The sequence below is a fragment of the Zingiber officinale genome, chromosome 1B, assembly GCF_018446385.1.
Source record: "Zingiber officinale cultivar Zhangliang chromosome 1B, Zo_v1.1, whole genome shotgun sequence".
Classification (NCBI taxonomy): domain Eukaryota; kingdom Viridiplantae; phylum Streptophyta; class Magnoliopsida; order Zingiberales; family Zingiberaceae; genus Zingiber; species Zingiber officinale.
The window spans coordinates 108847082-108918858 of NC_055986.1; the positions used below are offsets into that span (position 1 = coordinate 108847082).

At 37.2% G+C, this 71777-nt stretch overlaps 6 protein-coding genes across 10 annotated transcripts in view; 4 read left to right on the plus strand and 2 right to left on the minus strand.

The window, feature by feature from the left end:
* LOC121971398 (dihydroorotate dehydrogenase (quinone), mitochondrial-like) overlaps positions 1 to 7490 on the plus strand; it is an 11631-nt gene extending 4141 nt beyond the window's left edge. The window contains exons 3-11 of the mRNA XM_042522655.1: positions 317 to 640; positions 796 to 1051; positions 2915 to 2995; positions 3070 to 3177; positions 3257 to 3286; positions 5806 to 5943; positions 6084 to 6121; positions 6211 to 6310; positions 6988 to 7490. Coding sequence (XP_042378589.1) covers positions 317 to 640; positions 796 to 1051; positions 2915 to 2995; positions 3070 to 3177; positions 3257 to 3286; positions 5806 to 5943; positions 6084 to 6121; positions 6211 to 6310; positions 6988 to 7062 — 1150 coding nt within the window. The 3' untranslated portion in view covers positions 7063 to 7490. The remainder of the gene's footprint in view (positions 1 to 316; positions 641 to 795; positions 1052 to 2914; positions 2996 to 3069; positions 3178 to 3256; positions 3287 to 5805; positions 5944 to 6083; positions 6122 to 6210; positions 6311 to 6987) is intronic.
* Positions 7491 to 8116: 626 nt separating this feature from the next.
* Positions 8117 to 14592, plus strand: LOC121971405 (E3 ubiquitin-protein ligase HAKAI homolog). The gene is made up of 3 exons (XM_042522667.1): positions 8117 to 8460; positions 12471 to 12529; positions 13335 to 14592. Exons 1-3 carry the CDS (start codon positions 8194 to 8196, stop codon positions 14320 to 14322), a joined length of 1314 nt encoding a protein of 437 aa, XP_042378601.1. The 5' UTR covers positions 8117 to 8193; the 3' UTR covers positions 14323 to 14592.
* A 29279-nt stretch (positions 14593 to 43871) lies between these two features.
* Positions 43872 to 51319, plus strand: LOC121971416 (WD repeat-containing protein PCN-like). The gene is made up of 11 exons (XM_042522679.1): positions 43872 to 44218; positions 44293 to 44436; positions 47054 to 47366; positions 47450 to 47513; positions 47694 to 47807; positions 47875 to 48031; positions 48248 to 48374; positions 48485 to 49047; positions 49243 to 49424; positions 49822 to 50082; positions 50685 to 51319. Exons 1-11 carry the CDS (start codon positions 44051 to 44053, stop codon positions 50983 to 50985), a joined length of 2394 nt encoding a protein of 797 aa, XP_042378613.1. The 5' UTR covers positions 43872 to 44050; the 3' UTR covers positions 50986 to 51319.
* Positions 51320 to 55470: 4151 nt separating this feature from the next.
* LOC121971426 lies at positions 55471 to 60158 on the plus strand. Of its 5 annotated transcripts, none has more exons than XM_042522689.1 (4): positions 55471 to 58300; positions 59147 to 59283; positions 59498 to 59634; positions 59710 to 60158. In XM_042522689.1, exon 1 carries the CDS (start codon positions 55603 to 55605, stop codon positions 58276 to 58278), a length of 2676 nt encoding a protein of 891 aa, XP_042378623.1. In that variant the 5' UTR covers positions 55471 to 55602; the 3' UTR covers positions 58279 to 58300; positions 59147 to 59283; positions 59498 to 59634; positions 59710 to 60158. The 5 variants fall into 5 exon arrangements, with proteins under 5 accessions (XP_042378623.1, XP_042378639.1, XP_042378649.1 ...); XM_042522705.1 differs by having other exon boundaries at positions 59714 to 60158; XM_042522715.1 differs by having other exon boundaries at positions 59176 to 59283.
* Positions 60159 to 64257: 4099 nt separating this feature from the next.
* Positions 64258 to 65721, minus strand: LOC121986257 (glycosyltransferase BC10-like). Its single transcript, XM_042540159.1, has 2 exons — positions 65170 to 65721; positions 64258 to 65103 (listed from the first exon to the last, which is right to left on the minus strand). The coding sequence occupies exons 1-2, from the start codon at positions 65677 to 65679 to the stop codon at positions 64447 to 64449; spliced, it is 1167 nt and encodes a 388-aa protein (XP_042396093.1). The 5' UTR covers positions 65680 to 65721; the 3' UTR covers positions 64258 to 64446.
* Positions 65722 to 66964: 1243 nt separating this feature from the next.
* On the minus strand, positions 66965 to 71703 carry LOC121971453 (kinetochore protein NDC80 homolog). Its single transcript, XM_042522734.1, has 4 exons — positions 70520 to 71703; positions 68290 to 68536; positions 67430 to 67576; positions 66965 to 67308 (listed from the first exon to the last, which is right to left on the minus strand). The coding sequence occupies exons 1-4, from the start codon at positions 71593 to 71595 to the stop codon at positions 67066 to 67068; spliced, it is 1713 nt and encodes a 570-aa protein (XP_042378668.1). The 5' UTR covers positions 71596 to 71703; the 3' UTR covers positions 66965 to 67065.
* Between the last annotated feature and the right edge of the window lie 74 nt (positions 71704 to 71777).

The following is a 71777-nucleotide window of genomic DNA, read 5'->3' on the forward strand; positions in this document are numbered from 1 at the left end:
GTTACCTATACATTGTTGTCTCAAAGATTTTTTATTTATGGATGATGGATTTTTCTTGGTGATAATCGGTAAGTATTCCTACATGCCTATTTTATTTTTTATTTTTAACTATTTTGCTTCAATAATACAGATTTAAATCGATGGTTTTACAGAAATTTCCCGGCTTAAGTATAACAGTTTGCTTAAAATGTTCCTAATTGTGAACACTTTAGTGTTAAATGTACTGATTATCTTATTGTGCAGACAAGTGAATATCTTATCACATTTTAGCACTAAGGTTTTGTAAATCTTGGTATCTCTGAATTTGAATTTACAGTGGGTGGTTATTCAAAGCTACTAGGATTGTCAACCCTTTCTTTGCACTGCTAGATGCAGAACTTGCTCATCGTCTTGCAGTGTCTGCTGCCGCTCATGGTTTTGTTCCTCGTGAAAAACGCCCTGATCCTGCAATATTAGGAGTTGATGTATGGGGTCGAAGGTTTACAAATCCCATTGGTTTAGCTGCTGGTTTTGATAAAAATGCAGAAGCAGTTGAAAGTTTATTAGGATTAGGGTTTGGATTTGTTGAAGTTGGCTCAGTCACCCCAATGCCACAAGATGGTAATCCCAAGCCACGTATTTTCAGATTGCCAAAGGAGGGGTAAGCATTTGTGTTGCATTTAATTTGAATTAAGTTCACATCTGTTATTTGAATTTTTTGCATATACTATTTTTGGTAATTAGTTTGTATTTAAGCATTGGCATCTGGGACATGTATTTGATCGTAATACAGTTTTGTACTTGTTGCTGTTGCAGTGCCATTATAAATCGCTGTGGGTTTAATAGTGAGGGGATTGTGGTGGTTGCTAAGCGTCTTGGTGCGCAGCATGGTAAGAGGAAAATGGAAGAAACTTCAAGCACTTCACCCTCATTAGGTGAAGAAGGCAAGCATGGAGGAAAAGCTGGGCCTGGCATTTTGGGTGTCAATCTTGGCAAGAACAAGACAAGTGAAGATGCAGCTTCTGATTATGTTCAAGGTGTTCATACGTTATCACAGTATGCTGACTACTTGGTATTTTCCTTATTCACTCAATTTGTTTTAAGATCAGATAATTTGTTTACTTGTTTTTGAATACCATGAGTTTCAAGTGATTCCTCATTTCTATTTTCATCAATTTAGTTGATATAACTTTGTGTTGTTTGGCCACTTCATTCATACATTTACTTATCAGTCTCACATATTTAGCTTTTATTTATAGTAATAATATCTGAACAAAAGAGAAATTATTTTTAGGGATTTGCTAATGTTTGACCATACAAAACCTCAATCATATATTAGTGTGATGCCCTTAATCAGAAAAAGCTTAATTATGATAATTTGGAGAATTTCCCCCCTTGATTTGAGTCAAAACCTACAAATCCGAGGGAAATATGCTGATCTGAGGAACAGTTAAGATGACTGTACATCAAAATTCTAAAGATAAGAATTTTAATATTCTTGAACTTCTTATTCCACTAGAAGGAGATGCTAATTACAAGATGTCAATGAAGGTATCATTTACGAGTGGATAGTTGAAATTAAGAGGAACTTTAGAATCTTGTGTGATTGTCACATGGCCTTTAAGCTAAAAGAGGGTTTTATATTTATGAACAAACTGTTGCTTTGTTAGGAAATAACACATAAAAATTATTTAATTGAGATATTACTGCTGAGACAAAACCTAACTTGATGATGGAGACGGACCAATGATGATATAATAATTATTTAATTGATTGGATATTATTATCTAGAATGTAACCTTGCACAAAGCTTTATGGCGAAATAAGTTCCGAATACCCAATCCTAAATTGTTGGAACAAAACCCAACTTGGTGATGGTGATATGTCATGAACTGTCTTCCTAGTAATATCAGATTTAATTAGGTAGATTTAACTTTTAGAAACATATAAAACAAGAGTTCTTGATGGTGTGAATAATGATGTCTGTTGTATATGCTTTTTTGGTCATAGAGGTTCTGTCCAATGCTATTGAGCAACATGAGGGATAATTACTGGAGGGCTCGCTGCAGAGAAACTCTCTGGGACAGAGTTTGAAATCTTCAAAGAGTTCGTAGAGAAATTCTTTGAATGATATGAGACTGTAAGTTAGATTCATTCTTAGGAGAGTTTGATCCACTAAATGCTCATGGTTAGACAGTATAGAGTATGAATTTGGAATGTTGAGCTATGAAGGGGATGAATGGGCACTTTTCGCTACTATTATTTCTATGGAATCACTCAAACTTGGTGTATGTCCAATCCAACTATTCTACAAAGTACCAAATAGATCGACACATATCTCACGGGAGACATTCTTAATACATAGACATTGTAGTGTCCAAAATCATCGAGTTCACACATTTAATAAGGTATTCACATTGTGGCAGTGTATGCATCAAAATTCAAGATGTTGAAAATGTTCTTTCCCTAGCTGGTAGCTCTAAATGGGGATAAGCGAGGACTCTGTATAAACTTGGACCATGCCACTTAGGGTTGGATGCCAATTACAAAGTATTCACTTATCATCGTGCATTAGCCGTGATTATGTTGATCAAGGCCTCTAACACTGGATTTCTTAAGATCTCAATCAACTCATTCAAAACCATTGCCTAATACCTCTTAATTGAATTTCATTACCTACTCTAAGGCCCAAGTTAATTCCATTTAACTCTATTATAATTTTATTGATTATCAATATATTAAATCCTATTTATAGTTTTAGGCTTAACCTACTAATTAACTATTTATCTCATTGATTGGGCATATGTATAGCAGTTTTGATTATGTTATATACTTTTAAAGTTATATGCAAGAGAGCTATTTAATTTCTGTCATTGCTATCTTTCTTTATAAAGGTTCTTAGAAAAATAGCTGCTAATCATATTTATAACATCAGGTTATAAACATTTCTTCACCCAATACTCCTGGTCTTCGCAAACTTCAGGGAAGAAAACAGCTAAAGGATCTTGTTAGAAAGGTTACAAATTTGTGACCTCTTATGTATTCATTTAGATTTGGGATTTCTCTTTGTTCATTGCTATTGGCATGTAGGTGCAAGCTGCTCGCGATGAGATGCAGTGGGCAGAGGATGGCCCACCGCCCTTGGTAGTAAAAATTGCTCCAGACTTGTCTAAAGAAGATCTCGAGGATATTGCTGCTGTAAGATCTTTAATGAGAATTTTGCACCTTCATTTGCTATTACAGGTTTTCTTATGTTTTCATATTTATCTATTCTTAGGTTGCCCTTGCTCTGCACATTGATGGACTGGTACTGTCTCCTGAAGCATTGCTTTTAGTTTCATTTTAGACTCTAGTAAATTGCATTGGTGCCGTGCCTTTATCACCTATCTGTTACAGAATGTAGGTGGAACTGGGTGGGTCTAGACTTTTATGTTTATTCAATTCTTTTGCACAGTATTTTACTTATTTTTTTCCAAGTATTTGATTATGTTGTTGAAAGAATGCATGGTGATTGAGTTATTATTAATTGTGCTCCTGATTCTCTCAGGTCTGTTTGATTCTTTTAGGGCTATATTACAAATACTTATTCCTGGTTGCCTCAATGTTAACGGGCTATGTGTTGGTCCGGCATAACCTGGGCCTGTTTTAGCCTAGATTAAAGCAACCCGGCTCTGCAAGAATGACAAGTTGGGCCATGCCAACATAAGTTAGGGAAGCTCTGCCCTAGCCCCAACATGGGCTCTAGCATGGCTGCCTTATGTCGTTCTCTACCCAGCTCAGTGGGGCCCATAAGACTCTAAAGGAATTAAAATGAAAAATTATTAACATTGGGAAAGTTGGGAAGTATTTCAGGTCCAGACTAGACTTTTGCCCTATTATCAGTTGTCGATGTAGCTTTTTTGGGAAGAACCAAGACCCATATATTTCTTTTTTTTTGACATACTTACCTTGTTAAGGTTGGGGTACTCATTAACCAAATGGTTCAGCAATTTTAATGCTGCCACTGCATGTCCTAAAAGTCAGATGTTGAATGTCATCTCTTGTTTTGGAAGCTATCTTTTGCATCTAAATAATTTTTGAGATCAATGCACAGTTCTATTCTTTGCATGTTGAATCTACTCCTTTCCTTGTCTAACACCTTGACTACCTGAACTGAAATAAAGCTCTAATGCTACTATGGATATATGGCATAACTTCTTCATTTAGGCACTTCTTATGTTAGAAGGTACATAAAATGCAACTGATTTATGACAATTTAAATCATCATCTACAAAAAATTTATTAGGTTGACTCACCTTTAGGAGTTATTTATGAATTACATATGTCACAATGAGATATGGTGCAATAGGTCCTAAACTTAATTGAGCATTACCATATTTATTGCTGTATAAAGAGTACATATCATGCAAAAAACAAATTAATTTCTGTTTCTTAGTTGTACAATATATATTTTTTTGTCGTATTAACATAATATTAAGAAATAATACAAGGCAATTCTTGATATTTTAATCTAGAATGCTATACAAAATGATCTAAGGTTACAGATATACAGAATGGATCTCACAAATTGTTACTCCAGTTTGTCTTTATCATCTTCTATGGTTGTAATTATGCCAACTAAATCTCTATCATTTTATATTCACTAAATAAAGCATAAATGAGAAATAGTTGAATAAGTCACAACAACTTATTACCCGTCATCATGAAACTATGTTTATCCTTGCTATTTGGGGTTCTACCACATGAATGTTATCCCACTACGGTGAGATTTACACAAGGTAATCAATTAATTAGTATCAATATCAAATAATTATAAAAGATGACAATTGTTTTTACAATACCAATCAGGTCGGTCAATAATATTTTGTGGAAATTTATCACTCGTATAAAAGTTAAAGCAGATTTTTTATTTTAAATAAAATTTGACAAAGTAAAATTCATTTTCTATTCATGTCAGTATGTCACAAGAAGGGGAGTCTTGACGCAACGGTAAAGTTGTTGCTTTGTGATAAAAAAGTCATGGGTTCGAATTCTGGAAACAATCTCTTATAAAAAGTAGGGTAAGGCTGCGTACAATGGATCCTTCCCTGGGACCCCGCATAGCGGAAGCTTCGTGCACCGGGTTGCCCTTATGTCAATATGTCACAACAATATATTTTAAATCTTAATGCCTAGAATTAGAAGTATGAATATATAAAATGATAATGCTAATGACTATGAAAACACCTAACATTTAAAATAGGACTAATTAAATTTTATGAATATAACAACATCATTATTTGAAGCATTGTCAAATGTAATAGAAATTTTTTTCTCTCAGTTATATCATAAGATAATGCTACACTATAAATATTAGTGAAGTGAATACTACTTGTAGATTGTTGTGGAATGCTGCGTTGCTGTGTTTGATGAAGGTCACCTTCATCACTTTTATGTAGACTTTCATTTCTTTTGTGATCCATAGTACATTATATTTTAAAAAGCCAAAATAAGTAAATTCATTCTTGTCGTGGTAAAAAAGAAAAGGGCTTCTTGCTTATTCATCTGAATTTTATCTGGAAGACATCATCAGGAGCTGTCTTATTCAATATTTGCTGGAACTGTGATTCCATGCCTTGAGTTCCTGAAGTATGATAGTGAAACAAATTATACTGCCCTTGTTGTGCTGCAATCTTATTTTAAGGCATGTTCATTATTCTGCAATTTGCAGAACATACTGGTCTCTCTTCAATTATTATTATTATTATTTTTTTTGTGTGTTTAAGTTTGGGTGGCAGTAATCATAACTATTTTCACACTTACTATTTACACACGATGCACCTCCAGATCATATCAAATACGACAGTCTCCAGGCCAGAGCCAGTAAATAGTCACCCGTTAGCAGGAGAACCTGGTGGATTAAGTGGAAAGCCACTCTTTGAGATGTCCACCAACATTCTCAAGGAAATGTATATTCTTACCCAGGTACATCCACAAATTTTTGCTTTATGGATCTTGGCATCAAAAAATTGGCCCTTGATTTTCTTTTGGAACAAATTTCATACGTTCGATGTCCAATAATCTGTTCTGATATTCCATTTTTTGTATTTTCCTTTTTTTTACAGGGAAAGATTCCGCTCATTGGCGTTGGGGGCATAAGTAGGTAATATGACAATCTATTTCTAAGTTAAGATGCCATTTGCTTGGTTGGAAAAATTGCTTTCTAATCTTGAGCTCTGTATTTGAATTCAGCGGTGAAGATGCGTACAAGAAGATTCGTTCTGGAGCGACACTAGTCCAGTTGTATTCAGCTTTTGCTTACGGTGGACCAGCATTAATTCCAGAAATAAAGGTTTTCACTTAACCAAAGGACTTTGTGGTGCTCAAATAAAACATAAACATTAAAGTTATTTTTCTTACCTTATGAATGCTATAACTAGATAAATGTTCTTTAGGTTTTCATTCTGCAATTTCCGAATCTTATCTGCTTGTACATAGGTGCATATTCTTATCCATTTCTTAACCTAGGTTGTAGATTTTCTTGAGTGCCTTATTTCGTGAGAACACGATTACATATTAGTGTCTATCCATTTCCCTTATGGATGCCACCCTTGATTCGTGGCGGGGAGATCAAAATGAGCTCCACTGTGGCACATTATTGTTCTTATTTGTCTGGCACTGATATAGGAGTCGTCGAAGTAGATTCTGACCAAAAAGACAATTATTCTCCAGTCTCAACAATCTATCCACCGCCAATAGGACCTGACTAATAGGTGATGGGCATAATGTGTTGCACTCCTATTTCATAATTTCTATCAATTCAAAGTCTGATTCTAGTTATGAAATTGCCTGTTGCATTTAACTGGATGTTGCTGTAACAAACTTAGATTTGTCAGAAAGCAAATTTCTTGAAAAGCTTGATGCTATTAAGCAACTTTACAATTTTTTCTTATTATTTGGTATATAAATCTAGCCAATGCTGCATTTTCTGTTTGTGGAAATGGTATTCTGATGCAATCTTATTACCAGGCTGAACTGGCCGAGTGCTTTAAACGAGATGGTTTCAAATCTACACAAGAAGCAGTTGGTGCAGATTGTAAATGACTACCAGAATTCCTCAACTACATGATTTTCATCTTGAATGTGATTTGCAGATCTCAAACACATCCAATTCATTTTTGATCTTTTAAACCAGCAATCTTAACCTTATCTCAACCAGATTGAAGTTATTATATTGCCTCTAAAGGAATAACATCCCCTTGCTATTTGCTGTTGCTAGCACAATGTTTATATTTATGTCAGCCTGCCATGAAATTTAGCCGCCACCCGCCCGCCGCTGCCGAGCTTTTCATAAGCAGAGGATTCAAATTTTGTAATGCTTCTTTTCACAATCATTTAGTAGGTAATAAAGAACTTATTTCTCCTTGCACTAGATCTTGACTGTCATCATTTTTATCATAATCCTATTTGTTACTTGGATTGAGTTGCCAATTGTAAGTGACGCTAGAGTTTATATATTATCATTCAGAGTCTCTTGATAGATTGATAATTTATATACTTAGTTTTGAATAGTTTAGAGTAGTGGCTTGTTCATGATAAACATGTATATTTTTTTCTCTGAAGAAGTTATTGACAGTTTTAAAGGATTTTATTTTATTTTTTCAAAAATATATGGATAGATTCACGGAACATTGAAAGTGTAAAAATGTAAATTTGGAAGAAATTTGAAGTAAAAAAAAGTTAATGATGGCTCTTAAAACCATTAATTACTTTTAATAAAAATACATTATGTCTTTAAATGGATTTTAAATTGAAACCAAAGCATATAGATGAATTTCGAGGACGATTAAGAGTGCAAGTTGTGAATTTAAAGTAAATTTGAGCTTAAAGAGTATGCCTGACTTTGTTTTATAATAATTTAAAATTATAGTTTGTTAGAAGACCTTTTTTTTTAAAAAAAAAAAGAAATGGCTCATTCAAACCTTTTATTCCACAAAAAATTTAAAAATATATAATGAAAGCATAATTAACCTCTAATGAGATTTAGAAATAATTAGTAAAAAATAATTGAGTACTAAAATATGAATAATTATGGGTAAATACTCTTCGAGGTACAAATAATTATAGTAGAGATTAACGATATTAAATACTCATTTAGCGTCGCATTATAATTTAGGGCATAAAAAAACTAAACTTACGCGACTGCACGAGGAAAGCCGGAGACGAGAGAACGCCATGCTTCAGATTCGGCTGAGCAAAGGATCATCGGCGGACGGCGGGAGAGGGGCGACGGAGAAGCCTCCCCCGACCTTGGATACGGTGACGGTGGCCTGCCCCGACCACCTCGAGATCGCCGACCTCCCCGTGGCGAAGAGCGTCGGCGCCGTCACCTCCTCTGCCGCCACCGTGAGGACGGTCGGACGTCGCTCCCGACGAAGCCCCGGTGATCGGGTCCACTTCTGCATCCGCTGCGACTTCCCCGTCGCCATTTATGGACGCCTGGTACGGATTCCCCTTCTCATATGCTCCGTTTATTGACTATCGTAATCGCGGTCGAAACAAGGCCGTGATAAGTCTCCTAACACAGATGATTGTTGGCCCTTTTTTGAATTTTGAGGAGGAGCATATACAGTCATGGGAGAACTCATGTGAATAACTATTTCTCTTTGAAGATTTTCAGTACATTGCTAAGATAGATTGTGAAGGCGAGAAGTTTCTTCCTTTTCATAAGTTAGGGCGTCAGCTGATTCTTCTCGATATTGCATCTCTGGTGTTGGTTTAATGCGACGAATATGTATTATCACAATGATATGCTCAAGGAAAAAAACTCAAGGAAAAGCTCAAGGATAGACACATAAAGTCATGGCCCACCATTTCACTTTTTGTGGACCCCATCACTTTATGTATCTATCCTTGAGATTTTACTTGAGTTTTTTTCCTTGAACATATCATTTTTCAATGACAACACTATGATATGTAGAGCATGACCTAGTCCTTGGGAATTAAGAACATGGTAGATTTAGATGGCAAGATAAATTAGTATGCTAATAATCATAGTTCTTATTTACTTTTTTTATGTTCCTTTAGTCAACATAAACCTTAAATCATAATAATTTTTAATATTAGTCTCAATAAAATTGTGGTTTGGAAACCTAGTTTTACATTGGTTTTTAGTTACAACAACAACCAAACCTTATCTCACTAGGCTCACATTGGTTTTTAGTTAACTTATTTAATTTTTTAATTAACAATTTTAAACCAAACCAAATAAAAAATTACAAGGGTGACCATGATAGCCTTTATTGAGTAGGTTGAAGGAGGGATGACTGTATCTCATATTAGTTATATACTATTAATGGCTTCTAGAGGATACCATAAGGTGTCAATTTTTGTAGACATTAATGACAATTTTTTAAAATTAGATCATGGCTTACTAGAAGATTTAAGTTGTTTTAAAATTTGGGAATAACATCTGCAACTTTTCCCCTATCTTTTGGTTTCACTGTATTTACATTTAGTTAACTGTGGCTTAAGTTGTTCTCATTGATTATGCATTCATGTAATGCTGTAAGTATTTCATCATGAAGAATGCAGAAGTGTCATCTAGTGGATACGTTGTGCTTGTGTGTGGTCTTGAGTTCCCTCTAACAAATTTAGTCCTTCTTTCTCTATCTTTCATCACTCTCAGATTCCACTATAGGCTACAGGAGAAAGATATCTGTATCTAGGGTTCTTTCATTTGGTTTTAAATAGGTTTGATATTGGTACCAGTTTTGCTTGTGGCATGATCTTTTACTTGAGCACTTACACAGTATCAAAGCACATGAGTAAGATGGTACTACCCAACTTGAAGTTTGAGGGGTTTTATGACCCAACACATCAAGGATCACAAATTGACCCAGGTGCAACAACATGATCTCATTGACCACTTGGAGGCATTGTCATGCTACATGAGTTGAAGGCTTTGCATGTGGCCTCAACCACGTCAAATAAGCGACATCTACTCTCCATCGATGTCTAACAACAGCAATGATGTATCCAATGTCCCAAGGAAAACAACTTGACAAATAATGGTCACAGATAAGATTACAGCAATGTCATATTGAATTTACCTTGCTATATTGATTCTGTATAAACTTTGGGATGACTCAAACAATGTGATCATCTCATCCATAATCATCAAACTATGGGCTAAGAAAATTGAGCCAATCTCTTTTTATCTGATATTCTAGAGTGCATAGGGCCTTGTCAATTTGTCATCTATCATCCCCATCTTACTTTAGAATGATTGGAAACCTCATCTACTTTTTGGCAACGAGGACATGACAAGTGCTTGGGCAAGTTATCTAAACTGTACTTGTTCAACATCATACTTGACTGTCAACAGTATTCAAATACGATACCCATGATTTAGGTCACTCTTTTGCTGACACCACCCAAATCTTCCAACTCTTTATAAGTGGCTTTAAGTTCGAGTAGACACAATTGGACCATCAACTCTTGTCAATGCCATAAATTTAATGGCTATATGAGCAACAGATATAGTTACATGTCAAGAACTATTCTACTCCTACTTTGGCTGCAATGCCCATGCCCTTGCGTCATTGGCCATATTTCCACCTCTTATTGGTTGTGCTTATGAGGGCTAAGATGGTAGATTTTTCACACATGGGGTCTATGTTTCTATTATGAGGAGCAGAGCAGTTAAAAGCCAATACTTTCTAGAACATCTATGCTTGACTACCTCAATAAGAGGATGAAGTGGATAATTAACTTGAGCTTTTAGAGAGACTTGAGGTGTTGCTGCTTGCTAGTGTCAGTTCTGAAATCTGGATTCTGGAAAATCTCTGATTCTACATGCATACCATAGCAGCCACTCTCCCTCAAAGCTGCTTGACTTGGGAGGCATTGCTCATAATTTTATTGATGAGGATGCATTTTTAATTACTTACCCTTAAAGATGACATATATAGAAATACATCAATTAACACACCACAACAAGTTATGTAAGTTATCCATGACTAATTACATGTAATAAATTGTCCTAATTAAGAAAATGAGAAATTATAAACATTATTCTCAAAAACTGCAAGATTAATTGGTTTTTCCAGTAATTTGGCATACTCGATTCCAACTTACATCTCGCTATGTGCTTATGATTGATGCTGTTGTGCAAATATGTAACTGGTGCAGTCTCAAATGTCTCTTTTATAAGCATTAGTTGGTTGTTGGAGAAACATGATCGCCTCTCCTTCTTGCTTGCATTCTGTTGTGCCCAACCTACATGACCTCGTTATCCCTGTGACCCTTGGCTAGTCAGTGGGAGATGTGCCTTAGCTAGTCAGTTGGTTGTATCTGTTGCTTAAACATAATTTGGCATACTCGATTCCAACTTACATCTCGCTATGTGCTTATGATTGATGCTGTTGTGCAAATATGTAACTGGTGCAGTCTCAAATGTCTCTTTTATAAGCACTAGTTGATTGTTGGAGAAACATGATCGCCTCTCCTTCTTGCTTGCATTCTGTTGTGCCCAACCTACATGACCTCGTTATCCCTGTGACCCTTGGCTAGTCAGTGGGAAATGTGCCTTAGCTAGTCAGTTGGTTGTATCTGTTGCTTAAACTTTCAAATGTCATCTGCAATCTCATTCAATTTTAAAGAAGTTATCACTTGCCCTCTCTCTTTTTTGTTTCCATGCAAATTTCAGTTCTTCAAATTTTTGTAGTTGTTAGATTTTTGGATCAATAAATCTATGATCTTCTCTTTGATTGTGTCTATTATATGATTTTGAAGTTATTCTATAGGCCATTCTTGATACTGCAAATTTAGTGGACCTACATATTGTTTACATGGGAAAGCTGAGGAGACACAACTGAATATCAATGATTACTTATCAGAAAAAAGAAAACTGAATTTTTTTATATCAAAAACAATAAGAGGATATATGAACTCTTGCTAGTGCACGATTAAGACATTGTTCTATATATTGCAAGGTCATGTATAAACTCATTATTATTAGCCTATTTTATTGAGAAACATAGACATTCTCACTCTGAGTATAATATATCTTTGATATGGATAATATGCAGTCATGTTACAATTAAGACGTAATAGAAATTTATCATAGTCATGTTCTTTTTGTTTAGCTATAGTGGTTAACTGGCCATTAATTGGCTTTTTGTTAAATTGCCTACTGTATCTTTCATAAATTCTGATGAGTTGATCTTATTCTACTAAGAAATCTGATGAGCTGGTCAATGTATGATGCTTTTAACATTCAAATATTCCTACCATACTACTCATCTATTAAAAAGGTAACTGAAAGTTGTGTTTTTACCGCAAGAATTAATTTGAAATTTGTAAAGAGCTTCTAAACTTTGAATTACCTGTGTACGGCTATAGATGACCATTCGATGTATGCACAATAGGCTTAGCTTTTGTTGAACTACATCTGCTTCGTCATTTTGTTTAATGGATTCCATTTTATAACTCTTCTAAAATGGTTGCAGGTACCTTGTGAACATGTTTTTTGTCTGGCATGTGCAAGAAGTGATGCTAGCTGCTACCTGTGAGATCTCTTGATTTTTGTTCATCAACCTTGTATCTTTTCTATTCACTTTCCAATCTATTAGAACTTTTCTTCTGCGTACAACAATTAGACTGTTTGATTGTTATCATTCGATACTTTTCTTCATTGTCTGATGCTCAACCATGAATCCACAATTTATAATGTTTCTTATTGTTGGATGTGGACAGTAAATCTGAAATTGCACATTGGCTAATTGTATCATAATGCATTGAAATGCTTCCGATACTGAGTGTTTTTTGCTTTTACTTTTTGTCTAATGAAGTTTACTGTTGTAATTTATTCATCAACAGACTTAGATGAGATTTAATTTTCTTTTGGATCTTTACCCTTGTTCCTCTTGTTTTCCTAATTAAGATAGTTTCTAAATCTTTGTTGTGCCAAACACCTTACTGCAATGGCTCACTTTTTGCAATGGTAAATATGCTAAACTAATAGGGACTTGGGAAGTGGGTCATACAGTGAACCTTCTACACAGTTATTGGTTTTGAGAGGTCTGTTAAACCTTATTATTAGATAAACGTTGAAGTCTCTATGCATCTAATTTTACATGTACCACGCTCATTGGGTATAATCTGGTTGGCTTTTATAATTTGGTCCTTCCTTTGATAAAAGGAGATGCTTCAGTCCTAAATGAGAGAAGTCTCTTACCATAAGATAAGATTAACAAATAAAAATCTTTGTATATTTAGTACATTGCATTCTAAATATGTTTAAATTTGTGTTATTCCATGATTCTTTTACATCATAATGTTTGATGCTCTTGCTATTTTATTTTCCTTTGTAGCTGCGATGAACGTATTCAGAAGATCCAATCCATAAAATTGTTGGAGGGGATATTTATATGTGCAGCTCTTCACTGTCTCAAATCTTTTTTCAAGCAAGCGGACTTAGTGGCTCACATCCATGAAGTTCATTCTGACCTTATTCAATCCAATACCAAGAAAGAAGCAATCCACAGTCACTCATCCACAGATACTCATAAGCAATCAATAATGCAAGAGACTTCCACTGCACGTGCTCCGCCCCAGCCAGGGTTCTCGGTCGGTACAAATTATCAGCAACAGAATCGTGATGAGAGAACTCATAGCCAACAGTTTAATGATTATCCATCCACAGTGGAGGTTCAACATTTGAGGCTTATGCAGTCAGACAACCTTCCTCAAGGCTCTGACAAGTCAAATGCCTGGATGAATCTATCTCAAGACTTAATGTCCCAGGCTGGTCCTCAAATCCAGCAAGTCTCGAACCAATCTTTTGCGCAGAATCACGGAGTTAATCTTTTGCAACCACCCTTGCAACCAAACTATCAATTACCTGTAAATCACAACCAGGCCATACTACCCCCTGCAGCAGTTAGTTATCCCCTTTCCGCAGATGGGTCTCAACAATTTTACGGTATGCACTATCAACTTCCTAACCCAGAACAACTACAGACCGGTGGGCCAGTGCAGGGATCAGCATTGGGTTTTTCACCAGCTCCTGGAGGTATTGCAACTTTTGCAGGCAATGGACCACGGCCATGGTTTACTGGTCAGATGGTTGTACCCATGGATCCTTCGGTCATACTCACTCAAGGGACTTTGCAAGGGTACACAAATCTAACTGATGCACAGAGAAACAGCCAGCTTTCAGGAGGATGGCTGCTGAATCAACCTCAAATTGGTCAGGACTCAAAGCTCCAGGGTGTTCCAGCTGTTAATAGCGACAGTAATGGTGTCTTTGCTCAGCAACTCCAGCAACCAGGATCTTTACAAATTCAACTCCACCGCTAGCTTTGCCGATGAATCAGCAGCTCAAATTTCTCCAGTTTTAGCTTGGTAAATCAAGAGGGCCGAGGGTATGGTTGAATGAAGCTTTGCCAATGGTTATAAACAATGCCTAGAGCTTGTGTCAAATAAGCTCCTTATTGCTCTGTTCCATCTCAGGCCACCCATGTAGTGGCTTCTCTAATTGTGTCGAATACTTTTTTTTTTATTATTATTATTTTCAATTGTAGATTTTTCTATTGTATAAGTTGCGACCAATTGATTTTAAATTTCTCATGAATTGTTCACAAATTTCACTTTGTGGATTATGATATTTAGTTGTTCTCAAGAAAAATGCATTAAGGGTTCGATATGAGCAGGGCTAGGCCAGTGAAATGAATTGAATGATTCTCAATAAGAGTTATTTTACTTTTTATTTTGTATAAAAAAATCATATAAAAGAATCGAACAATTATATATATATATATATAGGCGACGTTTTTGCATGACCATAACGACGTGCATACGTGGTGTTGTTAGTAGAATTTCTTTGTAAAAAAATATTTCTTTTATTCTCTCTCTTCGCCTTGTATTCAAAACGACCATAGCGACGTGCATGTGGTGTTGTTAGTAGAATTTCTTTGTAAAAAAATATTTCTTTTATTCTCTCTCTTCGCCTTCTATTCAAAACGACAGGCGAATATATTTTCTAAAATCCAAATTTCCCTCTCTCTCTTTCCCCGTCTCGCCTCTTCCTTCGCTATTATCTTCCGTCACAACGTGCTCCTGTCGAGCAACCAAAAGTAAAGGTGCTGCAAGCTACTTGGACAACTTACAGTCGCATGCTTGTTCTCGAGTTGGCTGGAAGCTCGAGAAACTGCCACCGAACACATAGTCGACACTGGTTTGCTTAGCACCCCTCTCCATTCTCAATCGTAAGCCTTTCCACTCCACTGTCTATTTTTCAGCTATGTACAATATTTTTAGCTCTGATATATCCTACAACGTACAAGCCCTAAGTGCTTTCTTACCAGTTTTTGCTTATATAATTTGCAGGGAATTTCCAGAATATCAATTCATAACCAATGACAATTCATTTCATTTTAAGTTTTAATTCCCGACCGTGATCCTAATATATATTAGAAGGATGGATTGATGCTACAACGTACAAGGCCGATGTCTATAACCACTCCCCACATATATTGTCTTTATTGAAAGTATAGTTGCTACAACGTTGAAGTAGCTACTTGGAATATTAGCTGCTACAATGTTATAGTAACTACTTGGAATGCTAGCTACTACAGCGTTGTAACAGCTACTTAGAATGTTAGCTGTTACAACGTTGTAGCAGCTACTTCGACGACTAGCTGCTATAACTTTGTAGTAGCTACTTGGAATGTTAACTGCTATAATGATGTAGCAGATACTTGGAATGTTAACTGCTATAATGGTGTAGCAGCTACTTTGACACATAGTTGCTAGAATGTTGTAGCAGCTGCTTTGATAGGTAGCTGCTACAACGTTATAACAACTACTTGGAATGTTATGTAGCAGTTATTTCGACACCTAACTGCTACAACGTTGTAGCAGCTACTTGAAATGTTACTGCTACAACGGTGTAACAGCTACTTCGACATCTAGCTACTACAACGTTGTAGCAGCTACTTCGACACCTAGCTGCTACAACATTATAGCAGCTACTTCGACAGGTAATTGCTACAACGGTGTAGTAGCTAATTCCACAATGTAGATTGTTACAACGTTGTAGCAGCTACTTCGACGGTTAGCAGCTACAACGTTGTAGCAACTATGTCGACAGGTAACTGCTACAAGGCTTAGCTACTACTTCGATGATTAGCTGTTACATTGTTATAGCAGTTACTTTGATAGTTAGCAGCTATTTGAAATGTTAACTACTACAACAGTGTAGCAGCTAACTCCACAATATAGACTGTTACCCTCCTACAATAGCTGCTCAACGTTATAGCAGCTACCCTACATTAGTTGTTACATGTTGTAGTAGCTAGCTGACACCAATTAATATATAACAACTCATCAATTAATAATAATGTAGACATACCTACTCTGGATCATTGATCCATCACTTCGATAGAATGATCACTCATACCTGTTATAAACCATGGTCCGTGAACACAGTTAAAATCTGAATTTGGTAGAAGGGCAACAGTGGGTGCGTGATACTTTTAATTCTGGATTTTATAGTGGCCTAATTTTCCTATAAAATGATGGTGTCGCTGAGAAACGTTTCTCATTATTGCTTCCACATCATCACTCTTTTACGAGTCTTTTCACTTTCTCTATCATTCTTTCTTTCATGACACTTTTACGAGTAGCATAACTATACAGTCATCTTCCTACACCACTTTTGTCATTCCTTTCATGGCATCCACTATTTTTGTCCAAAATCTGGTATTGTGTCTTTCTCCCAAAACAGAAATGACAAGGCGGCCATGTTGTCTTCCACGATATATTGTAAGCTTTCATATGGCTATACACAGCCAGTTTGGGGTTTATAAAGGAATGTCTTTGTGCGACATCTAGTTGTGTGTCTTCCTTGTTATAATCTTTCATCTTCCAGACTGTGTCTCGATGAATTTCAAGAATCTTGTTGTATTGATCTGATCGGGCAAATTTCTCCCATCGCTATGCGAAGTAAATGAAAAAGACAAGAAGGACGATCAGCTAGTAGACTAGCATATTTTTGGAATGTCATGGTGGTGTTTGTAAGGCTCAATTAGATGCCAATGTTCACACATCTACACCTGCAATACTATACGTCAAGAAGTTCTATGGCTTGCCTTTAAATTATGTCAAAGGAATACATCATATATAGTGACAATCTTGATGATACATTAAAATGTTAGTTTTTAACTAGTAGCAGATAAACTATCCAACTATTGGCTACACGTTGTATCAGCTACGGCTTATACATCGTGTCATTGTAGCATAAACGTTATTAAAAAATATTCAGCAAATTTCTCATATTATTGTGAATAATTTTTTCTTAAAATTTAAATGATTTTTTAGTTATATAATGTAAAATGTAGCAGTCATATTTTCTAGCAAACACCTAAAAATATTTCTATTTTGTATATAAACTTGATAAAAATTTATTTAAAATTATTTTAATCTTTAATGATATCTAATCCTAAGATATTATTAAGATTTATATTACAATATACAAGGACTAACTACTATGTGTTGTAGCAACTGCTTAGACAGTTAGCTGCTACAACATGTAGCAGCTACTTGGAAAGTTAATTGCTACACTCTGTAGTAGCTACTTTGAATGATAACTTCTTACAGTCATAACATTAACTCTTGCGACATTGCCTACTCATAGGTCCACTTCGCCCTTTATCAATGATCTACTATTTCTCAGCCCCTACACATCAGTATAAATGTGAGATGCACACCCGGTATTTAATACTCATGAAGAAGAAATAGATAGATTAACTTCTATAACATATATACCTGAGGCAGAAGTCTCACTTCTCTTCTTTTTCAGTTTCTCTATGTACGACTTATAGTCCCTCTTCCAGTGTCCGATCTCACCACAATGGAAGCAAGTTACTTCCTTAGCAACCCCACATTTGGGTTTTAATGCATGAGTCATACCCTTAGCTTTGGCATGAGTCATACCCTTAGCTTTGGGCTTCCATTTGCCTTTGCCCTTTGGCACCATCAAAATGGTACTTGGCTTTGCCTTCTTAAGTTTGAGTTCAGCAGTTCTCAACATGCTCAACATCTCAGGCAATGGTTTGTCAATTTTATTTATGTTATAGTTCATGACAAATTGACTGTAGCTCTCAAACAATGACTGCAGAATAAGGTCAGTGGATGATTCTTGTCCTAGTGGAAATCTCAATCTTTGTAGGTTCTTCACATACTCAATCATTTTGAGTACATAAGGTCTTACGGGACATCCTTCTTACATTTTGCATTGAAATAGAGCCTTAGAGATCTCAAATCTCTGATGCCTTGCTTGTCCTTGATACAATTATCTAAGATATTCAACTATATCATAAACATCCATGTTCTCATGTTGCTTCTAAAGCTTAGAGTTCATGGTGGTAAGCATAAGACATGATACATCTAATCCATTATCTTGATGCTTCTTATAAGCATCCTTATCAGCTCTAGTGGCAGTAGTGATGGTGTGTCAGGAATGGGTTGTTCTAGGACGTACAGTTTTCTTTCTTGCTTGAGAACTATTCTCAAGTTCCTGTACAAGTCTAGGAAATTAGCTCCACTGAGCTTATCCTTATCAAGGACAGATCGCAGAGAGAGTGTATTCGACGTACTAGACGACAAGGTGATCTACAACAATAAAATGCAGAAATAAATATCATATTCAGATTATTTAATTATGCCTTTAATTAAATGATTCTCCTACTAAATTATAAATCTTGGTAAGAGCAAGTCATGGATGCGATTTTACCCACACTACTAGCTCCAAATCCAATCACAATGACATTTATGTGGGCCAAGATTCATATTATATCTCATCTTGAATTAGCTTTGTCTAATCGCCCAAAATTTAGTACAACTTAGGCAGACAACATTTACCAATTACATCCTATGTAACTCTTGTATCATTAGGTGAACAAGACTATTTGTTTGTTTGCCCATCTTATGAAATTTATATTATAACTCATCTTGAGTTAGTTTTGACTAATCGCCCAAGACTAGTATAATTTGAATTATATTGTATGGGATATGCCTCTAAGTTCTCAATTCAATTGAGACAACTTAGTTAAATCACACCCAAATTTCAATAGTCAAACATCACAATTGTCGTATTGCACTCTACCAAGATAAAATGAGTCACTTTACTTTAGCAAACCTTACTACAGATGATCGAGGTAGTAGTGAGTACCAAATTTTGGTAGACATATGAAAAGGACCTAATTTCGATTAAACTATGCATGTATTACATACAATCATGACATATTATAGCATACATCAACATATATGCTAAAACATATGTGATATGGCTATGACCTCATCAACTACGATCTTCTCAAGCCAATGAGAAGATCGGAAGGTCAACTTAGGTTAAAGCTTCTTCTCCAAGTGCTTCCTTAGTTGCCATGTGTTCTTGTCCTTCTCTCTTTTTTCACCATCGTCTAATAGACTGGTTCTTTTTCTAATTTATATATTACAAAATCTAAAAAAAATCTTGAGTTACATTCAAGAGTAGTCTAAATTTACAATCAGAATGAAAAAGAAGAGAGACACGACACGTAGGCCGTATTATGAATTACAATATATACATAGAAAGCGCAGTAGAAGAATTAACTAGATCCTTTCCAGAAGATCCATGCGAAGGAGAAAAATGATATATACTAAGTTTGATGAGAGTGAGTTATACCTTTGCTGTGTGCTCTTCGTAATCCTGGCAGCAACTTTTCTTTGGATGCAGATCTCAGCACGATCAAGTATTTGCGCCTCTATAGTATCCACACGAACACGCCTTCCGTCCATCTCATAAACTTAAGAAGTGGTGAAGAAAACTAACCAAGGTTGTGCTAGCAACCACAAGGATGGTTCGACCAAGAGCAAGAAGAGGAGGAAGAAGGACAAGATGAAGAGTCTCACTTTTCATCATATGAAAAATCCAATCAAAAAATCTATTTATATTCATCCAATGAATACCAAGGGTTTTTGCCTATTTATATTTCTCTTCATGGGTTAGATTATTATATTGAATTAACCATTAATATAATAACCCAATGAGTTTAACCCATTAACCAATGTATCTAATTCAGATTGGACTCAATCTAATGAGTGGATTCAATTGAGTCTAACTCAATGAGTAACCCAAAAAGCTTAATCATCTCATAATTGACTCTTAGGGCTAATACTAACAGAATGAGTTGCTACAACATTATAGTAGTTACTTGTCGACGTAGCTACTACAACGTTATAGCAGCTAATTGTTGAAGTGGCTGCTACAACGTTGTAGCAGTCTACATTATGGAATTAGCTGCCACACCGTTGTAGCAGTTGTTGGCGATCGGATGACCGACTAGAAGGGGGTTGAATAAACGGTGCCCCTAAATTGTTTGCTTCCTACAATGTTAGCTTGCGCAAGCAGAATAATAAGAAAACAAAGTAAAGAGAAAATAAGAATGTAAATGCTAACACAATCGATGTAACATGGTTCGGAGATTGCTTGCTTCTACTCCACGACTTGTCCTTGAGATGGACGTGTTAGTTGCTACTCGGAACACCGTTCTGTTTCTCCTATACAAAAATTTGTACAAGCACAGAACTTAACCTAGCTACCCATGTGCTCTACTGAAGTTAAACTTGTTGGTTAAACCTAGGAAAACGTACCGGTTCCACTATACAAAAATTTTTGTACAAGTGTCGAACATTTCCTTAAATAACCTATTGTGTTCTTTAGAAATTAAATCAGGAATCACAGACGGAACTTAACATCATTGATTCCAAATTTAACTTATCTGTTCTTAATGATTTAGATTTGAATCACAAGCGGAACTTAACACTATTAATTCAAATCTACCTAAATTATTAATTCCATAAATATTAATTTCGAAAATTGGCTTACAGGACTGCATGGCGAGGCACATGACCTTCTTGGATATGGGAGCAACCACCACCGCCTAGGCAAAGCCTTTTAAGGAAAGCTAATATTTATTTCCTTAAATAACTTTAGGTTAACCAAAAATAACAATCGAATCACAAATTCGAAAAAGAAGAAAACATAAAATCGGAAAAAAAATTCGATAAACTAGATCTAATTGCCTCTTGTATTTAGAATTCATACAAAGAAAAATAACTAGTATGATGCGGAAGAAAAATACTAGTTATACCTTCTCTTTGTAAGCTAATGACCTCAAGATCTTCTGCCGTATTCCTCGCCTCGCCTTGGACGTCGTGTGGGCGACGATCCTCCAAGATGAACACCACCCAAAAGCTTCCTCCTTCTTCTTCTAAAATCCGGCCACCACCACCACCAAGAAGAAGAGAGCAAAGGGAGAGGAAGAAGGGAGAGGGCCGGCCACACCAAGAGATCACCCAAGCAAAAGAATAAGAGTTGTGTCTCATGAAGCCCCCTCACCCCTTCTTTTATATTACTTGCCCAAGGCAAATAAGGAAAAACCTTTTACAAAAAATAAAATCATCCAAGAGTTTTTCCTTTTTCCTTTTCTTTCCTCTTGATTGAATCAATCATCAATCAATGGTTGAGATCAATCCTATTTGGTTTAGGATTGAATTTGGTTTAATCCTATTGGCCGACCCTTGCTTGGGCACCAAGCAAGGTGGCCGGCCACAATTAAAAGGAAAGGAAAAATAATTTTTTAAAAATTTTACAAGAAGAAATCCTCTTATAAAATTTACAAACTCTCTTTCCTAAAGTATGAGTTAAAAAAGGAAAGTTTCTAAAAATTAAAACCATGTTTTAAAATTTAAAAACTCTCTTATAAAATTTCTTTTTTTAACATGGTGACAGAAAATTTAAATTTTAAAACTTCTTTTCCTTTTTTTTTCTTAAACCATAAGGATGGTTAAAAAAAGAAAGTTTTAAAATCTTTTAAACTCTCTATTTAAACATGTGGCCTAATTCAAATAAGGAAAGTTTTAAAAATTAAAATCTCTCTTTTAAAACTTATAGTTTTCTACAAAGAGAAGATTTTAAAAATTCAAAACAACCCTCCCTTTTTGAATTATTATGGCCGGCCCCTACAAGCTTGGTCACCAAGCTATAGGGTCGACCCCTTCAAAAGGATGTGGCCGGCCATTGCTTGGTTACCAAGCAATGGTCCGACCCCCTTCTTGGACACCAAGAAGAGTCTTACATTTGGATGGACTTGAGGCTATAATGAGGCTACGACAGGGACTTAGAGGAGAAATTGGTTTTAGCCTTCCGATGAGCTTGAGTATCCCGTGTTCGCCCCGAACACACAACTCAAGTTCATCGATAATAACTCATTCCACCAGAGAGTTATTACCGCACTACCGCACCAATCTCAAATTACATTATGGGCTCCTTCTTATCTTGAGTGTGTTAGTCTCCCTGTGTTTAAGATTATGAATGTCCACTAATTAAGTAAGTTACAGACAACTCACTTAATTAATATCTAGCTCCAAGAGTAGTACCACTCAACTTTATTGTCATGTTGGACTAGGTCCACCTGCATGGTTTAACATGACAATACTTATGAGCTCCTCTTGGGGACATTCTCAACCTAGATAACTAGGACACAGATTCCTTCTATAATCAACAACACACACTATAAGTAATATCATTTCCCAACTTATCGGGCATATTGATTTATCAAGCTAAACCTCACCCTTTGATAAATCAAAGAAATAAATATTAAATATATGTGTTTGTTATTATATTAGGATTAAGAGCACACACTTCCATAATAACTAAGGTTTAGTTCTTTTACTAAGTCAGTACAAAAAGAACATACCTAAATAATCCTACTCAATACACTTAAAGTGTATTAGTGTAATTTATTAGTCAAGATAAACTAATAGTTAATTACACTACGACTATACTGATAGTTTGTTCCTTTCTATCTTAGTCGCGAGCAACTGTTTATAATTTATAGTGAACCGACAACATGATCTTCTGAGTGTGACACCACATTCCATGTTGTCTACTATATAAATTAATTGAACAATTATATTTAATAAATAAATACAGATATTGATCAATGTGATTCTTTTATTTTAACAAATAAATGTTTACAAAAGCTAGGCTTTTAGTATATACTCCAACAAAACTTGGATTACAAACGATGCTTAACATTATTAATCCAAGTTGCTCTCCAGAAGTTAAACTTGGATTAGAAACGATACTTAACATTTTTACTCCAAGTTTAACCGATGTGATCTTCCTAAGTTAAACCATATTACAGAAGTTGATTAAATATCTATTTCAATGATTGACTTCCAGGTTAAACATGGCGAGACACTAGGCCTTCTTGGTTATGGGATCATCCATCACTTCCTAGACAAAGCTTTTTAAAGAAATTGGATATTTAACCTCTTACATTAACCTTAGGTTTAACTACAGAGACCACAATAGAAACACAAGATTGAAACACAAAATTGAAATACAAAATCGATAGCACGAAATCAAAACATAAAATCGCTAGCCTCTTGTGTTGGTGTTTCAGAATCCATGCAAAGAAAACTAACTAATTAATTCGAAGCGGAAACCATTAATTAGTTATACTTTTTTTTGTAGCTAAAGACCTCTTGATCTTCTGTTGTATTCCTCTCCTCCTCTTGGACGTTGTGTGGGCAACGATCTACCAAGATGAAATCCACCCAACCACTTCTTCTTTTCCAAGACTCTCGAGCCACCAAGGGATGCCAAAATAGGAAACTCCTCTTCTTCTTCCCCTCCAAGCAACCGGCCACCTAGGTACTTCTTGTCTTCTCCTTATTCTTCTTCAAGCTCTGGCCTTAGAAGGAAGAAAAGGAGGAAGAAGGGAATATAGATGTCGCCGACCTTAAGGGAAGAGAGAAGGAGAGGGTCGACCACAAGCAAGGAGAAGAGGAGAATAATAATACGTGTTCCACCATAAGACATCACCTCCTCTTCTTTTATAATCCTTGCTCATGGCTAAAAAGAAAAATTTTAAACATAATTAAAACTTTCTTATTTGTGGTCTCCCTTTAAAAAAGGAAATTTTAACAACAATTAAAATCTCTCTTTTCTAAATTTCCTATTGTACATGACAATAAAGGAAAGTTTTAAAATTAATCTCTCTCTTTTAAATCATGTAGACATCTATGAAAAAAGAAAGATTAAAATTAAAACTTCTCTTTTAAATCATAGTTACCAAAAAGAAAAGTTTTATCAAAAATTAAAATCTCTCTTTTAAGGAAAGATTTTAAAATTTAGAACTATCTTTTAAAACCATGTGGATGACTATAAAAGGAAAGATTAAAATCTCTCTTTTAAATTCCCTTAGTAGATGACTATAAAATGAAAAATTTTAAACAAAATTAAAAATTTTCTTTTAACCATTGTAGATAACTACAAAAAGGAAAGATTTTATCAAAAAATAAAATCTCTCTTTTAACAATTATAGATAACTACAAATAAGGAAATATTTTAACAAAATTTCGTTTTTAATCAAAAACTTCCTTTTCCTTTTACTTTGGGCGACCCCATGCTTGGTCACCAAGCATAGCTTGGCCGACCCCTACTTGGACTCCATGAAGGACTTGGTCGGCCACATCTTGGACACCAAGATGTGCTTGACCAGCCGCAACATGGACTAGAAGATGGGCTTAGGGTGGATACAAGGCTTTATAGAGGTTACAACAGGGACTAAGAGGAGAAATTGATTTTGGTCTCCCAATGAGCTTGAGCTTCCTGTGTTCGCCCCGAACACCCAACTCAAGTTCATCAATAATAACTCATACCACTAAAGAATTATTATTAAACTATCGCACTAATCCCAAATTACATTATGGGCTCATTCTTATCATGAGTGCGTTAGTCTCCCTACGTTTAAGATATCGAATTCCCACTAATTAAATGTGTTAATGACAACTCATTTAATTAATATCTAGCTCCAAGAGTAGTACCACTCAACTTCATTGTCATGCCGGATTAAGTCCACTTGCAGGGTTTACATGACAATCCTTATGAGCTCCTCAAGGGGACATCATCAACCTAAATTACTAGGACACAGTTTCCTTCTATAATCAACAACACACCATATAAATAATATCATTTCTCAACTTATCGGACATGTTGATTTAACGAACTAAATCTCATCCATTGATAAATTAAAAAAATAAATACTAAGTATATGTGTTTGTTATTATATCGGGATTAAGAGTACGCGCATCCATAATAACAGAGGTTTTGTTCTTTTATGTAATCAGTATAAAAAGAAACAACCTCAAATGGTCCTTCTCAATACACACATAGTGTACTAGTATAATTTTATAGTTAAGATAAACTAATACCAAATTACACTACAACTATTCCAATGATTTGCCCCATTCCATCTTGGTTGTGAGCTACTATTTATAATTTATAAGGAACTGATAACATGATCTTCTGTGTGGCACCACACACCATGTTATCTACAATATAAATTAAATGGACAACTACATCTAACATAAATGTAGACATTTGACCAATGTGATTCTTATTTTAAAATAAATGTTTACAAAAAACTAGGCTTTTAGTATACATCCTAACAGGACGAACCCTTAATCCTTCGATGGATTAGTCCCCGGTAATTTCCGGCTAGATGTGCTCCTTCCCGGTGGAGCATAACCTCTCACAAGGAACTCTTCTTCTTTACAAGATTGAGAATAAGCTTTGGAAGAAGAGTGTAGGCTTTGGGAGCTTTGGGCAAGAACTTAGGAGTTACTTAATGAGCATCAGTAATCTCCTTCATGCCCCAAAGCTCCCCTTAAATAAGAGGAGAGAGTTGAACACAAGGTCAACTCATCTCAACACCAGTCGACTGGTCCATACACCAGTCGACTGGTGTAGTCGTTGGGCACAGCCAACTGCTCTTCGCAGAATCTGGGATTCTGCCAACGGCCGCCAACGGCCGCCAAAGGCCTTGTACCAATCAACTAGTGTTAACACCAGTCGACTGGTCGCTGTTAGCTAAGCGAATAGAGAGCTTCTATTCATTGGACCAGTCGACTGGTTCCAATTACACACTCACACTCATCCTCCTCTGAGTCGCCCTTTGAAGCCCTTCTTTCTTGGCCTTCGTCCCTCAGATGCACACAGGTTCATGGCTCCTCTCCATACATCCTTTCCGTTGCCTTGAAGTCCGCTTCCCTCGACTCCACTCCGTTGCTTCTCGTCCGATGGTCCCTCGAATGCCTTCCACATTATCCTTCATCGTCTCAAAGACCCGAGCCCTAGGATGAGCTTCCTGAGCTTGACTACACCAAGCTTCTCATGTGTGTTTCACCTATTCCTGCATGACTCAATCACACATATCAAACCAATATAAAAGGCTAACTTAAACCCTTTGACATATATCAAAACCATGATTGTACCAATCATGTAGGATCAAAAAGAATTTAGATATCTCCATAATGGTATGATATTGTCCACTTTAGGCCTAAGTCCTCATTGTTTTGCTCTTGGGCTCTCCCCAAAAGGCCTCAAGCCAATGGAGATATCTTTCTCTTATAAACCCATGATCTTTTCCATGTGTTTTCAATGTGGGACTATGTTTGTAACCTTGCAACCCCAACAATCCCCCCCTCAAACAAAGGACAACGGGCTTTCCACGTCCGATCCTCGACCCACCAGGTCTTCCTGCCCCTCGGTCTACCCGACCTACTAGGACTTCCTTGCCTAGCCGCAACTAGGACTTCCTGCCCCTCGGTCTACCCGACCTACTAGGACTTCCTTGCCTAGCCGCAACTAGGACTTCCTTGCCTAGCCGCAACTAGGACTTCCTGCCCCTCGGTCCACCCGACCTACTAGGACTTCCTTGCCTAGCCGCAACTAGGACTTCCTGCCTGGTGTCTGGTCATCTTGATCCGAACATAGGAGCCCCCACTTTCTTTGTTCGAGGTCAATATTGTACTCACATGGTTCAATCAGACCATAGCTCTTGTGCACAGTCGGTGGTTAAACCTTCTAGCAGTCCAGGCTCTGATACCAATTGTAGGATCAAAAAGAATTTAGATATCTCCACAATGGTATGATATTGTCCACTTTGGGCCTAAGTCCTCATGGTTTTGCTCTTAGGCTCTCCCCAAAAGGCCTCATGCCAATGGAGATATCTTTCTCTTATAAACCCATGATCTTTTCCATGTGTTTTCAATGTGGGACTATGTTTGCAACCTTGCAACCCCAACAAATCAATCCTAGGTCGATTGCATCAACAATCTCCCCTTTTTGATGTGTGACAATATGTTTAAGTTAGACATAAATAATACTTAAAAAATTGAAAGAAAAATGTAAAATTGAAGCATAAGTCCAAGTCCCCCTTAACATATGCTCTAACACTTAATTTTCAAGTTTTGCACAAATAAGGAGAATTAACTTAAACTTTCTCATTTCTCCCTCTTTGACACCATCAAAAAGATTGTACCAAATAATTACACATACATGGTATCAAATTTTAGACTAAGTTAATAAAGACTATAGCTTCTGAAAGTGCTGGAAAGCATGTACTAGTTGACTAGTATCTGATGCAGTCGACTAGTACACTTGCAATTCGAATTTTAACATTCTGAAGCCAACTTTAGAAATGCATAAAATTTTTTAGAAAATTTAAAAAATCATGAAATTTTGAAAACATATTTATTTTAAGATCCTCTATTAAGGAAATATATTTTTATGAAAATTCAAAGTATTTTTAAAGTTTTGATAAAAATTCAAAAATATTGAAAACCACTCAAGTTTGTATCAATTTGAAACTTTGTTTGTATTCATATGTTGCAAAATAAGTGTACCACTATAAATAAAACATAGAGTGTTTTCAAAATATTTAAAATGTCCAACTATGATCTATGGATAAGATGTCCATTAATTAAATATTTGCTTTCCCCATAGTTGGTCTATGATCACTATTTTGGCACATTTCATGATTCAACAATATGCTATTAGCACAAGTGAATTATGAGTATCATCCTATCATCTCACATCCATGCCTAGGATCATAAATCAAGTCATGCTTATAGTTTGTTGTGAGATGTAATGAAAGGTAATGTCTACTTAGCCTTCTTATCATAAAATTATATCAAAGCTAAGTGTTCCCCCTTAAGATCTTAAGTTAACCATTCTTCAAAATTTTAAATATAACTTCAATGCCCCCAGGGCATAACATAGAAGGTGGACACATGATATCTCTGTTGTAATGGCTAGGAGTCGATTCTCAAGAACTGACGACCTAGGGTTTACCCCACCATGCATCTGATGACTGTGTACCTGCATGTACCTCTCTCCATATCCATAGGGCTTACACTAGAGGGCCGTTAATGTAGCGGATCTACAATTTTTTAAATATGACTTCAATGGTTGGCTAATCCAAAAATCATCTAACCCTTGAGGATTGACTTTGACATCTAATAGAAATTCTTCCTAATTGGATTAACCAGATACTTCTTGGGAATCCATTTTCTATCTATTATCTTTGTCTTGGGTTGCCCCTAGCAATTAGACAATGATAAGACTTTTCATTATTGGATTCCTTATAATCTAAACCCTTTTTGTTGAAACTTGTCTTTGGATCCCAATGATCATGCTTAGGGTGTTTGAGCCAATTTCAAATTTTTTAAGGGCATTGGTAAGATATTTTACCTTTTCCCTTAATTCCTTATTTTCTTCTTCTAAACATGAATCATTTAAAATAGACGAAGCATACATACTAGAGGAATTATTTAACTTAAAAGACATGGATTCTAATTTTTCTTCTAGCATGCTAATATCATATTTCAAAGATTTATTTTTATTTTTAGTCTTAAACAAATCTTTATTTGTACTTGTAATAATTTTCACTAAAGTTTGAGTGGGTAGATTGTATACCTCACTTATCGAAAAGTTCGAATATGATGTTTGCCCTCCTCCTTCACTTGAGCTCTCTTCTTCTTCTTCACTTAAGCTCTTTCCTTCTTCATTTTCAGATGAGGTGGAGACAATATCATCAATTCTCATTAAAGCAAAATGGAAAACATGGTGTTCTTCTTCCTCCGATGATGATGGATCATCCTATGTTGTCTTAAGATTTTTGACCTTCTTCCCCTTTTCTTTTGTCTTCTTCTTCTCTTCCTTCTTATTTTCTTCTTTTTTCTTTAGGAGAGGACATGTATCCCTCATATATCCTTCTTCTTGGCAATTATAGCAAATGATCCTCTTTGTCCTACTTTTACCCCTTGAACTTCTCCTAGCATGAGATTTGTTAGTTGAAAATTTTTTAAATGCTCTTCTCATTTTTCTTATCATATATGCCTCTTGATCACTATCCATTGAGACACTTGATTCTTCAGAGTCGGATGATAGTGGGAATGAAGATTTCTTCTTCTTTCCCTTTCTCTTGTTTGCCACAAGGGCTACTCCTCTTGATCTATGTGCTCTCCATCCAACCCTTCAACTCTAGTTTCGTGAAGCTCAATTGTTGAGAAGAATTTATTTTGAGTATACTCCTCTAGATCCTTTGAAATATAGAATGAGTCCACTATTGACGTCCAAGTTGTGGTTCTTGGGAAAGCATTTAGGGCTTTCATCATCATGTCTCAATTTGAAAGTATCTCACCTACACTTGTTAATCCATTAATAATTTCCTTAATTCTAGAATGTAAAATTGATATATTTTCTCCTTTCTCAAGCTTGATGTTGTTGAGTTGAGATCAGAGAAGGTCTCTTTTTGCTAACTTTGCTTCCGATGTCCCTTCATGAAGCTCCACTAGCTTTTCCCACAAGTCCTTAGTGCTTGCGTAGTTTCCAATCTTAGTCACCTCTTGTTGGGGAAGAACACTTAGGAGGAATGCATTGCTCTTGAGTTTGCTACATGCTCTTCCCTTTGCTTCTTGTTCCATCTTACTTTCTCAATTAACTCATTGTTTTGATCCTTAGACATCTCAAAACCATTTTATATGATTAGCATTATATCAAAGTCAGTTTCAAAAAATACCTCCATCCTCTTCTTCCACCAAGAGAAATCTCCTTCAAATTTTGGTGGTTGGATGTGTGAGTCGACCATCTTGATGATATTGCTCTTCTTGGCGATTAATCCGTTGAAGGGCATCCTCGCTCTGATACCACTTGTTGACGATTGGATGGCCAACTAGAAGGGGGTTGAATAGATGGTGCCCCCAAATTATTCGCTTCCTACAATATTAGCTTGCGTAAGAGGAATAATAAGAAAATAAAGTAAAGAGAAAATAAGAATGCAAATACTAACACAATCGATGTAATGTGGTTCGGAGATTGCTTACTCCTACTCCACGGCTTGTCCTTGAGGTGGACGAACCCTCAATTCTTCAGTGGATTAGTCCCCGACAATCTCTGGCTGGATGAGCTCCTTCTCGGTGGAGCAAAACCTCTCACAAGGCACTCTTCTTCTTTACAAGATTGAGAATAAGCTTTGGAAGAAGAGTGTAGGCTTTGGGCAATAACTTAGGAGTTATTCAATGAGCATTAGTAACCTCCTTCATGCCCCAAAGCTGCCCTTAAATAAAATGAGAGAGTTGAACACAAGGTCAACTCATCTTGACACTAGTTGACTGATGTAACCGTTGGGTAGAGCCAATGACTCTTCGTAGAATTCGGGATTCTACAAACGATCGCCAACGACCTTGTACTAGTCAACTGATGTTAACACCAGTCGACTAGTCACTGTTGGTTGAGTGAACAGAGAGCTTCTGTTCGTTGGACTAGTCGACTAGTCCATGTCCCAGTTGACTGGCCCATGTCCCAGTTGACTGGCCCATGTCCCAGTCGACTGGTCCCGGTTACACACTTACACTCATCCTCTTCGGAGTCACCCTTTGAAGCCCTTCTTCCTTGGTATTCGTCCCTCAGATGCACACAAGCCCACGACTCCTCTCAATACATCCTTCGTGTTGCCTTGAAGTCCGCTTCCCTAGGCTCCACTTCATTGCTCCTCGTCCGGCGATCCCTCAAATGCTTTACACATCATCCTTTGTTATTTAGAGCCCTAGATCCAATCATTTGATGATTGTTGTATGGACTCATTGTATCATATTCTTATATAAATAAAGGCATTTGTTTTGGTTATTATACTTACTTGTATTGGTGCCAAATAAACTAAGTATAATAGCGTCCTTGAGTAGAAGGTGCTTACCTATATCAATCGATTGGTTGAATCGATAGTGAGATGATATAGGGAACACTACTCTTAATCTTTCCTAGTCGAGTATTAACATTCAGGGACAATGTTAATGCAATAAGACTAGCATGTAGGTCAACTCGATGACTTGATCTCACAAGTTATGGATATAGAGATATCAAGTTGACACATGGGTATGCATTGGAGAATGTATACTGAATGACCCGCCATGAGAAAGTATCATGGATCGTTATATGAGTGTCATATACTTTCTCATGTGGCTATTAGTATGACTACTAGTCCTTGGACCTGAAGTCACCATGGATCCCTACATAAGGAGTTACGTACTTTGGCTTCGTCAAACGTCACCCGTAATTGGATGGACTATAAAGGCGATTACTGGGTATGTAACGAATTATGCAGAGGGATGTGAGTGATGTAGATGAGATCTATCCCTCCTATATGACGGGAGCGACATCAATATTCTTGATAGAGTGAGACCACGAAGTGCATGGCCATGCCCAAATGAGTCAATATGAGATATTGAGCTCATTTGATTGAGTGAGTCTACTTGGAGTTCAAGATTTAGATTGATTAGAGGATGACACGGTCTATGCCTCACATTGATCAATCTAGATGTCTAGGATAGAAGGATAATGCCATATATTATGAGGAGTCACAATTAGTAGTCACAAGGTGATGTTGGATCTCAACATTCTTATAACTTGGGTAGTAATGAAGTGTTGCTAGATACCGCTCATTACTTATCCCTCTAAATTGGTTTAGGAGCATTGCCAACATTATAAGAACCTATAGGGTCACACACAAAGGACAATTAGATGGAGATTAAGTTCATATGATGAACCAAGAGGATTAGATTCATGTGATGAATCAAATTAGATTAAGAGTAATCCTAATTGAACTAATTGAGTTGGACTCAATTTGATTCATGCGTTCAATGAGTCTAATTTAGATTATGACTCATTGAATCAATTTAATTAAATGAATTAGATCCATTATATTAAATTGGCTTGAATTAAATGGTTGGATTTGATCAACCATGGGAGTTATAATGTCAAGTTTGACTTTACTTGAGAGGAAGAGGAAGAGTCAAGTTTGACTTGACTATATGCCACCTCATTTGTGAGTTGGCATTAAGTGGCCTAATGATGATATGTCACATCATCATGTTTAGCACATGTGTGTGCCACCTCATAGAGGTTACAAATCTCCTCTTTAATGACTACATTAAATGAGAATGAAGGTTACAACTCCAATAGTGGTCGACCACTTATGGTGAGGAATGAAATTCATTTTTCATTCAAGGCATTCATTCCTCCTTCTTCCTCTCTTCTTGCTCTCCCTGTCCTCCTCCTTGGCCGAACCATCTAAGGTGCTAGCACACCTTTGTTTGGTTTTCTCCACCTAGTTTGTTCGTGTGGATACTTCTAGAGGATCGTATACTTGACGATCTCGAGATCCGGCGAACCGTTGGACGAGCGGGATTGTGAAGGGCATCGCATCGAGGGTAAATTCCTTCTCCTTATAGATCTAGTTTAGAACTAGCATAAGAAACTCATACTCGTAATGTTTTTTGAAAATTTTACTTCGCATGGATCCGGTGGCATGGGAATCGGGGTTTCCGCAACGCGAAAAAATGGTTTTTGCGGCCCGAATTTCCCAACAGTGGTATCAAAGCCACGTTCGAAGTCTTGTATGAGTTTAATTTGTATTTTTAGAAAAATATCAATTCTGTAACTTTCTGTAATTTTATGGTTTTTATGGATATTTATCTCGTAGAAGCGAAGCACAAGTGTTTCGACACTTGTAGGCTTCGACTACCGAGAAGATTTTTCCGAAACGGCAAGGTTTCGCCCCAAAACGTTTTGGGACAGCGGGCTAAGGCACTATAGGATCGCTAAGGAACACTCGCGATGGTTATATCGCGGGTAGGAGTACTGCCCCTGGCCCCGCAAGGGGATTCGTTCCGCGATTGCGCCCGAAAACCTACTAAACGGAACCGCCGGGAATTTTACTCATAAAAATTATAAAAATTGTAGTAAAAATTACAGAAAATTATAGAAAATACATAATTTAGAATTATGTATTATTTTGTGATAGTCATGGCCCAAAAGACCCAAATTGGATTTGAAAAATTGTGTTGTAATTCATATTACGGCCTGCGCGCCGTCATTTGTGTTGTGTGTGTTGTATACTTGATACGCGACCTGTGCGTCGTGCCTCTCATTTTATTCTTGTTGTAAATTAGTTTAGACTTGAATGTAACTCGAGTTTCAAAATTGTAATGTACAAAATTGGAGCGGTGGAAGGTCCACTCGAGACGGAGTTACGAGGAGGGCGCGAGCAACACAAGGTGGTCAAAGGGAAGAGCTTGAGAAGCTGTTGACCCTAGGTTGACCATCCGATCTTCTCATTGGCTTGAGAAGATCGTAGTAGGGTCATGACTAATCACAAATAATATAATTAATTGCTTGTGTGTGTGTATTTGATGCATGCTAGTAAAGTAGTTAATTAGCGCCTTAACGATTAGATTAGATCTAAATTGTGTACAAGATGCACCCTACGATTAGATTAGATTTCAATCGCGTCAACTCTAAAATGCCTACCATGCCGTGATACCTATCACTACCTCGATCACATGTGTTGTTGAATTTGCCAAAGCAGAGCAACACATATTATCTTGGTAGGATACGGAGGGACAATCTTGGTCCCGCCTATCAATGCATAGGTGAGTACAACTCAATTAGATTGAGTAACTAGTTAACTCGGTTGGATCGAGTAAAACTATAGGCATATTTCCAACGGTTGGAATATAGGATATAATCACATTTATATTAATTCTTGGGCGTATTAGCCAAAGCTAACTCAAGTTTTAATATAACTACGGATAATGATCATATAAACAAGAGTTGCATAGAGATGTAATTCGTAATTAGTTACCTACCGATCATACTAAGTCTTCGGCGATTTAGCCAAATCTAACTCAAGGCATAGTATGATGTGGATCTTGTCCCACTTGAATTATAGAATTCAGTGGGAGCATCATTTAGTTAAAGACCTAATTAAATGATTAAAAGAATATGATATTTATTTTCTGTATTTTTCTGTTGTAGATAACCATGACGTCAAACACGAACACCTTCTCTCTGCGTTCTGTCCTTGAGAAGGACAAGCTCAACGGAGCAAATTTCCTGGACTGGTACAAGAATCTGAGAATAGTTCTCACCCAAGAACGTAAACTGTACGTTCTGGAGTAGCCCATTCCGGAGGCTCCTCCTGCCAATGCCACGCGAGCTGACAAAGATGCTTATAAGAAGCATCAAGATGACGCATTAGATGTGTCATGTCTTATGCTCGCGACCATGAACTCTGAGCTTCAGAAGCAACATGAGTTAATGGGTGCTTATGATATGATTGAACATCTTCGTCAACTATATCAAGGACAAGCGCGACACGAGAGATTTGAGATCTCAAGGGCACTATTTCAGTGCAAGATGTCAGATGGGGCTCCCGTAGGCCCATATGTACTCAAAATGATTGGGTACATAAAAAACCTACAGAGGTTGGGATTCCCGCTTGGCCAAGAGCTGGCCACTGACCTGATCTTGCAATCCTTGCCAGATAGCTATAGTCAATTCGTTCTAAACTACAACATGAACGAAATTGACAAGCCACTGCCTGAGCTGCTTAGCATGTTAAGAACTACTGAGCTGAACCTTAAGAAGGTTAAGCCCCACTCTGTTCTGATGGTTCAAAAACATAAGGGCAAGGGCAAGCCCAAAGGCAAAGGAAAGTCCCAAGCCAAGGGCAAAGGCAAGACACTGAAGCCTAAAGGAGGGGTCGCCAAGGATGCTACCTGCTTCCACTGCGGTCAGACCGGACATTGGAAGAGGAACTACAAGGTGTACCTAGAAGATCTTAAGAAGAAGAGGAGTGAGACTTCCACTTCAAGTATATATGTTATAAAAGTCAATGTATCTATTTCTTCATCATGGGTATTAGATACCGGATGTGCTTCTCACATTTGTACTAATGTGCAGGCGCTGAGAAACAGCAGGGCATTGACAAAGGGCGAGGTGGACCTATGCGTAGGCAATGGAGCATGGGTTGCTGCTGTTGCTGTAGGGACTTATTTTCTATCTCTGCCCTCTGGACTTGTACTAGAGTTGGATTATTGTTGTTATGTGTCTGCTTTAACTAAGAACATAATTTCAGTTTCTTGTTTGGACAAGAAAGGTTTCTCTTTTATAATAAAGGACAAATTGTTCTGTTTATTTAAAAGATATGTTCTATTGTAGTGCACCTTTGATGAACGGACTCTACATTCTAGACCTTGAAAGCCCTATCTATAACATAAATACCAAGAGGTTCAAGTCAAATAACATGAACCAAACCAATCTCTGGCACTGTCGCTTAGGTCATATAAATGACAAGCGCTTATCCCAGCTCCATAAGGATGATTTGCTGGACTCATTTGATTTTGAATCTTATGAGACGTGCGAGTCATGCCTACTAGGCAAGATGACCAAGACTCCCTTTAGTGGGCACAGCGAAAGAGCGACTGATTTGTTAGGACTTATACATAGTGATGTATGTGGCCCTTTCAATGTCACTGCTAGAGGCGGTTATAGGTACTTCATCACATTTACTGATGACTTCAGTAGATATGGTTATGTGTACTTGATGACACATAAGTCTGAATCCTTTGAAAAGTTCAAAGAATTCAAGAATGAAATACAAAACCAGCTTGGCAAGAGTATTAAGATAATTCGATCAGATCGAGGTCGAGAATACCTTAGCCATGAGTTTCGTGACTATCTAGCTGAGTGTAAGATTCTATCCCAACTCACTCCTCCTGGAACACCACAGTGGAATGGTGTATCCGAAAGGAGGAACCGTACTCTATTAGATATGATACGGTCTATGATGAGTCACACAGATCTTCCTACATTTCTTTGGGGCTATGCTCTAGACACGGCAGCTTTTATACTCAACCGAGTTCCATCCAAGGTCATGATAAAGACACCAATAGGATATGGATTGGGAGAGATGTCCAAGTGTCTTTTATGAGGATTTGGGGTTGTGAGACTTACGTACGATGTCAAGTCTCGGACAAACTGGGATCCAAATCCGACAAGTGCTACTTTATTGGATATCCCAAGGAAACTAAGGGATATTACTTCTACATTCCCAGTCAGCACAAGGTAGTTGTGACAAAGATTGGAGTCTTTCTAGAAAGGAACTTTGTTTCTAGAAAGACTAGTGGGAGTACGTTCGATCTTGAAGAAGTTCAAGATGCGGACCATAGCACTGAAGCCTCGATGGAAGTTGAACTGGAACCACAAAGTGTTGTGGATGATGTTGTTCCACAAGGAGTTGAGGAACCACAACCAGTTCAAGTAGACATACCTCTTCGCAGGTATGATAGGGTACGTCGTCAGCCTGAGAGATACTCATTTCTCTTGTCTGACCATGATGACGTTGTGCTCATAGAGGATGAGCCTACCACCTATCAGGAAGCTGTGATGAGACCAGATTCGGAGAAATGGCTAGAGGTCATGAGATCCGAGATGGAATCCATGTACACTAACCAAGTATGGACTTTGGTTGATCCACCTGAAGGGGTAAAACCCATAGGGTGTAAGTGAGTCTTTAAGAGAAAGACTGACATGGATGGACTTATCTACAAGGGTTGCTTGGTACCTAAAGGTTTCAAGCAGATTCATGGTATTGACTATGATGAAACCTTTTCTCCAGTAGCGATGTTTAAGTTCATTCGGATCATGCTTGCTATTGCAGTATACCATGACTATGAGATATGACAGATGGATGTCAAAATCGTGTTTCTGAATGGAAACCTGCTCAAGAATGTGTACATGACACAACCTGAGGGTTTTGAAGATCCACAGTATACTGGCAGAGTATGCAAGCTGCATAGGTCCATTTATGGACTAAAGCAAGCTTCTCGAAGCTGGAATCTTCGATTCAATGATGTAATCAAACAGTTTAGTTTCATCAAGAATGAAGATGAACCTTGTGTCTACAAGAAGGTTGTAGGGGACATAGTTGTCTTCCTCATATTGTATGTGGATGACATACTACTCATTGGGAAAGTCATCCCTTTGCTACAGTCTGTCAAGACTTGGCTAGGGACATGTTTCTCAATGAAGGACTTAGGTGAGGCATCCCGCATTCTAGGGATACAGATCTATAGAGATAGATCTAAGAGATTGCTTGGCCTAAGTTAGAGTACATACATTGACAAGGTACTCCTTCGGTTTGCCATGCAGAACTCCAAGAAGGGATTTCTGTCGATGTCACATGGCGTGAGTCTTTCGAAGACTCAAGGTCCCTCTTCTAGAGAGGAGAGAGACCGCATGGATCAGATTCCTTATGCTTCAGCCATAGGATCTATCATGTAAACCATGTTATGTACTCATCCTGATGTCTCGTATGCTTTGAGCATGACGAGCAGATACCAGTCAGATCCAGGTGAAAGTCACTGGATAGCGGTCAAGAATATTCTTAAGTACTTAAGAAGGACTAAAGAATATTTCTTGATATATGGAGGCGATGACGAGCTAGCTGTAAAGGGTTACAGTGATGTCAGCTTCCAGACCGACCAGGATGATTATCGATCGTAGTCAGGGTTCGTGTTTTGTATAAATGGTGGTGCTGTGAGCTGGAAGAGTTCGAAGTAGGACACAGTCGCTGATTCTACGACAGAGGCCGAGTATATTGCTGCATCAGAAGCAGCAAAGGAGGCGGTTTGGATCCGCAAGTTCATCACTGAACTTGGGGTGGTTCCTAGCATCGCTGACCCTATTGAGCTCTACTGTGACAACAATGGAGCAATTGCGCAAGCTAAGAAACCTCGCTCACACCAGCGGACCAAACACATACTACGACACTTCCATCTCATTCGAGAGATTATCGAGAGAGGAGATGTGAAGATTTGCAGAGTACCCACAGAGGCTAACATCGCAGATCCTTTGACCAAGGCTTTGCACAGAGGAAGCATGATGGTCACACTAGGTCATTGGGGCTTAGAGCCTACACTGATTGACACTAATGCTAGTGGGAGATTGTTAATTAGAGCTCTAGAGCCAATCATTTGATGATTGTTGTATGGATTCATTGTATCATATTCTTATATAAATAAAGGCATTTGTTTTGGTTATTATACTTACTTGTATTGGTGCCAAATAAACTAAGTATAATAGCGTCCTTGAAGAGAAGGTGTTTACCTATATTAATCGATTGGTTGAATCGATAGTAAGATGATATAGGGAACACTACTCTTAATCATTCCTAGTCGAGTATTAACATTCAGGGACAATGTTAATGCAATAAGACTAGCATGTAGGTCAACTCGATGACTTGATCTCACAAGTCATGGATATAGAGATATCAAGTTGACACATGGGTATGCATTAGAGAATGTATACTGAATGACCCGTCATGAGAAAGTATCATGGATCGTTATATGAGTGTCATATACTTTCTCATGTGGCTATTAGTATGACTACTAGTCCTTGGACCTGAAGTCACCATGGATCCCTACATAAGGAGTTACGTACTTTGGCTTCGTCAAACGTCACCCGTAACTGGATGGATTATAAAGGCGATTACTGGGTATGTAACGAATTATGAGAGGGATGTGAGTGATGTAGATGAGATCTATCCCTCCTATATGATGGGAGCGACATCGATATTCTTTATAGAGTGAGACCACGAAGTGCATGGCCATGCCCAAATGAGTCAATATGAGATATTGAGCTCATTTGATTGAGTGAGTCTACTTGGAGTTCAAGATTTAGATTGATTAGAGGATGACACGGTCTATGCCTCACATTGATCAATCTAGATGTCTAGGATAGAAGGATAATGTCATATATTGTGAGGAGTCACAATTAGTAGTCACAAGGTGATGTTGGATCTCAACATTCTTATAACTTGGGTAGTAATGATGTGTTGCTAGATACCGCTCATTACTTATGCTTCTAAATTGGTTTAGGAGCATTGCCAACGTTATAAGAACCTATAGGGTCACACACAAAGGATAATTAGATGGAGATTAAGTTCATATGATGAACCAAGAGGATTAGATTCATGTGATGAGTCAAATTAGATTAAGAGTAATCCTAATTGAACTAATTAAGTTGGACTCAATTTGATTCATGTGTTCAATGAGTCTAATTTAGATTATGACTCATTGAATCAATTTAATTAAATGAATTAGATCCATTATATTAAATTGGCTTGAATCAAATGGTTGGATTTGATCAACCATGGGAGTTATAATGTCAAGTTTGACTTTACTTGAGAGGAAGAGGAAGAGTCAAGTTTGACTTGACTATATGCCACCTCATTTGTGAGTTGGCATTAAGTGGCCTAATGATGATATGCCACATCATCATGTTTAGCACATGTGTGTGTCACCTCATGGAGGTTACAAATCTCCTCTTTAATGGCCACACTAAATGAGAATGGAGGTTACAACTCCAATAGTGGCCGGCCACTTATGGTGAGGAATGGAATTCATTTTTCATTCAAGGCATTCATTCCTCCTTCTTCCTCTCTTCTTGCTCTCCCTCTCCTCCTCCTTGGCCGAACCATCTAAGGTGCTAGCACACCTTTGTTTGGTCTTCTCCACCTAATTTGTTCGTGTGGATATACTTCTAGAGGATCGTACACTTGACGATCTCGAGATCCGGCGAACCGTTGGACGAGCGGGATTGCGAAGGGCATCGTATCGAGGGTAAATTCCTTCTCCTTGTAGATCTAGTTTAGAACTAGCATAAGAAACTCGTACTCGTAATGTTTTTTGAAAATTTTACTTCGCACGGATCCGGTGGCATGAGAATCAGGGTTTCCGCAACGCGAAAAAGTGGTTTTTGCGGCCCGAAATTCCCAACACTTCACCGTCTCAAAGACTCGAGTCCTAGGATGAGCTTACCGAGCTTGACCACACCAAGCTCCTCATGTGCGTTTTATCAATTTCTGCATGACTCAATCACACATATCAAACCAATATGAAAGTCTAACTTAAATCATTTGATACACATATCAAAATCATGATCGTACTGATCAATCCTAGGTCGATTACATCAACAATAGTTACCTATCAAACTAGCTCATACAATGTTGTAGCAGCTAGCTGTCGAAATACTTGCAAGCAGATACTACAACGCTATAGTAGGTAGGTGTCGAAGTAGCTGCTACATTGTTGTAGCAGTTAATATTCCAAGACATACCAAGTAGCTGCTACAACGTTGCAGTAGCTAGCTGTCGAAGTAGCTAGCTGTCGAAGTAGCTGTTACACCGTTGTAGCACTTAACATTCTAAGTAGCTGCTATAACACTGTAAAGTTAGCTGTCGAAGTAGCTGCTACACCGTTATATCAGTTAACATTCCAAATAGCTATTAGACCGTTGTAGCAGTTAACATTCCAAGTAGCTCCTACAATGTTGTAGAAGCTAGTCGTCGAAATAGTTGCTACACCGTTGTAACAGTTAACATTCTAAGTAGATACTAAAATGCTGTAACATCTAGCATTCTAAGCAGCTGCTATAGCATTGTAGCAGTATACGTTCAATAAAGACAATATATATTTTCCCCTATGTTAATTAAATAGATCATTTAGAAACACGCATAAATAGTATATGATCCTATTCGAAAGTCGAGTCGACGGATACTGGGGATGTAGCGCTCTTGTTGACTGTGCGAAAACTCTGAACGAAGCGGACCTACAACTACAACCACGTCAGTGCCAAGCTAGGGAAGGGTCCCCCGACGTTGACCCTCCGACGCTCAAGTCAGTCACTAGCAATGTGGAAGCAGTAAAACGAAGAAATAGAGGAACAGTAGCAATAGTAATGTGTGTGTACCTCCCACAAAGCTTGGACCCCTTTATATAGGACTCCTGTAGCACGTGTGCACACTTCCCAAGATGTGCGCGCTTCTCGAGGCTTCCCCTAAGAAGATATATCAGTAAAGTGTCCCTGATACAATACCTCAACGAGTTGAGCACATCTCTGATGTGACAGTGGAAGCTTTCGTTGTACGATCCTCTGCCTGACCATGCCGTCTGTCGGGGGCATAAGCTCCTAAAGGGATATCGCCAGATCCTCCTTTTGTCTGTTACTGGGCCGAGCGAGTAAGCCGTTCGGTCAACCATCGACCGTCTGGACGATATCGTTCTCGGGCTGAGCGGGATGGTCGCTCGACCAAACCTCCACTGTCCGAGCCCCGCTGTTGTGCCGAGTGGAGCTGTGTCAAAATGTAGTCTACTTGGTCGCGACTCCGCTTTGCTGGTTTCGAGGTTTGATGTAAGTCTGAGCGGGCTGGTCGCTCGGCGTATGCCTCACAGACACATGCTTTTCTGAGTGTCAAAAGTTCGGTACGTGGCCGAGCTATGATGATGTCGAACCAGACATTCTTCATCCAGGTCGGGCAAAACGGGTTGCCCGACTGGCCGGTGATGTAGGAGAGTTAACCACGCCTTGACTTTGACTTCCACGGTGGCCTTGCCCCTCCTTAGGGTGGGTCCCTTATCCCTGCATCAGTATATATTAGGAATAGAGGGAATTATAACTTAAAATGAAATGACTTACCAAGTAGCTGCTACTTTGACAGCTAGCTGTTATACGTTGTAGACATTTAGTTGCTACAAGGTGTAGCAGCTAACCGTCAAAGTAGTTGCTACAACTTGTAGCAGCTAATTGTCTAAGTGGTTGCAAGGTTTGACTTTATACATTGTAGTATAAATCCTTTCTTCTAATATATATTAGGATCATGGCCAGAAATTACAACTTAAAATGAAATACATTATTATTGGTTATGAATTGATGTTTGGGAAGTTTTTTGTAAATTATATAAGTAAAAACTGGTAAGAAAGCAGCTAGAGCTTGTGCATTGTAGGATATATCAGAGCTAAAAAGTATTGTATATAGTTGAAAAACAGATAGTAGAGTGGAAAGATTTACGATCGAGAATGGAGAGGGGTCTAAGCAAACTAGCGTTGGCTATGTGTTCGATGGCAGTTTCTCGAGCTTCCATCCAACTCGAGAATAAGTATGCGACTGTAAGTTATCCAAGTAGCTTGCAATGCCTTTGTTTTTGGTTGCCCAGCAGGAGCACGCTGCGACAGAAGACGACGACAAAGGAAGAGACAAGAGGGAGAGAGAGCACGAGGGAAATTTAGATTTGAGAAAATACCTTCGCTTGTCGTCTTGAATTGAAGGCGGAAGGGGAGAAAAAAAATAAAAAGAATATTTTTTATAAAGATATCTTGTTGGCAACGCCATGTATGTGCGTCGCTCATGACTGCATATATATATATATATATATATGATACAATTTGCTCTTAAAGAGTTTAATTAATGAATTGATAAGTTCATGTAATAACAACTATAAAATTACAGTTACTATAATATTATAATAGTTATAGTTCATAGTTGATATAACATGAATGTTATTAAATAATACAAGTCTAGCTATGAAATCGTAGCGGCTATGATATTATATTAGCTACGATTTCGAGTCATTATATTATTATAACAATCATGATTTCATAATTATTATAATATAAATATTATTCAATAAAATAAGTCTATGTTATAAAAATTGTAGTTACTATAATATTATAATAATTATAATTTTATAGTTGTTATAATATAAATATTATTAAATAAGTCAAATCCTCATGAGGATTTAATATATGGGATAGGAAATAATAACGCTGAATATTGTATTTAAAGAGTGTTGTGTGATTTTATAAGGGGATTTTTTTTGGTTAAAAAAATAAAAAACAGGCGTCACCTCGAGGATTCAAGAAAAACAGAAGTGCTCTTTTGATTATTTTTTTTTTAATTTAATTAGAATTACTTTTATTTAATTAAAATTATTCGTACGAACTATTATTATATTAAAGTATTTTTTTTATCAATTTATAAATTTATTAAAATTATTACATTATAAATAAAAAATATTGAGAGACTATTGCATAATATATATTTTATACAAAGTACGGTGGTTTATACTTCATTTTCTTTTGTTTACTACGAAAACACTTTCTTTCGTACTTTGTGAGTTGATTTTACAGTTTGTTTTGTTTACTATTAATTTTAAGAATGTAAATGAGTCAAGCCGCTCGTGAATTATTCGAAGCTCGATTCGATAAAAGCTCGTTTGAATTTGTTTAATGAGGTTTGTTAAAATAAACAAATCAAGCTCAAGCTTTACAATATTCGACTTGTTAGCTCGTGAACGTGTTCATTAAACTTATAAATCAACTTTTAAATAAAAAAAATAATAATTTTGATATTGAATTTATAGATTTTATACTCTACTTATAAAAAACATTGACAAATATATTAAATTTATTTATTAGAATAAAATTATAAATTTTAACCAGAATATTATAATTTTTTAAAAATATATAATTTAGTTTTTAATGAATATTTAAATTTATAATTTAAATTTATTAAGTTCGTTTAGGCTCGATAAAAGCTCGAATAAGCTCGTGAGCCATGAATATATTCGTTAAATAAAGCTTGAGCTCGGCTCGATTATAAACAAGCCAAACTCAAACATCCAAGAATTCGGCTCGGGTCGGCTCGATTACACTCCTAACTAATTTATAATTAGTGGAAATGTTTAGGTTTTTTCGTGTTCGTGACTTAAGTCGCGAAACTAAAAAGATACGCACCCTCGTCGATCATAAAAGGGTTTTCGTCGCCCGCAAAACCTTCTCTCTTGAAACCCTCGGCCGGCGCGTGCCCGATGCCGGTGGGCGACTCTCTCGGCGAAATCTTTGGGTGAGATTGGGGATTCTGATCCACTCAGCTAAGAATAATTCTTAGATTCTTTCGAGGCGATTTTGAGGTTCTTCTGTGCTTGTTTGGGCCCTTGTATCGGAGCAAGCAATGGAGAAGCTCCGGATTCACCGAAGCAGGTCAGTCGAGTGGAAGCCTTCGGCGGTGGTGGCCCTTGCCACCAGTGCAGACGGATCACGGGTTGCAGCGGCACGGGAGGACGGGTCCTTGGAGATTTGGCTCGTCTCCCCTGGCTCCATTGGATGGCATTGCCAGCTCGTATGCTTCATGACCTCTGAGTTAATGAATTGATATGAGTATTACTAGGATCTAATTGTTCACTTTGCTTGAAGACGATGCAAGGAGATCCTAGTTCGAGAGTGTCTTCGCTGTTGTGGTGCCGTCCAAGCCCGAGGAATGCAGGCCTTGGACGTTTGCTGTCTTCTAGCATAGACGGTTCTATATATGAGTGGGATCTCTACTCCTTAAATAAAAAGGTATAATTTTTCTTCTTTCTTGCTATCATTTCCCTTTCTGTTAAAACCAAAACCCTGTTTTTTTCCTGCCATTCTTAGTTGGCCTCTAATTTCTTGCTCCGCATTATACAATAGTCTGGTTTTTAGTGCATTGAATCTTGAATCCAAAATTAGGGTTCTTAAACTCCTCAATTTACGCTTACAAACAATATTACTTCCATTGAAGTGAGGTGTAACAAGTTCATGTAGCTCATAGCGGGAGCTGTACCCGAAATTTAGCTAAACATGCAAATTTTGGTATAAATCAAACAAGAAAACTCGCTGATGAAGGGACTTGTTGTGGTTTTGAAACGGCTTGGGAAAAATAAACACCTAAGAGTTCATTTACACAGAGTAGGGAAGCCAGTGAGAAAGGAGGCAAATGAGGGAAGGGAAAAAATGGGGAAACTAGATGGGAAAAGAGGACCAAAGTTTCATTACATGGGTAAAGGGAAGACGAAGAGGTTGGTGAGGTGGGAACAAAGACATCGACCAAGTAACCCTCTCCCCTTCCCCAGTCAATGCCACTGCCAAGTCAACTCTCCTTGTCATCTGCTATTGTCACTGACCTCCAGACAGATCTCCGTTACCATGTTTATTGATGTCCACCTCAATCTGCCACACTGAGCTTTATACTTGTGCTCGACCTTAGTGTAAGGAGACACAAGCTCGCACAAACACTACAAAGTGACTTGTTTCTTCACCATTCATCCTGTTGCCTCCTCCACTTGATCTTTGCACTGACCTGACCTCTGTTTGCCACTATGTTCATCACTCATCCCAATTACCTGAGTTTGCCACTACATCTGCTTGATTTTGAGGGAAGTGTTTGGGCACAAAAAGCATTCCGCAGAAAGGGCCCTTTCACCATTGCATTTGTGCAGGTAATTTGGAGGAGAGTGTGTTCAAGTGTCTTGCAAACCATGTTCTTCTGCATAATGTATTGTCGCTGCGCGACAAAAATAGACCCCATCTCTCATTCATAATTGTCATTTTTTAAACCCAACCTAGATTTTTGAAGGCCATAGCCACTAAATGTTAGCATCTGGTTGTTGGCAATTTGTCATTAGCAATCTACTAGTTAATGTTGTGATACTGTATTGTTCTTGTGCATGAAAAGTTTGAGTAGTTGCATTTACATCCTTTAACTGAGAATGAAGCAGCTGGTTTAGTTGCTATTGAATCAGAACTAACAAATGAGCCTCATGAAGAAGATAAAATGGGGCATTGTGGGAGTCGAAAGGCACTGGGCATTTAACATTGGCATACAAAACTAATGGTTGCACAAAGAAATGAAAAAAAAAAAACAGAAACATTGTTATTATATGTGATTTGATCTTATAGTCAATGCCAACTTAGAATGTTTTTGAGATATTATGAAGACACAAGCTTCTTGAGTACACACCAGTTTGCGGTCATGGATGACAATTATGGGTACAACGCACATTTATGTTCTCTTTAATTCTCCAAAGGACTCCTAAACGTACAGTAGCAATGAAAACAAAGAAAAACACCTAACTCATGTTAACACATTTTCAATAATGAGGGTCATGCCTCAGCACTATCAGCCCATGCTGTAACCTCTTTCCATATACTCCTGGATCAACACATGAATAAAAAATCAAACTATCAAAATTTACAAAATTCAAAATGTTATTTCAATTGTTTTTCTTAATGGATGTTTATTTCCTTTTTTTTCATTTTTTATTGTTTCTCGTAACTTAATTTTCTCATATTTGTCAACTGTTTTCCTGACATGTAATCCAGACACCAAAGTGTTTGCACTGTTAACTATTGATAAATCCTTCAAGGTTATTCAAAGTTCTCATATGTTATCCATATACATTTAATGATATGTTCTAAAAACATGGGTTATCTCCTCTTCATATTTAGATCTAGATGCAATTTTCCAGAAACTTCAAATTTCTTTTTGTTTCGATATCACTTTTCTTAATTCTCCTTCCATTTACAGTCTTCTTTATGTTTCTCTTAGATTTTTGTTGTCTTGATATATCTGCTATAGAGATTGGAGTCGATAGTGACGATTGAGACAACAATGATTTTCCTAATATTGCAAGCATTTGATGTTGAAATTTTTTATTGACATTTCATTTCAAATTTCAATGAAAATAATTTGCACATTATCATCAATATAAAATATTAACCTATATATATTTGTTATCAAAGTCAACCCATTCTAGTGGGATAAAGCTTGTTGTTGTTGTATATATTTGTTATCAATCAATATCAACTTACTCTATTAATAATGCTCTTAAATAGAAAATTATGTTATTTTATGTGTTTTAGCCTTTTAGGATCTAACAAATGTTCAAAGGCATTTTTTAAACCTATTTTGTATTTTTTGTTTAAGCTTTACAATTCATGATTCAATAACCATTCAAAAATACATGTACACAATTCCTGGAGCGAACCTCACCTACAGCTTGTTTATAATCATTAAGAGGAATAATTTCATATTTTATATACTATACTTGATTTTGTTTATTGTGATACTGTCTTGGATTAACAAAAATCAGTATCTGATAGTAACAAAATTTCCCCAAATACTAAGATTACCTTGTCCACATGTTTCCTACAGGTTGTGTTAGATTCAGTTGGAGTGTCTATCTGGCAGATGGCTTTAGAACCTTCTGATGATTCAATGCATACAGATAAAACCAACAATGAGCCTGTTTCAAATGGCCACTCAAATCATCACGTTCAAAGTGATTCTGAATCTAGTTTTAGTGATAATGAAGGCAACAGTGATAGTGATGGTGAATTCCATGCAATGACCACTCTGACTGCTAGTCAACGTTTAGCTGTTGCTTGTGACGATGGTTGCATACGCATGTATCATGTCTTTGATAAGGATGAATTGACTTATAATAGATCTTTTCCAAGAGTTAGCGGTTAGATTCAGAACCCTTCACTCTGTTTTTTAAGTCCTTTTTCCTTCTTTTGTCACTCCAAACGTTTCCAACTAATGTTACAGGACGCATTTTAAGTCTTGCATGGAGCCATGATGCAAGGTTGATATTTTCAGGAAGCAGTGATGGGTATGTTTTTATTAGTTGCATCATGAGATATCATGGCAAATATTACTCATTATTCTTTGTTTTGTCACCAAAGACAAATTGATTGTTCGTCATAGCTGCATCTTTCCAAGTCTTCTCATGCATGCATTTTAAAATTAAATATGCTGTATCTTCACATCTGTCAATTGTTGATACACGCAGTTTAATAAGATGTTGGTCTGTTGCATCTTTCCAAGAAAATTATCGCATTACAGTTGGTCTTGGAGGATTGGGCAGTGGACATGAACTTTGTATATGGTCCTTGATCTTCTTAAGGTGACATCTGTTGATGTTAATTCTTGCTTCATATCTATCCTTATTGTTGAACAAACTACTATTTCAGATGTGGCACACTGGTCAGTGGAGATAGTAGTGGAAGTGTTCAGTTTTGGGACAGTCAACATGGGACACTTCTACAAGCCCACACTTATCACAAGGGTGATGCGAAAGCTTTAACAGCCAGTCAAGACGATGTGTTTTCTGCTGGTTCAGATGGACAGGTGCTTAGTTCCTAGATCTTTCTAAAATTGAATCCAGTTGTTCTACAATGCAAGTACACCAATTTTGTCAGAGTAATAAAGTAATTATTGAACTATTTTACTTGTGCTATTACAGTTGAAATTTTTTAAGTTGAATCCTATATCGAGGAATGGTCTAGATGATAACTCCCTGTTTTCTGAAACCATGTATTCTAAAATGTATCCTAATGATTTCAGGTTGTTTTGTATAAGCTTTCTAAGCTCACTGGAGAACAAATGGTGAAATGGATCTATGTTGGATATGTAAGAGCTCACACTCATGATGTAACAGCCTTAGCAATGGCAAAGCCAATTAGAAGAGAAGGTTTGTTCATAGAAACCACTAATGGTGCTCGGTTTTTCCAAGTTTCTGACTCTTTGAAAGTTGTATTTTTCAACTTTTGGACTTATACATGACTACAATCTCTCTGCTAGATCTATTCCATGATAAAAAGACACGCAAGATTCGCCGTCAGGAAAAACCCATAAATTTTAGTTATCACAAATGGGCACGTTCAGGAGTTCCCATGCTCATTTCTGGTGGTGATGATGCTAAGTTATTCGCATACTCTGCAAAGGAGTTCACCCAATTTTCACCTCATGATATGTGCCCTGCACCCCAACGTCCATTACTCAAGTTGGCAAGTACTACAATAAACTGTGGGGTGCCAGTGATGCTTTTTCAATCCTCTGACTATTTGGATGTCTTGGATGTGAAGATAGATGGTAAATTGGTGGTTACACAACTTCTTGCTCGGGTCAAAAGCAAAGGTTCTAGAAAAATAATTTGTAGTGCTATATCTGGTTCGGGAATGCTCTTTGCATACTCCAATCAAGTGAAGCCCTTCTTATTTGAACTAAAGAAGCCTAAAGCTCAGAAAACTAAGTGGATGATTGAAAAAATACAACTTCCAAATAAACTGCCTTATGCACATTCTTTGCTCCTTAGTGCAGATTCCTCGTGTTTGATGCTAGCCGGTCATGATAGAAAAATATATGTAAGTTTCATACTGTTCTCATTTTTAATCAGGATTAGGGTAATTTAATTACTTCGCTAGGAAAATTGTTGAATTATTATCTTAATTGCTCTGTGGTGCTTCCATTTATTCTCAATGCTTTATGCTGATTTTACATGTTAGCTCCTATTTTGCATGCTTTTGACTGTTTGTGTTGGTTCTTTTTTGTGAGGACAGATTGTGGACATAAAAAAATCTGAGATAGTGCAGACTTTTGTTCCTCAGAGGAAGTTAGATCGTATGAATGTTGTAGCTAACGAGCCTCCTATAACACAAATGTTTACCAGTGTGGATGGACAGTGGTTAGCTGCTATTAATTCCTTCGGTGACATTTATATATTCGATTTGGAGATAAAAAGGTGAGTTGATGATAGCTATGACTTTACTACTCACTAATCTGTGTCCATTTAGTGGTATATGCTCATCATCTTATTGTGTATGATTTTTTGGTGAAATATTAGCAAGGACTAGAAAATAAATTTTGTATCTGCGTTATTTTGAACAATCAGTTATGTCATTTATGTTCCATGGAGCGTTCAAGTGGTTATATTTTCAAATTGATTAAAATACCAATGATCCTTGTATGTTTCTTCTGGACTATTGTCTATGCCTACACAATAAATTTTGTCTGGAGGTTTTGCTCAATGACAATACTATTTTTTTAGACACCTTTTCTTGTAGAAAAGCATCATGTGCTCCCATTATGCATATCTTGGTTTCTTCAATGATAAGATTCTTGTTCAAATTATTTGGCAGACAACATTGGTTCGTGTCCAGGTTGAATGATGCTTCTGTCACTGCTGGTGGCTTTCCTCCTAAGAACAGCAACACTTTTGTTGTCACGACAGCTTCTAATGAAATCTTTGAGTTGGATTTGAAAGCCAAAAATCTGGGGGAATGGTCAAAGCACCATAGTGCCCATCTTCCTCGTGCATTTCAAGAATTTCCAGGGGAAATTATTGGTCTATCCTTTCTACCTTTCTCCTCATCAACTTCAGCCATCGTGTACAGTGCAAGGTATGACTATTCAAAATCTCATACGTTTTCTAACTCTGCTTAATATTTCGATTTATGCATAATTGCATGATTTGTGAGTATAATGTTATCTAAGCACCGCATCTGGAGGGTCTTTGTGAATGCCTATTCTTAGTTATTTGTAACTATATATTCCCCTCTCTTTGCCTGAGTGACATGTTTTCTTTATCTTGGTTGGAATGACAGCATCATTTTACTTTTTGATTGTTGCTTTTATGACAAATGCAACTCGTAGATGTTCTTACATCTTCTATCCTTTCAGGATTTCTTAAATGGCCGGTTTCATATAATTTAGTTAGAATTCAAGTACATTTGTGAGGGTTCTGACTGCAAAGTGGATGTCGACTAGATCTATTTGCTTGTTCCGGTAAAGGGAAGCTAGTTCTGAGAGATCAAGATGCAGTGCTTGCAAGAATGTTGTCTAGCCTGACTAATTTTCAGATTCCTCCTAAGATTTTAGCATTTGTTAATTTCATCATTGTTTTCTAGGGATTACTCTTTGTGAAAACAATAGAGAATGTCTTTTCCTATTCTAAACTGAAAGTACAATTTCTCAGCTCTGGTCTTTTCTTTTATTCATGCAGGGCAATGTGCCTGATTAACTTTGCGATACCAGCTGATCAAGATATGGAATTCCAGAATGGGTCTGATCAACCACTAGTGAATCACGATTGTAAAAACTCCAACGGGGCAATGCAAAAGCGGAAATTTCAGGATCATGAATCCAGAACCAACGGAAATGACTTTGACCTTTTTGTATTCAAAGATCCCACCCTATTTGTTAGTCACTTCTCAGAAAATTCCATTTTGATAGTAGAGAAACAGTGGAAGGAAGTTGTCAGAAACTTTGAAGCTCCAGTTCATAGACATATTTTTGGAACTTAAACGTAATACATTTGTCGAAGAATGTTGCAGAAGCGAATTAGACTTGCAATGACCGAGACTTGTTCAAAAGCTAAGCCAGGCCAGGCCAGACTTCCATAGAGAATGTAACATGAAAAGTTCGATGAAATGGTTAATGATTGGATTTTCCTAGAATGAGGGTACTAAGGAATTGGTTTTTAGTTTTATGTGGAATCATCAAGCTAATTAGGTCAACTAACTAGTTAGCTGGTGCTCAAAAGAGAAATGTTTGTTCTATGACAATAAACTTACAATATTGAACTGTACCTTTTCAAGATTGATTACTATCAACATTATCAGTATTTTTATCTTTTAATTATTTTATGAACCATATTGATTGACTTAAGAGGTTTCTTGTATTTGTAGCATTGAGTTGTTGCTGACCTCTAAAGAATTTCGGATTGCTAGATGATGCTAAATCTGTTACGGTTGTGTTCATTGCTGAGATGATTTAGTTTGTTAGATGTGACCTAGCTTGGATCGAATGAGTACGATTTAGACCGTAAATTGGTGGCAAAAGGTGAATACGCTCGCCCCCAGTATCTCCGTCAACTCGTCCCAGGGTGAACATGGAAGAGGTAAATCACGGGCGGCTACTAGCCTTTGGAATAGTGATTAGTACATAAGGGAGATATTTATCTCGGCAAAGTCGAGATTCGAACTCAAGACTTCATTGATGATAATACCTCATGTGCTAACCATTAGATCCATCCGAAGGGACACAATTTAGATCGTAAATGAACTAAACATTTGTGTTTATATTCAGTTAATATATATAAGGATAATTGATTGAATAAATTAGAATAATTTATTAAATTAAATAAATAAAGTTGAATATATATAACTTATTAATAATATTTATAAATAAAGTTTGTAGATCATATCTATCGATAATTTTTTTATTAAATTTATAAATAGATAAAACAAAATTAAAACGACAAACGTTTAACAACATCTAAATAAATTAAACTAAACTAATAAAAAAGAAACAAAATTAAACTTAATTAATTATTTTAATGGTTTAATTTATTTTAAACTCAATTTTATCTTATTAAATAAATTTGAATAATATAAAATTTGAGTCATCTAGGTATATTATATATTTACAAATATTTTTATTAAATTAAATATTTATTATTTACTACTTAAATAACTAATTAAATATCTATGTTTACATAAAAAAATTAAAATAATAAATTATATATTAAATCCATATCAATAAGTGATGACCATTAGTAATATGTGTGCTTATGTTGGATGGACTTCCGGTTAAATCGGATTTGAACCGAATCAACTTGATTCGATCGTTTAGGAATAGGAGCGAGAAAAGTTCAATTTTATTGAACAAATCATCTGAATTTAAAATTTTGATTCGGTTTTTTTTTAAAAATTTTATTTTTTTTTTCTAAAAAAATTGATTAATTCGATTTGGATTGAAATTTGAAATTTCTTATAGATAAACCAAATAGACGGAATGAAATAAAATTTTGGATCGTTCATATCTTAATTTTTATTAAATTGAATTAATTAGAAAATTTTAATTAATTCAATTTTCCATATAGATATTTTATTGGTTCAGTTCAATTTTTCTTAAAATTTGATTTCGAAACAAAAAATTAATTCAGTTTTATTTGACAAATACTCCCAAGAAAATTATTTACCTGACAAGCAGTATCGAACATATGACATGATAATTAAGATTTAGATGGGTAACTTAAACGCTTTTCCCTCGCGGCCGATCCTAGGGTGATAAAAATAATTTAAAAAAAAATGATTAATTAAGTTAGGGAACGTCTAGCCTGGGATGACCGGTTCGTTCCATAAAAGTTTTTCATCGACTACCAGGATAAATCGGGAAGCGTTCACAGTGGGTAATCCAAGAGCCCAACATCCTTTAGTTGTGTGCTCCATTTGGAAGAATTTTTTTTATAAATTTGTCATAGATAGGGTTCGAACCGTGGATACCTAGGTGATAATCTGAATGCCCTACCGTTACACCATAATCTCAGGGGACCCTAGGATGATCAAAATGGATGGCAGGAAGTAGGAGGCAGGACCCATTTTTTTTAAAAAAAATGAAATATTTTTTTTAAGATGCTAACAAAACGTGAAAAAAAATTATAATTTTTTAAAAATAAATACTAATCAAAAGTATAAAAAAAATTAAAAACATATAATTATAAATTTTAAAATATTATCAATTTTCATTTCAAAAAATATTTACAAACACAGACATTTTCTTTCTCCTTAATCAAATTCTTCTTATTTCTATGTATTTTCTAAACATAAATTTAATTTATGTATTATGTTAATAAAATTATTTTTTAGCATCGTATTTTATTTTTTTATTTGAATACAAGAGTTTTTTTTTTCACTCAACCCTTCAAACTCTAAGGCCGACCGTGGTCACCGTCTCTTGCTATCACCTACGCCACCTTGTAGCAGCATCGCTTTCCATCCTCCTTTATAGTCTCCAATGGCCTTCGTAGCTTCCTCTCATGATCTCGGACAAAATAAACTAGAATCATTATCTTCTGCTAGTAGAAAATCTAGATAATTATATCTGAGCATGATCAATTCGTATTTCGTTGGATACTTCACTTCTACGTGTCATTTTAACGACTCATAATCATTGCCGACTTAGATTTTGTGCAAAGTATTATGGTACTTACATTTTACACTCAATTCTTTCAACGGAAGAGTGACTTTATTAAAATATTTAGTACAAATAGAAGATTTTAAAGGAGAAATTTTCTAAACTTCAAAAAGTAATTGCATTAGTATTTTCTTATATTTTAGGTATCGTAGTCCGATTCAAAATTTATTCGATCTCATTATCAATGAATTGAATATTTAAATTCATTAATTTTTTATCCCTTTGAGATCGAGATGATGAACTTGCTCACCCTTGGTCTTCTTGCCCTCGGTCTTCTTTTATTGTAGAAAGAGGAAGTCAAAATTGTATAGTATTAGAGTTGAAAGTGTATAGAGATCACAGAATTAAGAATAAGAGTAGAAAAAATCCATGTGAAAAATCTTAAAAAGAGTTCTCTATTTATAGGACAGGCCTTGGTTCAACCAACTGAGAATTTTTTTGGCATTGGTTCTCTGTTTCTCTTGAGATAATTCTAATGGGATGAAAAGAGCGCCCGCCATCTAAATGTCTTTTCTACATCTTTACCGGGCATTAGCATTGAAGTCGGCAAAGGCCAATTGATACGGGGCCTGGACCAACATTGAAAGAAGGTGCAACTTCTGGATCTCGCTGAAATCTTCATTCAGCAACTAAAACTTCGGGAAAAGTTATCTAGTTAGACCTTTCAGATTACGAAATCCAGCAATTAGTGCCAACTATCTATCCCAACATTATCCCTTGTGCTTTAAATACAACTTTACCGACCCTTCTCGCCTCTGTCGTCTTATACTGTTTAGAGAGTAATTAATACTAAATTGTAATTATTGATAAAAAAAATAATTAAATAATTTTAACAGTAAAAAGAATATAAAAAAGTATATTTCATTCATCCCAACTGTTAGGATCATCGGTTAAGCACCGGTTCTAACAGTTTAATAAATCATCCGTTTGAACTGACAGTTAACTGTCGATCGATAGGTTTTTTTTTATTGAACTGTAATTGACTTGACACCCTGCCAAGTCAGTTAAGTTTTTTGAACTAGAACTGGATCAACAATTACTCGATATGTTGATCCGATTCTGGGTCCAGGCTAGGTCTGGGTCCAGGATCGGGTCTACATAGAGAATGGAATATGAAAAGTTAGATAAGTGAGTACTGATTTGATTTTCCTAAAATAAAGGTATTAAGAAATTGGTTTTTAGTTTTATGTGGAATAATCCAGCTAATTAGGTTAACTGATCAAGTAATTAGTTAGCTAGTGCTAAGATTTTTGGGACGGTACGTAGTTAAGATATGGAGTATTATCATATAAAATTTTGATATCGAAACTCAGTGTGTCTTATTTAAGTATATTTACTTAAATTAAATATTTCTTATTTACTACTTAAATAACTAATTAAATATCTATATTTATATAAACAAAATCAAAATATTAAATTATATATTAAATCCATATAATGACATATATTAAATCCATATAAATCATATATGTGCTGGACTTCTGATTAAATCGGATTTGAATTCTACCTAGTTGGATTGTTTAGAAATAGGAGTTGAACGACCAAATTTAAAATTTTAATTTATTTTTTTTCTAAAAAATTGATTAATTTGATTTAAAATTAATTTTAAAATTTCTTAATCAGTTAAATCAAATCATATATATTGAATGAATCAAAATTTTCGATTCAATTGATTTTTTAATCCTAATTTTTAAATAAAAATTGAATTTTTATTAAACCGAATTAAATTTTTAGATTTTAATTAGAAAAATTCAATTAATTTAATTTTCATCGAATTAATTATTTAAGTTGCAAGAATATCCGGCGGTAACCTAAACGGTTCTACCTCCATCGCCGCCGCCGCCTCTTGCCATCGCCGGCGCGGCGCTCGTGGTGCTGCCGGCGTCGACACTTCGTAGTATCGCTGCTTCATTACGGTCTTCATTTCCCGACAGTGGCGGGCCATGGAATTCTCCGACCACTGGCGGTGCCAACTCCCAATCGATTCCGTCTTCTCCGCCCCTAACCTCATCCCGGGATCTACTGCTCCTGTAGGGTCGCTCCTCTTCTCCCCCACCTCGTCTCCACCCGTCCGCTTCCTTTCCTCCGCTTCTGTCGCCCTTAACTTTCCCCACCCGCTCCCCGCCTCCTCCTTCGTCCACGGGTTGCGCTCCTTCTTCAAATGCTCCGAGAACGAAGCCTTCCTCTCTACCTCCGCCATCGACATCATGGCTACTGAGGCTGCTCTCTCTGCCGCCGAGTCATCAGCCTCCGACTATCTTCCCTTCAACAACCTTGCCGCTCTGCGCTGCCGAGACTGCTCCTTGGTCCTTTTCTTCCCGACCGGTCCGAATGCAAACTTAATTGGTTATGTCGGCCTTTCCTTTCGTGGCCCTCTGTCGCCGGAGCTCAGAACTGACCGGGACGGCGACATCTTTAGGGTAAAGGAAGGCTATAAACACCCCTCTCATCGGATACTGAAGATATTAGTGGCTCCTGTGGCTCCATCTTCCTATTCGACAGAGTTGCCTTCGGTGACCGCTGGAAATCCCCTGGTAGAGGGGCTGTTGATCACGACAAGTATGTACTCAATTAACTGGTTCAGGGTGGAGACTAGAGTTTCAGATTCAGCCGGTGAAAGGCCAAGGCCTCTCGTGGTTCCCCTGTCGACACAGGGGTTTGAGAGTGTTGTTGTGCACGTATGCTGGAACCCACATTTTGTGGCGGAGAGTGCCGCATTGCTAGAAACCGGCGAACTTTGTTGGTTTAATCTGCAGAGCAAGTGTCGTGGCGCCGTGAAACTTTCTTTGGATGGTGATGACTGTTCTGTACGGTGGCTGAGCTGCGAGTTTGGTTGTAAGCCATGGACTGTTATTGTTGCGTGTTCTAAGGCTGTTCTTTTGGTTGATCTGGGATCCAGAAGAGGCACTGGATACGAGCTTTTGGCTAAGATTGAGATGCCAACTTCTCTAAATGTTAGCCCTTTTATGGTCATGAATGAGAGGTTCCTAGCTTTTTGTAAGGCCCCTTACAATGATCTGCACTTTGCTGTTGTGACTGAATGTCGATTGTTCCTGTTTGACGTTAGGAAACCTTTACATCCTCTATTAACGTGGAAGCACGGCCTGGATTATCCAAGCTACATTGCCATGTTTAGGTTGCCAGAGTTGAGGCCATCAAATGAGTTCAAGTGTGCTTTGGAATCTGGTTTTGTCATCTTGATTGGTTCATTTTCACATAATGTGTTCAAGTTTTTTTGCTATGGGCCTAGACTTGCTGAAACTGCTGATAGTCCTTCGCTTTATGCTTGGGATCTTCCTTCCACCCTTGTTTTATCTGATGGTGGCATATCTGGTGATTATTATGTGAGAGAAATTTTCTCAGAGGAGAGTTCTCTATATTCGCTGACACATAAACAGATGGGCAACATGGTTGCTGGTTTTTGCATCATCCCAAGTGACTTATTTGCCACTAATTCAGGCTATGGTGGATTTTCTTTAATCAGACTTAGCTTGACTGGGAAGCTGGAGATGCAGAGATATAATGCATCAACAAAGTTGACTTGCCAGGAAGAAATTGAGTATGAAGGAGAAGATCAGTTTGGAACAAAGGTCACAGTCTCCAGTGAGGGTTGTCAATCTACAATGCCCAACGCATTTAAGTTTTATAGGCTGTGGCATCTTCATCAGTATATGAATGGCAATCTTTTAAATGCTTTGCTTGAGCGTGATACCAATAAACTCACAAATAGCAACCTGTCTTCTTCTGTTCTCCCTATTTCATATTTAGTAAATGAAATTAGCACACCCACCAGTATATTTGAAGTTGCATGCAAGAAGACTTTAAATTCTCTTGGATCAGATCTTTTTTCGTTAACTTTTTCAAAATACTCGGATCTGTTTACAGTTGATAACTGTGGGTCCACGTTTGAGTTCCTAGAAATTCCTCCTTCCTTTCCTGAGAAAAGGTTTCTACCATTCCTTTTTGCTAAACCTTCAAGAAGGGGTGAGAAGTGGTTCGGCAAATCATCCTCTGGGCAGTCTCTTGTTGGTCCATTAATTCCTGTTCCTGTTCTTCTTGCATTGCAGCAGATTGAAAAAGGCATGCCTTTAATGGGCAAAGACGATTCAGGTGATGATTTGCTGGATAATCAGTGTAGAATAGTTTTGAGTGAAGTTTTCCCAGAAATTTCCATTGCTGATACTACAAACGACAATTGTTTCGGTGCCACAGATGATCTGCAAGCTGAGAAGTCTTATTTTGTTTATGAACCACAGACATGTACTAGGTCTACTAATAGAACAAGTATTGAAACAGCTATTCATACAAAACAAGAATTTGCTGAGTTTGATGAAAGGAAGCCGGCCTGCTTGGTGTCCCCTAAAGATGAAATTTTTTCTACATTTCTATGTGGAGTTGCAAACAAAGAGTCTGTTCCTGACTCTAAATATGGAAATGTTAGGGGTGAATTGTTTGATCTAAGTCCAGTGAGGTTGGACTTTGATAGAACCGAAGTAGAACTTAATCCAGCAGAACAGAAAAATTTTAATTGCTTGAGTAGACAGTTCTCAAAATGGAAGGAAAATTACAAGCCATACCAGGATTTCTGTGCTCAGTATCCCAGAAAGCAAGTATCCTAAAAGGTGGTGCTTCAGATAGCAGGTACATAATTCATTTGCTTTCTAATATATGTGATATGAGGTTTAACTGATTTCCTCTTACTAAAGCTTTGATGACAATTTTATATGTTAGGTTAAACGTGTGTTAAATGTAATTCAAAGATGATATTAAATATCTTGAAACATGACCTAATAGTATGATTCATTGAATCTCCTGATTTTTTATTAATTGAAGTAAGCTTGATGTATTATTTAATCATGTTTTCTTGTATGTTTGTCCCGGTTCTTCATGTGGCTTGTACTGTAATGGAGCTAATTATGCCTGAAGAATCTGAGTATCAAGCTTCATATAAACAAGGCAACATATAGAATAATCAAAGAAACATTAATATCAACACTAACAATGATTTAAAGTGCTTCACCGCAACCTTTTACTCTACTCAATCTATGATATCTGTTCTCATTAATTCTTAGCTTACAATTTCACTAGAATTCTTTAGCTCTTGAATTTGAGCATTAGACTACATTTTGTTCTTTGCTCTTTCCACTGTACCAGATGGTGAGCACCGATGATAAAGTCAGCCTTGTGAAGCATCCTTATGACAAATTCAACCACTCCCTTTGTTCTAGCTACGACCAATTAATCAAAAGTTGGTTCTGTCTCGCACTTAAGAGACATGCTCCTCAAGCTTGATAGGGTACAAAAACTTAAGTTATCATTGTAATCCAACACTTTCCACCATATTAGCTGGTTAGCAACTTAGCATCAAGGTTTACTTAATTTCACAATGTCAAGCATCATTATGACAAAAATTCAACTATTATCTAGCTACAATCAACTAACTAAGAAAACTCATTTCTTGTACTGAAGACATGCTTCTCATCTCAGGTTTCATACAGTGTCTAATGAACCTAAAGTTGTGCTTGTAGTTCAACACTCTTTTTGATCGCAAGAGTACAAGGCACAAATACAAAAAAGGAAAAGGAATTAGGATCTTTCATCAGTCACACCATCAGATAATCATGGTAAGAAGTGACTCTGTGCTTGCTATTTTGCCACTAAAGCCAAATTCATTCTTGGTAGTTACAATTACCCTTTGTCTTCGCATGCATGCACTTTAAACTTAAATATGCTGTATCTTCGCGTCTATCTTTTCTTGATCGATACATGCAGTTTGATAGGATCTTGGACTGAGTAATTAAGTAATCATCGTGTCTAATCCAAGGGTGTTTATGACAGCTGAAAAAAGTTATAATGCCTCCGAGTGGTTTCAAGTTGTTCTGAAGAGCAAATGGTGAAATGCGTCTTCATTGGATGTGTAAGAGCTCACACATGCTGTAGCAGCCTTAGCAATGTCGAGGCCAATTCAAGAAAAGGTTTGCTAGATTTTCTTACAATTCGAAAGTTGCGTTTTTCACTCTTTGAACTTATACGCCACTGTGGTCTCTCAGCTAGATCGATTACATGATAAAGATCGATTACACTTTGAGTTCCCATGCACAATTCTTCCAAAGCTCAAGCTTCCACTGGTTACAGCGAAGCATGAGGCTTCGGTGATGTTTCTTTAGTGATGAGCCAGTGGTTTTCGAATCAGCATCGGGTTTAAAATGGGCTTCAATAATCAATGAGATTTCAAACGAGAGCTTGAGGCTACTTTTGCAAAAATTTCGAAGAGGTACCATAATAGGCCATTTTAGAAAACTAGTTCATTTTTTATTTTGATTTTTTTTTAAATAAAGAGATGCTTGAGGTCCCAGATCTGGTTTAAAATTAAGTAATTATTACCCAAAGGAGTAATTGTATGCTTAATCTGTTTTGTCAATATCTTTCTCCAATGTACTGTATCATTTTGATACGCTTAGCTCATTTAATTCATTCATCATGTTCCGTTTGATAGTTTAGATAGTTCATCCAATCTGTTTGATTGCACTAGGTCAAATTGGCTTGACCAATTAGGGTAGCTCAATCAACACTTCGAGCCATATTGGTAAATTATTATTATTTTTTATTTTACTTTTGATAATCTACGTGTTCAGATGTCGTCCACTTTTTGTATGGGATATATTAAGAGTACAATTTTAATGTATGTGTATTTAGAAGTCGATTTTGAAAATATTCATCCCTATTTAAATTTGAATTATCGTCTTCTTATTTGTTCCTTGTATTATCATGGCACTCCTAAGTATTTTCTAAGTGCTTTACGATCGCATGCCACTCTTTGTGGCAAAAAAAACGAATACATTTGTTCTCAATGCTCTCGTCAATTCATCCCAAGATCAAAACAGAGGAAGTAAGCTCTGAACCTTATCAACTGCCTCATTAAGGATTAAATAAATCACTTACTCCGCTGGTCTCATGTAGTGATAAAATATTTTAAAGGGTTGTAATGCTGTGGATGTGTTTTAAATTGTTACTTAGATATCTACGATTTGATACCAATTAAGATTTTTTTTTTTTTTTTTTTCAAATGGGGTGTTAGGTTTTTTGGTCGTTTGTTTTATCATTTTTTTTATAAAATATTTTAAAGAATAATACGTGCAGAATTTGAATTTCAAATGAGAGGAATATTTAAAAGATTGGATTTTAAATTATGTTTTAAATTTATTGGTAGGGGAACACTTGAATTATAAAAAAAAATTATAAATCCTTTAATATTAAATATTTTAAAAAAAATATATTCTCCCCCTTAGTGTGTCCATAGGTTCAAGTATACAAGTGAGAGGTACATGGTGGGATAAATTTTAGGTTAAGTTTCTATGAGATTCAACTCCTGACTGTTATATTAGAAATGTTATGTGTCTATCGTCTATGTTAAAGGATGACTATTATGGCATCCACAATGGGAGCTCTCATTGTGACATGACAACACGGAGGGAGCTCTTTCTCATAGCGGGAGGGAGTGCCTTTGTGTTTTTCGGGCTTTGTGTTTCTGAAGTTGCTTCTTCAAATTTTTAATTTATTTCTTTTAATATTAAAATAATTTTTTAAAAATATTTATAAAAAATAAAAATATGAAGAAAAGATTATATATATATATAAAATAAAATTTGTGGACCTATAAAAGAGTTGTTGAGATTTTTTTTTTTTAATAGTATAGGGATGTGTAAAATTTTTTCCTTATAACATGGTGCAAGGTATATATCTTGCAACAAAGAGGCTCTTTTATGCTCTATATACTCGGATAGATGGATGAATACGGGAAAGAAAAGTTTTCCGTCAGATTTTTTTTTTTCACTATATACTTCACAAAGAATGGATTATCCATCCTTTATCTTATTTTATACTTTATAAAGCGTGCGATAAAATAATAATAATAAAATTATGAAAACAAATATTTAGTTGAAAAAAAGAAATTGTCATTTTTATTTATATATGGATCTATTCAAAATTATAAATTATTAGGACACTTATTTATAAAAAGAGTAATATCATAATTGTCATATTAACAATAAAATAAAATAATAATAGAATTCAAGCATATAAAAGAATTTATCTAGTGGGAAATCACAGCCAAAAAAATGATAAAAGACTGACATAGTTTTATGTACTGATTTATTGAAAATAGTGAATCACACACAAAAAAATAATTTCATAAACTAGAAACCAAGATAACTCATAGGTACAAATTTAGATTGCTAAATAAGAGTCAGCTATCAAAAACATAAAAATACACAGGCTTCCTGACAACAGAACTTACAAATCTTTGATTGGCTGATAGAATTTATTTATTTTTTTCTCTAATCTTAAGTCAAATAAACTTCGAAAAATACTTCGATTCTCATACAATAATATCATGGGAGGATTAGTTCCATTGGACCACCTTCTCCTCCATCATTATTCGTTTGTTTCTGTTCCTGGTAAGGTTGAGTTAATTAGTACAAGATAGAATTGTTATAATAGGATAAGAGTTTGAATTTTAATAAAGTCGAAGAAAAAGTCTTCTCCTCCGTACTAGTATAAAAATAGTCGAGATAAATCGATTTATCTCCTCACAAATGGTCGTGGGGCCGATCGTGTAAGATCGTTAGAGTGACGGATTCCACCTTTTGCTACAATTGTTCATTTGTTGCTGTTGAATCCTGAGAAATTATCTTTGCATGTAAGGTTTAGTTTCAATTTCTTGATTTATTCCCTCCTAATAAGAAAAGTAATATCAATTAATCTCATTGACTATTTTTGAAGTGACCGGTCCGGCCTTACAGAAGTTTTCCACTAACCATCAGGGTAAATCGTGAAGTGCACATGACGGTCAGCCCAAAAGCTCAGCATCCTTTGGTTGCGCCTCATATTTAGAGGAAATTTTTTTACAAATACGTCATAGATGTGAATCGAACTGCAAATGTCTAGGTGACAACCTGGATATTCTACAGTGCCACTATAGTCCCGGAGATAAAAAAAATTGATAATCCCAGTTAGCCTCATTGACTATTCCTAGGTGGCTGACCTTGTCCCACGAAAGTTCCCCACTGATCACTAGGATAAATCAAGAAGCTCATGTGACGACCAGCCCAGAAGTCTAACATTCTTTGGCTGTGCCTCCCATTTAGAGAAAATTCTTACAAAAATATCATAATTAGGGATTGAACCGCGTGTATCTAGATGACAACTTAGATACCCTACTATATCACTATAGCCCTGGGACATTTATTCCCTCTTAAGGGTGTGTTTGGTTCAAGTCATCATCTATAACCTTGGTTATGTGATTACCAGGTAATCACATAACCAAGGTTATGAGAAATAAAAGTTAATCTTAATCTTGTTTGGTTCAACCTAGGTAATGTTATACTCTAATTTAATATTTACCATATTACCCTTATCAATTACATTATTAATTTTTTAGAATAAATTTAATTTAATTAATAATAATTATTACTATTATATTAATTAACAACTTGATAATATATATAATAAATAAGTATAATTGATTTATAATTTTTAAAATTTAAAATAAATCTATATATATTTTAAAATATAATTAAAATAATTTATATATGATTAAAGTTTTAATTTTTTTTTTATGTTTATGTACTTCTCCCTCCTGCCCCCCTTTTTTCTGCTTCGACATCTTCTTCCACGAAGACATCGCCGCACGGACCTCCGGCGCAGCGACTCCTGCACGGACCTCCGACGCAATCTGCGCATCATCTCTATCCAGGTGATGGTTGGCCTCAGCCTTCGTTGCTTCACAGCCACCGCTTGCTCGCCATCGTTGCCGCCACCTGCTCGTTGTCGCCGTTGCTTCGCTATTGCCATCGTTGCTCACTGTCGCTCCTTCTTGCCGTCGACGGGCCACCTCCTCCGGAACCTCCGACGTTGCCACCTGCTCGCCGTCGGCGCCCAGGTGATGGCTGGTCTTACCCGTTCTTCACAGTCGCCGCCTGCTCACCATCACCGCTGCCACCTGCTCGTCGTCGCCGTTGCTTCGCAGTCGCCGTCGTTGCTCACTGTTGCCTCCTTCTTGCCGTCACCGCCATTGCATGTCGCCGTCGTTGCCCCCAGTCGCCGTTGTTGCCTGCTCCTGCTCACCACCTGCTAGTGTCGCAGGGTAATTTTGGGGGAAAAATATTGATAACCCCGGAATAGTGGAAAATCCCATATTTCTAAGGTTATCTGATTCCGGGTTATATTCCCTGATTACTGACGTGGCAGGAATATTACATTACCCGGAATCATTCATTACTTACACCAAACAAGGGTATCCTTGATAACCTATTAAGGTTATCAAGGATAACCCCCAACCAAACACGCCCTAATAATATCATGGGAGGATTGTCAAGATAATAAATTTCATCTTTTAGAGAACCATTTGTTTACTATTGCTCTCATAAAATATCCAAGTGAATGGGTGACATATTTATTATAATGGGATAAAACATCAATTTCCAATGGAAACTTACCTTAAGGGAAAAATAACTCTCATTCCTTATTTAATTTGATAGTCGGCTAGAAATTGACGAGTGATTTATTTATTTATTTTTTTTCAGACGGATGAACGTAATCAAATTGTATTATCATAAAAAGTTACAAAAGGCCTACAAATGCTCTGTTCAAAACATGGCATACTCTAACAAAAAGTTGCAAAAAGCCTACAGATGCTCTGTTCAAAGTGTCCCTGGAGATGGCACTCGACAATTCTTCACTGTTTTTCCCCCTTGTTCATCACACAGAATCAATGAATCAACTAATTTTCATTTTGCTATCGCTTTTGATTTGAAGCCCATCAGCTCCGGCGCGAACCTCATGAGCCTCCGCAGCGAACTGGGCGAGAACTTCCTGGCGAACAAGAAGCAAGTCCTGGTGGCCCGGCCGTTGTAGTCGCAGCTGCTCCCGTTCCTCATCCTCTCCAGCAACTCCGCCGTCACGTGCTCCCCCGAATACATCGCCGGATGCACCCCGCCCCTCGACCAGTCCACCCACGTCACGCTCCGGTTGTGGGTCCGCGCCGGGAACCGCACGCCCACCAGCGTCGGCAAGTAGTGCTCGTCGGCGTAGCAGCGGCTGCAGTGCTTCTGGAAGAGCGGGAAGTAGTCCCTGTCGGCCACGACCGCGACCGCGACTTCGCGGTCGACCTCGAACCACTGCGAGCCCTTGCGCCATAGCCGGGGCTGCAGCCGGGGGCGGAACCGCGCCGGGAATCGTCCGCGGCCCGCGCGTCCGGGGACGTCTTTGGACTCGACGTGGACGCGGGTGGAATTGATGAGGTAGGAGTAGACGGTGGGGAAGTCGAAGAGCGGGATGCAGGACTCCGAGAGGAGGACAAACCTCTGATTGGAGAAGTCGAGGAGGGCGTTGGCCAGGAGCCGCCTCTCGGCCTCCATCATGTTCATCCCACCCCAACTCACCGTCTGAAATAAACAACAACAAAAATACGAACTAAACCGGTCAATTTGAGAAGAAGAAGAAGAAGTGACCTTGCTGGGAATTCGTCGGCACTGGAACACCGATCCATGGGGTTCTGGTTCTGACCCATTGAAATCGGGGTCGGCATGCACGTAGATGGAGTAGGACCCCTCATTCCCCTCGAAGAACCTCTCCCACAGAGGAGCCAGAGGCAGCTCCCCTCGGGTGAGAAACAGAAACGCCACCTTGGGCCTCTGCTCGAATGGCAGCTTCTTGACCCTCGGCACCATGGATGCCCTCCACAGCAGCTCCCCCTCCGTCATGTCGTGCATTACCTCCCTAAGCTCGTGGAATTCACCCAAGCCGCCGCCGCCGCCGCCAGGCTGCTTCTCAGCCGCCGGAGTGTGATTGACCATGGAGGACGGCGGCGGCGGAGTCGAAGAATGTTGGAGGAAGAATCGCAGGGTAGGAGGGGTGAGGTAGAAGCTAGAGATGGTGCCGAGGGCAAAGCCGAGGCCACAGAGGAGAAGAGATTGGAGGAACAGGGAAACGGGGAGCTTCATGTTTTTTGCTTCGGTCATCGATCAAGTGCAATTTCATCTCTGAGAAGGGTAATATTTATAGTGGCAGAGTGGGGAATTCAAAGAGTCAAATTCTGGGGGTTCGCCACTAAATTTAATCTGAATGCTCTTCAATGAATTGGAGAAGCAGAACAAAAATTCCGTCCTGGAGAAGTGAATGAAAAATTAATTTAATTTAAATGGAATTCAATATAATTTTAGAAAAAAAATAGTCCCAATATAAATGGTAGTTTAGTTCTAAGTTAGGAGTTTTAGATAGAGATGACAATGAGTCGGGTTCAGGTCGGATTTTATATCCTCTGTCCTCATATCCATCGGGTATAGGATCTCCGATAGGTATACTCATACTCATTAAATGATCGAATATCTTCTATAATTATAATTTTTCTTCTTTCTATCCAACTATTATCATTCAACAAAAATATATTAAAATTAACAAACTATTAAAAAATATATATAATTAAAAAAATAGATTAAACATCTATATAGTCTCCTCCTAATATCAACAAAAATAGTAAATCAATTTTAGAAAAAAAAATTTCTTTAATATATGTATGTATATTATTTAATCGGGTATTCGGGTCAGGTATCGGGTATTGATAGTACCTCCATACCCTCCTCCATTCGGATCGGATGTCGAATTCTCCATCGAGTTCAGGTCAGATATCGGGTATCATCTCTAATTTTAGAGGTTATATATATATATATATATATATAAAACAATGAAAATGTTTTAACAGATTCCAAGAAATAAGAAGAAGAAAAAATCAAGAAAATCATAGGAAAGTTAGCGCTTCATTTCACTTCCAAAGGAACGTATAGCGACTTTTCTAAGGTCTGACCTTTAGGTGATATCCTATCCACTGGTCCTAGTTCAATCTTTTCAATCGAATTTAGGGATTAATTACTGAATTTTTTTAGAAAAAATGCACACTATTAATCGGCTTGATATTGCGAAGGGGACAAACTACAATAATTGATTTTGGCTCACAGAAGGTGGTGACAAATTATATCGCTAATTCAATACCTTTATTCAGTGTAAGTTGGTCGCGAGCTTGCCCGAGATGGAAGGAGTTTGAGGGAAATGGATTGCTTTTAGGAGTTTACTTTAGATGTATTATGTTTATTCTCGATCTAGAGCTTCAAGATGTAGTTACTAGTGGGCTCGAGGAGTTAGCTGGAACTTGGCCTAAGATCGAGCACAAGCTTCATGTTAGGCCATCATCACTCACATCATATGCATAGGAAACTCAAATCCCAAATGATGTGGAGAGACAGAAGTAACTTGTTCAAGTTATTCAGAATCAAGGATGGTTTGCAATAGATTTTGAGTTAAACCAAGCATTCCAAATTATTACACCAAGTAAAACCATCAGAATTTTGTCATTAACAAGCTCGTTTCACTCGTTTCCAGCCACCTCTACGGATGTCAGAAAGAGCAAACTTTGCTGATAAAGAAGCCAAGAAATCAGCAGTTTCAGATAGTTCTGTCTTCATTTCTGAGATGCTAGACTCCATGAATTCTTTGTATTCTGATACATCATCAATCAGCGTCAACAGTTCACTTGCGCACATCTGAGTTTCTTCATCGGCCTCTTTGGTTGCAACCTGTAGTTCCTTCTCAGATTTCTACAAAAACGACAGTCATTAATCCCTAAAGGAATGCAATGTGCAATGGATGGCATTACCAAGAAATAAGTATATTTATTATGTTGTGTTAATAAAATAACAAGGGCATTAATAAAGCTACCTTTAAAAGTTCTTCTGCCTCTTTTTCAACCATAATCAACTGATGTTCTTCCTTTGTAAACTCCTCTCTCATTTTCTCAGATTTTGCAGAGCATTTAGCTGCATGTTCTTCAATTTCATTCTTTAGCAATATCATCCGAGTATCAGCCTAGAAAACAAGACAACTTAAATACAAATGGTCTGATTTGCATACCATATGCACGCAAGATCATTTTTCATCACTGCAACCCTTCATTCTTTCAGCCAGTGGAGGTTAAAAGAAATTGTGCTATGCAAGATATGGGTTTACATTAGCCCGAAGCAGCTAGCGCTAAAATGATCTAAACCTATAAACATGATTCAGAAAACTATTTGTTTCAACGGGAGTATAACTGACCTGTCATCATCATAATCAAGTTATTGGCTTCCAGAACAAAATTCTTTTTCTAGAGTGTGAGAATGACCACTTCGACATATAATCTCCCTTAAAATATCCACCTTTTAGTAAGACAAACAATAGTTTTAAACTATTGCGTGCTAGATGCAGCAATCAGCTAACTGAGATATCCCCTATTCTTTTTGTTTTAAAAAAAAAATTTAACCATCTTTACTTGTTAAACATAAAGCTTAAGCAAAATTCATATGCCTTGATATCAAGAGTGAAGAAACACAACCGCTGAGTCTTTCTAGGATAAAGGGGGCAATATTGACAAAATCTGATCAACACAGAAATACTTTGATTGAGATTAACACAGAAACACATTTTTCAATTAAAGCACTAGACCACAAGGTCAGTTTTTTTTTTTTTTTTTTGGCACAAGGCAAGTTAGGCTGCTGGAAGAGATGCATCAATGAAAAGTTAAAATTGTTAAGAGAAAGAACCTCATCAATTTTGGAGTGCAAAGAAGCAAGATTGCTCCTTTTATCTGCCAGCATTTTAGCATCTTTTCTTGATTGTTCTTGTAGAGTAGTTGACTCCTCCAACTTTGAGACAGATATTTTCTTTGTCTCTTCAGCAAGAGCATTAATTGCAGGTTTTAAAGTAGCCTTGTAGTTCACTGCAATTACCTCAGCTGGTGAAGATCCTTTAACATTTAACACATACTGAAAATCAGTCCCTAGCTTTAGCCTGAAATCAGCAACAACAAAGAAAACCAGTCATGAGTTTAGAAGAAGAAAGGACCATAATTATCGTCAATAGGGAGTATTACAACAGATATTCAATGAGCTCGAAATCTTGGAAGGTTACTTTCACTCATCTCTCACATCTAAGAAATAAATGACACAGCCATTCAACCTCGGAAAAAAAAAAGTAGAAAAGAAAATGTAACTGTACAAAAACCAAACTTCAGTTCAGCAAGTTAAATATTTCAAGATGTAAACTTCCAGATGGTGACAGAAAAAACTCTATGTAGAATATAATTCAGCATATTTTGCAAACATAGTACCAAAAATAAAACGTAAAGTAACAAGCATTATCAATCAAAAAATGCAGCTAACTTAATTGAAATTGAGAAGAGCTGAACTATAATATAGCCTGGAAGTTGAATCAGCAGTGATCAGAATTGCCACACATTATCAACTGAACAGTATCATTTAAACAGAAATAGAGGTGAAGCTACATCACATTTATATACTGGATCTGAATGCTTCTGCATTTCTGAAAAGCTATAGTCCAGAAACATTAATGAAAAAACCTGATCACAACATAAACCAATCTGAATACTTGCCACAGAAACTCAAAACTCCCTATTCATCCACAAATTTGGCCAACAGATAAAAAAAAAAAATTAGATCTAGAACAATGCAGGTCATTATCATCTGAAAAACTGCAGTGCAGAAACTTTAGTACTCAATTCAAAAAATCTGAACAGAAACCCATGATACAAATAGGAATAAATTTCTTGCTCCTAGTACGTAGATAATCCAAAGATTGCAGCAGTAATCACAGCATACCATACTCTGATTTGAGTAGAAGAAGATTAAATATTGCACAATTTCTCTCCTTCCAAATATTATATAAGATAGTGAGCAACAGGATCTCATATTTTTACCTTTGCACTTGTACCTATGGTATATACTTTCATCTTGTGTCAAGTGAAATTTTTTGTTCCACTTGCCACATGAGAAGGTTTAAAACCTCTGGTACAAACAAGAAAGCTACATATTTCATTCACAGATTCGTCTACAAGCTCAATCTTCTTCCTTTCGTTGCTAGCTCATCTTCTTAGAACTTGTGAGATCAACCTTCGTTTGTGGGTTTGTTCGCCCTTCTTCTTCTGACACGAGCTGATCCTTCACCATGGGGACCAAGTTTTCATGTTGAAACCCTAATTCTATGTCATGCTGATGTCAGGTAGAACCCGTCCAACGATGCCTCTAGGTAAGTTGCTTCTCTTCCTCTACTTCTTTCTTCCCCTCATTGGAATCACTGGTCCCACATAGTCAGCACATTCAAAATAACACTAAATTGTGTCATTTTCAATCTGTGACTGAAACTTAGAATGAGATTTTAAATATTGCTTGTACCCTCAAAAAATTTGTTAATGATCTCCTCAAAAGATAAGTAGTCACCATGATAATTATTTGATAGTTAGAATTTCTTTTATAGTTTGAACTAAAGGCCACTTGAGGATTCACATCCAAAAAACAATTGTTCATTATATTCAGCTTGAGTTACATAAAGGGCATATATTAGACTCAAGAATCCCTATTTCAATAGCCTATCTAATATTTGATGCTTGTTTCAATCATTGTCAAAAAAAAATAAAAAATGAAAGCATATCTTGTATGTACCCTTTACACCATACACTATGACTCCACTCAGCTTAAGGTTAATCGATCTCCATTCTTGATAAGCACATTTCAAGGTGAAGACATCTGAACTAGAGGCAATCCAGATTATCTTTATCACCTTTCTCCACCAAATATATCTACATTAGATACACCCCAAAAATAATAATAATGAAGCATTGATTTTTCTGTTCCAAGATCTAAAAGAATTACTGAAAAATGGTTTTTCCATGTTTACTTAAACTCCAATATAAAATCTAAAAGAATAAAGACGTAAATATTAAGGTTGTAATGAACAAGATAAGTAGTAGAGACATACTCTCTAACAGCCTGATTACTCTGTTCCAAGATCAACTCGATTTCATCGAGTTTCCTGCTGATGGTTGCCTCAAGTTCCCAGGTCTTTTCCTCCAATTCATTTCTCCCGCTCTCTACATCTGCAATGTCCCTCTCTACCCTCTGCATCTCCCTTTTCATCCTATCCATATCACGCACGTTGACAACCTGGGTATCAATCCGCCTTTGCAATTCTTCATTTTCCTTGCATAACCTATCGCTCTCCTTTTCCTTGGCCTCATGCTCCTTCTCCCACTCCTGCATTGAAGCTTCCATTGCAGCCACCTTTCCACCCCAAGTGTCCACCACCGCCTGGAACTTCTTGACGTCCTCGACCAACATCCCCTTCTCCCTTTCCAGGGCTACCTTCTTTGATGGCTCCGCTAGACAAGTTTGAAGTTTTGCCTTCAGATCCTCGGCCTCCCTCTCGCGGGCCTCCATGGCTGCAGCAGTATCGGCAGCCTGGTGTTGGGCCTTGCCGAGGTACTCCTCATCGAGATCCTCAACAGCGTCATCTTCACCGGTGATGAAGTGGGAGTAGCTGCGAGTTACAAAGAAGAGAAATTCGTCGTGCTGATCTGTCTGCGGGGAGGAAGAGGCGGTGGTGGGCTCAGTTACGAGGACGAATTGAACGAGCCAGTGGAGGACGGAGAGAACATGCGGCCAAGCGTGGGGGGTGCCGGGCGCCTTGAGGGCCGAGCGATTGAGCTTGAGGGGGCAGTGGAGATGATGGAGGAGTGAGGGAAGGTCCTCACCGAGGTCGTGTAAGGGATAATCGAGGCAACCGAGCATGAAGTGGAGCGCCTCGGTAATATCTCGGGCGGCGGGGAGAGGGGGCTTAAGGGTGACAGGAGCGGAGTGGGAGGCGAGGAAAGCGTTGACGGATTGGAGTGCGGCGGCCTGGGCGGGCCGATCCGTCAGTAGGGCGGAAGGAGCGGCAGAGGCAGGGCGACCGCCCACGGAGGAAGGCCGACTACTGGCCAGGCTGGCGTCGGAATCCCGAGCTACGGCGAGTCCGCGGCCGCGGCCACCGCCCCCTCGCGCTGGTCCTCTTCGCATCCGGCTGACGCTCGCTAGGGCAAAGAGTTTGCCCCCACAGGCGTAGATGAGTTTTCAAATCCCTTGGGAATAAGTTCCTCCCATCCCTTTCCACAAGGCTTTCACGCGGGCAATGCATTTTAGAAAACCAGTTCTTCATTATGATTTTGATTTTTTTTTTTTTTAAAAAAAAAGAATAATAA

Coding starts and splice junctions, on each gene's coding strand:
- LOC121971426 (XM_042522689.1), top strand. CDS start 55,603: ATGGAATTCTCCGACCACTGGCGGTGCCAACTCCCAATCGATTCCGTC.
- LOC121986257 (XM_042540159.1), bottom strand. CDS start 65,679: ATGACCGAAGCAAAAAACATGAAGCTCCCCGTTTCCCTGTTCCTCCAA. Junction 65,104..65,169: donor GCCGACGAATTCCCAGCAAG/GTCACTTCTTCT, acceptor TGTTTATTTCAG/ACGGTGAGTTGGGGTGGGAT.
- LOC121971416 (XM_042522679.1), top strand. CDS start 44,051: ATGGAGAAGCTCCGGATTCACCGAAGCAGGTCAGTCGAGTGGAAGCCT. Junction 47,514..47,693: donor TTTTCAGGAAGCAGTGATGG/GTATGTTTTTAT, acceptor TGATACACGCAG/TTTAATAAGATGTTGGTCTG. Junction 47,808..47,874: donor TGGTCCTTGATCTTCTTAAG/GTGACATCTGTT, acceptor CTACTATTTCAG/ATGTGGCACACTGGTCAGTG.
- LOC121971405 (XM_042522667.1), top strand. CDS start 8,194: ATGCTTCAGATTCGGCTGAGCAAAGGATCATCGGCGGACGGCGGGAGA. Junction 8,461..12,470: donor TCGCCATTTATGGACGCCTG/GTACGGATTCCC, acceptor AAATGGTTGCAG/GTACCTTGTGAACATGTTTT. Junction 12,530..13,334: donor AGTGATGCTAGCTGCTACCT/GTGAGATCTCTT, acceptor TTTCCTTTGTAG/CTGCGATGAACGTATTCAGA.
- LOC121971453 (XM_042522734.1), bottom strand. CDS start 71,595: ATGCGAAGAGGACCAGCGCGAGGGGGCGGTGGCCGCGGCCGCGGACTC. Junction 68,537..70,519: donor AGTAATCAGGCTGTTAGAGA/GTATGTCTCTAC, acceptor TGCTGATTTCAG/GCTAAAGCTAGGGACTGATT. Junction 67,577..68,289: donor TGCACTCCAAAATTGATGAG/GTTCTTTCTCTT, acceptor CTTGTTTTCTAG/GCTGATACTCGGATGATATT.